Source organism: Hylobates moloch, unplaced genomic scaffold (assembly GCF_009828535.3).
Source record: "Hylobates moloch isolate HMO894 unplaced genomic scaffold, HMol_V3 SCAFFOLD_6, whole genome shotgun sequence".
Classification (NCBI taxonomy): Eukaryota; Metazoa; Chordata; class Mammalia; order Primates; family Hylobatidae; genus Hylobates; species Hylobates moloch.
This window is the reverse complement of record NW_026652281.1, coordinates 71344309-71416397: the sequence shown is the minus strand read 5'-3', so window position 1 is coordinate 71416397 and position 72089 is coordinate 71344309. Positions and strand designations below refer to the sequence as shown.

The 72089-nt window shown below is 42.1% G+C and overlaps 2 protein-coding genes across 4 annotated transcripts in view; both read left to right on the top strand.

Moving 5' to 3' along the window:
• IQGAP2 (IQ motif containing GTPase activating protein 2) overlaps nt 1-16365 on the top strand; it is a 313423-nt gene extending 297058 nt beyond the window's left edge. For all 3 annotated transcript variants that reach the window (XM_032157013.2, XM_058440783.1, XM_058440784.1), the window contains 6 exons: nt 1359-1446; nt 3470-3682; nt 5999-6159; nt 8808-8945; nt 10244-10352; nt 15442-16365. In XM_032157013.2, the coding sequence (XP_032012904.1) occupies nt 1359-1446; nt 3470-3682; nt 5999-6159; nt 8808-8945; nt 10244-10352; nt 15442-15555 (823 nt within the window). In that variant the 3' untranslated portion in view covers nt 15556-16365. The remainder of the gene's footprint in view (nt 1-1358; nt 1447-3469; nt 3683-5998; nt 6160-8807; nt 8946-10243; nt 10353-15441) is intronic.
• Nucleotides 16366-24765: 8400 nt separating this feature from the next.
• On the top strand, nt 24766-44723 carry F2R (coagulation factor II thrombin receptor). Its single transcript, XM_032157011.2, has 2 exons — nt 24766-25034; nt 41281-44723. The coding sequence occupies exons 1-2, from the start codon at nt 24947-24949 to the stop codon at nt 42468-42470; spliced, it is 1278 nt and encodes a 425-aa protein (XP_032012902.1). The 5' UTR covers nt 24766-24946; the 3' UTR covers nt 42471-44723.
• The last annotated feature ends 27366 nt before the right edge of the window (nt 44724-72089 follow it).

Sequence of the window (72089 nt, the reverse complement as noted above, 5' to 3'; positions counted from 1 at the left end):
TCATTCAGTGATATCATGTAATGACTCTGAAATAACTAAAGTTAAATGCAATAGTGGGACTACAGTAAAAGTGAAACTTAAGACGTCGATTAGACCAGTGTATGTATAATTTAAACAAACTTTTGTCTGTTTCCTTTTCTTCTTTCTTTTCTATTTATCTATCTATCTGTCTATCTATCTATCTATATATCTATATATCTATCTGAGATGGCATCTCACTCTGTCACCCAGGCTGGAGTGCAGTGGCACGATTTCAGCTTACTGCAACCTCTGCCTCCCAGGTTCAAGCAATTCTCACACCTAGGCCTCCTGAGCAGCTGGAATTACAAGCACACGCCACCATGCTCAGCCAATTTTTGTATTCTTAGTAGGGATGGGGTTTCGCCATGTTGGCCAGGCTGGTCTGGAACTTCTGACCTCAGGTGATCCGCCCACCTCGGCCTCCCAAAATGCTGGGATTACAGGAGTGAGCCACCGCACCCGGCCCTTTTTTTTTCTTTTTAGAAGGAGAGCCTTTTCCAATAATACTGTTTCTACCTTATGTAAAAGTGAGCAAACTTGACCTTTTAGCTTTTATGTTAAAACCTTTGTACATAATTACATAACATGATCCCTCACTAGGAAGGGGTGGCCAATTGCCATAAAGAACACCTACATACGGTTTTCGTACTTCCAGAAGAATTTTCCAGCTCTTTACTGTTTACTGAGAAGCTCTTCTATTGTCTTCCACCTGAAGGTGAGGACCTAACCCTATTTGTTAGTTGCTCAGGCCCTTGAACACCATCCTCCTCGCTGCTATGTCAGCTGACAGACCAAGCCTCTACAGCCCACACTGAACGTTTGCTCCCACTGGTCTTCAGACTCTTTAATAGCTTTCTGATAGCAGGAAAGGTAACAGTTGGTCTGGCTCCTAAAGGCTTATGAGGTATTAAGCCAGCCCAGAAGTCTAGGTGCTATTAAAGTCAGGAAAGGAGAATATTAGATATCATTCCTGCACTCTGCAGGAGCAGGCTGTATCAGCAGCACTTGCTCCCCCTGCCCATCAAAAAGTAGTCTCTGTCTAAAAAAGAAGGAAAAGTATTTAGAGAGGAAATCTTGTGATACACTTGTGCCCATGTTACTGACAGTATAATCCTACAACATCAAGCATAGAAAGCCCAGACTTTGATTATCAAGCATTCATAAACTATCAGGAGCCTTACAGCAGACCTGGTGAATATCTGCAAGAATGTTTTATTGTAAGGTATTATCTTTGAAGCTTCACTATTGTATGTGTTTGTGCACTCTCTTAGGAGAAACAGATTTTTGTGCATAAGGACTACAGTCTGAAAGTCTGTCTCTTTCTCTGTTTTGTTAAGGACCAAGAAGCTGATAATTGATGTGATCCGGAACCAGGCAGGGAACACATTGACAGAAATCTTAGAGACACCAGCAACTGCGCAACAGGTAATTTGGCTTTAAGTGTAAAATAATAATAGACAGGAGTTGATTTTCTTCATAAATCTTTATGCCAAATGTTTATTATCTCAGAGAAACTGTATCTGACATGGTCCGGAAGTAAGGAATTTTCCCTATTACTGTAGTGGACTGAGTTCAGCCATATATAAACCTGTATGAAGTATCAACGGGAATGAAATAGAAAATACAGCACCAAATTCATGCCAAATATACTTTTGTCTTAACCTAGGATGATAGTTCTGGGTTTTTCAAAGCCTGGAAATGTTCATCGTAATGGGCAAATAAGTCAGTTGAGAGAGTTCTAGCTGACAGGATATTGAAAAATACCTTTCACATTTTATGTATTTACTAACTTGAAACAAATAAGCATCTCACATGTTAAAGATGTTTTCCAAATGCTTCAGAAGCAAATGTTGAGCCCACTGAGTCAAAGCGTCATTATGTTAGCGTTAAGTGAGGTTTCACAACAATCTTGCATTTAGCTTTTTATTAACATCTTTGAAAATATGTCATTGTTCATTCTAAAATAAATTCAAGGTTGTTATTTTAGTACCAATAATTGCCGCTCCCTAAACAAAAGTTAATTATTTAATTAACTATTTCTTAGCAGAGCTACACATAATGTTCCTGGATCATTCTTAATTTAATTGATTGCCAAGGAATCCTTGTAATAGTTTTTAATTTAAAAAATATAAAAGTCTGGGCATGGTGGCTCATGTCTGTAATCCCAGTACTTTGGAAGGCTGAGGTGTATAGATCCCTTGAGCCCAGGAGTTCAGCACCAGCCTCGACAACATGGTGAAACCCCCATCTCTAATTTTTAAAAATTTTTAATAAAAAATGTAAAGCAAAACTTCAAATCACATGTTTGTTAATGTGTGAATATGTTTTAAACAATGTGGGTAAAATATTATACTAGGTTAGTATAAAAGATTTTTACTCCTTACTGAGTATTTTTCATTTTCCCCTAAATGTGTCATGAATAAGTGACTAAGAACACAGACTTCTGAGATCAACTATACCTCTGTACCTCCTAGGTGTGTAACTCTGCACACTTAGAAGCATTGCTGTGCCACAGTTTCCTCAACTGTAAAATGGATATAATAATAATACCCAGCTCACAGGCAGGATTAAGTGAGTTAAACATGTTAAGTGGGTACATCCATATCTGGCGCACATTAAGTGCTCAACAATGTTGGCTGCTGCTTTTGTTATTTACTGCTAACCTGGTAATAATGTTCCTGTGTCAATAATGTTGACCTACCTGTCCTATGTCTAAGATTACTGTGCCTAACTAATAGTAGTTTCCTTAGACTTCATCTATTGGGTCAGTCAATTGTCTAGTACAATGAAATGGGAAGACCAATAGTCTCTTTTTGTTACTGTTTCTTTGAACAGACTATCCAAAGAGTATTCATTCATTCATTCATTTACTCATCGCTTGGGAATTTATAATGTGCTAGAATATTCTTATTCCCTTTGGCTCAAAGAAACTTTGCAAGCTTTTCAGAGTCGTTGGTTTGTGATTCCCTTATAAGAATAAAGCTGTCTGACTGCCTTACTGTTGGTTTAGTTTAGGACTCTCCATAAACATGGCAATGTGTGAGAGTTTAGCTGGGTTCTGAACATTCAGGGTTCTCATAGCCACATTTCAATAGGTAATCTAGTTTTAGTTTCCTCAGCTAGCCTATCCAGGAATCGAAATCCTTCCATCTGGGGAATTATAAAGTAGTAGTTATCCATTAAAATATGTCCATTACTATGGTGATTTGTCACCTTGGCAATAAAGTAGCTATTGAGAATTTTTCCCAAATAAGGCTTGCTATCGAAAAGATGAAGTAATTCCTTTCAAAGACCTACTTCAAAACTCAGGAAGAACATGGTCGGTTCTAGTCTCTGAACTTTGGCTGGAAGACTACTTTCATTTTGACATTAACTTGCATTGTGTAGCTTATGAACTGTGAAATTAGAGGATCAGAGAAAAATCAGCATCTTGATATTCTCTTTTCAGGAGGTAGACCATGCCACGGACATGGTGAGCCGTGCAATGATAGATTCCAGGACTCCAGAAGAAATGAAGCATAGCCAATCTATGATTGAAGATGCACAGCTGCCTCTTGAGCAGAAGAAGAGGAAAATCCAGAGGAATCTTCGGACGTTGGAACAGACTGGACACGTGTCATCTGAAAATAAATACCAAGACATTCTCAACGAGATTGCCAAGGTTTTTGGAAACATTATTCTTTCTTCTTCACTTAGCAGACATTTGCTAATCACCACTCAAGTGCTGGGCACTCTGGGAGGTGGCATTAGGGATTCATGGTTGCATATGCTGTGGTTACTGCCCCCTTCAATGTTACAGATTTTTCAAGGTTTCAAAGCAGTTGATGACTTTTTTTTTTTTTTTGAGTTGGAGCCTCGCTCTGTTGCCCAGGCTGGAGTGCAGTGGTGCGATCTCGACTCTCTGCAACCTCTGCCTCCCAGGTTCAAGTGATTCTCCTGCCTCAGCCTCCTGAGTAGCTGGGACTACAGGCGCGCACCACCACGCCCAGCTAATTTTTGTATTTTTAGTAGAGACAGGGTTTCACCATGCTGGCCAGGCTGTTCTCGAAATCCTGACCCGGTGATCCACCTGGGCCTCCCAAGCAGTTGATGACTTTTAAAAGAAAGCAATCACAACACTTTCAAGTCATTAGGAGAGTTGAAACAGACCAGAAATAAATACTAAAACATGTACTTGACAAGTTTGGTCTATACCTTTAAAGTTTTAAAAATAACACTATTGGAAGAGTTTTCTCCTGAGATGTTAGTTGTCATATAGCTCAGTTGCTCTTAGAACCTGCCACTGAGATGGAACTCTGTGTCCCTGATCATTTGTTTTTAAGCAATTTAGCCTAAATGCAGTTCAGACTTGAAGATTAGTTTCTGTTTTCTTATCCAATATTTTTACACTTGAGAAACTTCCTGAGCAAAGGATCTCAACTTAGTGCAATGAAACATCACAGGAAGTGGCTGAGATCTGTTTGTCAAGGATAAGGAAGTATATATTTGGGTTAGAAGGATATTTCATTCTTCTTATTCAAACATGCAAATTAATATGGATCTAGAGGTTAAAGGCAGTTAAATGACCAGAAAAAAAATTTCTCACTTTCTGGAAGGGAAATGCGCTCAGCTTTGTTCTTTGATAGAAAGTTATGTTCAATTCTGGCAGTAGGCTTATTCCTTCTAGCCCAAGTGACTCAAGGGAAATAGCATTTCTTTCTTTAGTTTTGGGATAGAAATATTTCTATTTGGGAATATGGGGTAGATAAATATATGCTTTTGCTTTAAAAAAGAAAAAGGCTATCATGAAGACATGATATTCTATTTAATGAATATGCTATTATATGAAGAATTCTATTTAATGGAGAATATTCTAGTCTAAATATTCTATTTAATGAAGAATTTTTACCTAAGGGCATGGGGAAGTTGTGGGGGGAGTGTATGTGTATGTAGGTATTTATTTGAATTCCTAGGGGAATGGTTTTTAACTTGTTTACAAAAGAAAAACAATATTAAACAGGCACCATTTTCTTAAGTCAAACATTTTCATAACTTACCAATTAGAATTATGAAAAAAACTTATATCTGCAAGTTTAAATTTAGCATAGCTCTTGTAAGCTATAAGCAGCTTATGCAACTTAATGTTCTAGGAATTCTATTTAAATCCAAGTAATAGTTATCAATGTTGAATCTTTTCACTCAGTCTTGACAGCCCAGTGTTGTTTTTTCAAACCTTGAGAAATATTTGTCAGATGAAAAAGTTTGTTCTTTTCTTATTTTAAAAATGAATTTAACAATTAAATGTAAACCTTTTTAGTTTAAAGTACTATTCAAAGAGGAATATTCAAAATAGTCTGAAGAGGCCGGGTACAATGTCTCATGCCTATAATCCCAGCACTTTGAGAGGCCAAGGCGGGCAGATCACTTGAGGTCAGGAGTTCAAGACCAGCCTGACCAACATGGTGAACCCCTGTAACTACTAAAAATACAAAAATTAGCCAGGCATAGTGGCACGGGCCTGCAGCCCCAGCTACTCAGGAGGCTGAGGCAGGAGAAACGCTTGAACCTGGAGGTAAAGGTTGCAGAGATCAGGCCACTGCACTCCAGCCTGGGTGACAGAGCAAGACTACGTCTAAAAAAAAAAAAAAAAAAAAAAAAAAAGTCTGAAGAAATTGCATTTCTGCTACTTTGTGCCCCTTTTAAAACGCAGTTTTTCCTTAAATGTGTGGTTATTCTAAAATAACTTCTTTGCCTTTCCATCAAGAGAAAAATTAATGTTAACAAGTCTTTTAAAGTGAAATATGTACACTTTCCAGTTCTGAAGTAAAAAGGGATGGGAACCCTGTGGTGTTGAGAGTAAAATAAGGTGCCTGAGATAAGCTACAAGTCAAGTTACAAATAGCAACTTACTACTGCTTGATATTCTTCTTGTCCCAAACTGGCAATATCATAAAGCAAACTTCTGCTTAAATATGATACCCCTTGCTTGTTGTTTTAGGATATTCGAAATCAAAGAATCTATCGTAAGCTTCGAAAAGCTGAATTGGCAAAACTTCAGCAGACCCTGAATGCACTTAACAAGAAAGCAGCATTTTATGAAGAGCAAATCAATTATTATGATACCTACATAAAGACTTGTTTAGACAACTTAAAAAGAAAGTAAGTTAAAATCATGTCATATTCATTTGTAATGTCATGATTTCTATGAGATGTCAATTCTGCATTTCTAGGCAGTTGGGTTGGGTATGGAAGAAAACTTTTTGCTCTGTCTTCTAACCGAAAACTAGAGTCTCAGTTTTATTATTTGCCACTGTGAACTAAGAAGTCAGGAGTAAATGGAAGCTTTTCAATTCCCCACCAGCACTAGAATTAGTGGCTTACCTGTTGTATATTGAGCAAATAGCATTAGTAAGTTAGGGAAGCACTTTCATTTTGTCTTTTTTAGCCAAAGATTTTTAAAAGTACTATTATTTTTAAAATCTCTTGTTTTTGGAATGTATTTTATATAATTGATAATATTAGATAATGCCAGGTGTTTGCTAATTGCACAGAGCAGCTAATGTTTTTAAATTGCTTCATGGTTTTAAAAAATTATTGACACAACTGGCAAAATTTGGCAGCTGTCTATTTTCCATTAGCATAAGTATTATAGGTTTTTATATACAGTATAGCCATTTTTAATGAATATCCTTTGCTTAGTAATTATTCTTATCACTAGACTATGATCAATGCTAGTTAAATTTTAATTACCTATTTAAATATGTAATACAATATTTTTATATAATCCTTGTCATCAAATTGGCAGGAGAAAATGGTGCTGTATGGAAAAATCTATTACATTAATCATAGATCCTTTAAATTTTATTGCAAATTGACTATAATTTTATGTATTCCTGGAGTACAAGGTGATGTTATCATTTATTATTACAATGTGAAATAATTAATTCATATATGCATCACCTCAAATACTTAGTTTTTGTGATGAGAACACTTGAAATTTACTCCTAGCAGTTTTTAAATGTACAATACACTATTATTAGCTATATTCACCACACTGTGCAATAGATTTCAAAAAAAACTGATTCCTCCTAAGATTTCATATCCTTTGACCATCATCTCCCCATTTCCCCCACCCTCCAGCCTCTGTAACCACCATTTTATTCTGCTTCTATGAGTTCAACTTTTTTAGATTCCACATATAAGTGAGAACATGTGGTATTTGCCTTTCTGTGCCTGGCCTATTTCACTTAGCATAATGTCCTCTAGTTCTGTCCACATTGCCCCAAATGTCAGAATTTCTTTCTTTTAGGGCTGAATAGTATTCTTCTGTGTGTGTATATACCATGTTTTCTTTACCTGTTCATCTGTTAGTAGATTCTTAGGTTGATTTCATAACTTAGCTATTGTGTGAGTAGTGCTGCAATGAACATGGGAGCGTAGACATCTCTTTGACAAACTGATTTCACATCTTAGAGTAAACACCCAGAAGTTGGATTGCTGAAATCGCAGAAGATTTGATAAAGGGATGTAGCCACATTTAAACCTTATTGATTTGGATCCCACTAGTCCTGAATTTTAGTTCATTTGCTTCAGGCTTCTCTCTGTTTCTCTCTCTCTCTCTCTCTCTCTCGCGCTCTCTCTCTCTCTCGCTCTCACGCTCTCTCTCTCTATATATATATACATATATATACAAAAAAACACTAAATATGTATATACACACACTATAGTGTGCATATGCATTTACAATTACATAAACATATACATTATATAGTGTATAGTGTAGATACACTATACACTAAATATAGGAAGGAAGGAAGAATATATACATATACATGCAAGGAAGAAGTTGGTCAAGCTGACTTTCAGTAGAAATAAGATTGTTAGGGATTTACTTTAAGGCATTTCACACGAGATCCACAGTCAGGCGAATTGGATTTGGGTTCTGATTCTCTCTTATATTGTGTGATCTTGAGCCCAGTTCAGTGAACTTTGAGCCTCAGTTTTCTCATCTTTAAGGTGGAATTAAGAGTACCAGCCTCACCAGCTTGGCTGACGTGGTGAAACTCCTTCTCTTCTAAAAATACAAAAATTAGCCGGATGTGGTGTCATGTGCCTGTAATCCCAGCTGGAGGTTGAGGCAGGAGAATCACTTGAACGCGAGAGGCAGAGGTTGCAGTGAGCCAAGATCACGCCACTGCACTCCAGCCTGGGCAACAGAGCAAGACTCCATCTCAAAACAAAACAAAAAACCTCCCCCCCAAAAAACAAAGAGTACCAGACTCACAAGTATGGTTATGAGAGCTATATGATACAGTATATAGCAAAGGAATTTATTAATTTAAAAGTACTATGGAAATGTTAATTTTGGAAATGTGATGTAATATTTATAAGGCACTTAGAACAACGCTGGCCACATAGTGTTTGTTAAATAGATTAAAACAGTCCTAGTAATATCGTTATATAGGAGTACACAGTTCATGTTATTGCACCAAAGCTACTTCTGAAATGACTAAAGATAGCCACTTGGTTCAATATACCTGAGAAAATAGAGTGTAAGTTTTATTAAAAATGTTAGTCTGTAATACAAACTTCAGTCACTTGGGAAATCCCTTTCCCCTCAAACAGTTTAGTAGTGAAGTTTCACTCTATGGACAAAATTACCTACTATCACAAAATAAAAAGGTGTATATTCAGTGCTCTGAGGGCCAGGTATGAACAGTGATGTCACTCTGAGTATGGTAATTGCACTACTAGAAGCCTCTGCATTTGCCATCATAACAACAAATGGTTTGTTCTTATTTTGTCAGAAATACTCGGAGATCAATTAAACTAGATGGAAAAGGAGAACCAAAAGGGGTGAAGAGAGCGAAGCCAGTGAAGTACACTGCGGCAAAGCTGCATGAGAAAGGTGTCCTGCTAGATATAGATGATCTTCAAACAAACCAGTAAGTGTGACCTGGAATCTGCATAGAAGACGCATGCCATTTGATTTCTTGTGGCCTTGGAGAGAGCTCCATTTGGTCTAGCAAGGCTTAACCTTGATTACTGATGGCTGACAAGGGAAGAATACACAAATTGTCATGGCTACTCTTCCCTTGGCCTCAGCATCTGGTGCTGTCGGTCATATGTAGTGTTGATCAGTGGTTGTCTTTCCCGTGGTTTGTGCAATATGTTTGGATTGGTGAACCTCCAGAACTGAGTCACAGCAATGAGAGTAAAAGGCTGTCTTTTGGCCTTAATGGATGAATTATCTACCATTGCAAAATAGCACCTTTCTCATTTAAAATAGGCTGTGCCAACCCCTGGGTCAGAGCCATTTCCAAAGCATACTGTGAGTGTGTATATTCAGTGTGGTGGAAAAAACAAACCCTCCTTCACAGCCCCACATCAGGCACCACGTGCTGCCTCATTTTAAAAGGGTCATGAGCCCAGTGTTCCATCACTTTCTTGTCCTAAAATCTCAAGGGAAGCCAGACTCACTGGCATTTGCCTCTTCTTTAACTCCTGCCTTCCTTCGAAGCCTGGCTTCTGTTTATCCCATGAAACCTCCTGACAACACTAACTCAGAAGAAAATGCTTCTTCCTCTTTTGAAGTTTCTTTTTTTTTTTTCCTTGAGATGGAGTCTCACTCTGTTGCCCAGGCTGGAGTGCAGTGGTGCGATCTTGGCTCACTGCAACCTCCACCTCCCAGGTTCAAGTGATTCTCCTGCCCCAGCCTCCCGAGTAGCTGGGATTACAGGCACATGCCACCACCCAGATAATTTTTGTTTTTTTAATAGAGATGGGGTTTCACCATGTTGGCCAGTTGATCCGCCCCGCCTCGGCCTCCAAAAGTGCTGGGATTACAGGCGTGAGCGACTGTGCCTGGCCTGAAGTTTCTATAAAAGTTATCATCTGAAATAGTCAATTGGCTATAGGTCAATAATGTTCATGTTCTGTGACTCACATATTTCCAACTATGTTTTATGCTCTTGAAGAGCAAGGACCATATCTTCTATTTCTTTTGTAATAAAGCACCTATGTCAGAACTCTGTGAGCTACAGATCTCAACAATAGCCATCAAACCTAGTGTTTGGAGAGTAGAATTGGGGGAAAGATGATGTGAGGTTTTTGGTGACTTCCTTAGGATTGTCTCAACAAGCCATTATTTAAAAATGATTATTTGAGATTCCATTAGTTTGTTTCAGCTTTAAGCACATTTGTATTTGTAATTTCTCATGTATGAATGTTCCTTTCTTCACAGGTTTAAGAATGTTACATTCGATATCATAGCTACTGAAGATGTAGGCATTTTCGATGTAAGATCAAAATTCCTTGGTGTTGAGATGGAAAAGGTGCAACTCAATATTCAGGTAAGCTGCTGGAATTTCAGCACATTGATGATAAATTTTATATGTGGATCATACATTGCTACCCTGGCTCTCACTCTTCATGACAACAATGAAGTTTAACAGAAAACCAGTGTCAGCCTTATTTGCCAATATTTGTTAAGTGTTGATGATTTTTAAAAGCTGTGACTTTTCTTTTTTTTTTTTTTTGAGACGGAGTCTCACTCTGGCGCCCAGGCTGGAGTGCAGTGGCACAATCTCGGCTCACTGCAAGCTCCGCCTCCTGGGTTCACGCCATTCTCCTGCCTCAGCCTCTCCGAGTAGCTGGGACTACAGGTGCCCGCCACCACGCCCGGCTAATTTTTTTGTATTTTTAGTAGAGACGGGGTTTCACTGTGGTCTCGATCTCCTGACCTTGTGATCTGCCCACCTTGGCCTCCCAAAGTGCTGGGATTACAAGCGTGAGCCACCGCGCCCGGCCGACTTTTCAAATGATTGGAAATTAATATGCTTCTAGCTGGCAAACCATAGCAGTCAGTTTCTCTAAGCCATGTTTCCATTTTAAAGCTTAGACAAAAGAATATAATTTAAAAGTATTCAGAGCTACTAAATAAATGCTATAAATTTTCCTTTTATTGGAAACTTGCATTTCTTTCTAAGACTATGTATGCCCAGGACTGGAACTTTCATGATCTCATTTTTCCCTCTTTCCTAGAATGGTTTTTCTTTTTTGTGGGGGGAGGGGTTGGGGGTGGGGCATTGAGAAAGGGTCTTGCTCTGTCGCCCAGGCTGGAATACAGTGGCGCAATCATAGTTCACTGCAGCCTCAACTTCCTGGGCTCAAGCGATCCTCCTGCTTCAGCCTCTCGAGTAGCTGGTACTACAGGCGCACACCACCACATCTGGCTAATTTCTGTATTTTTTGTAGAGACGGGGTTTCACCATGTTGCCCAGGCTGGTCTTAGACTACTGGGCTCAAGTGATCTGCCTGCCTCAGCCTCCAAAAGTGCTGGGATTACAGGCATTAGCCACCACACCTGGCCCCTAGAATAGTTTTTACGTCAATTTATTAACTCTATTTGTCAAATGCTTGGGATCACAGGAATGAAAGGTATTATGCAAAACAGATATCTATACATAGAAAAATGGTGTTTGCAATATAAATTATCATTATTTTATCATAAGAGCCACATTTAAGCCAAATACACATAAATGAAAACTGAGAAATCCAGTTTCTGTGCAAAAAAAAAAAAAAAAAAAAGTTAAGAGGGCACTGCAGACAAATGTTCATCTACCTGCAACTTCTTAATCCTTAGCACAAAATCAATCTAAAGAAGTAATTTATTTTTCTTTTTTGATGTAACACTTTTTAAATGGAAATAACATCTTCTTACCTGGGCCCCAAACTACTTACAAAATGGTTTCCAGGTATTTTGTATATGTTTACATGAATCGTCTCACTAAGATCCTGAGGGTGATGTGAATTCTGGCCTCGCTATCTGTGCAGCCCAGGGCTCCGTGCACTGGAATTACCTCCCCATCATGGGAGTGTGTGCCAGAGCCCTTCTTTTCTGGCAGCCCTTGTAAGTTTAAAAGAAAAATGGGAGCTGAATGGGTTTGATAAGGACATTGAGATAATGGAGTTAATTAGAATTCGGAGATAAGATGAAAGCTGTTATGTAATTATTGAAAGTATAATTAAGTAAACAGAATTGCTTTCTAACTTACTTTAAATGTCACTAAATGTATCCATTTAATAATTTAGCTAATTAGGGTCTTCAGTTACTTTGTGTAACAGATAAATACAGGAAGAGAAAAGAAGGTGCTTGCGGTGATACCCTTTGGTTAGTGATTCCTCTGTAGAAATAGCAAAAGACATATGTGATTGCCAAGAAGGAAATTATCCAGGCCCAGTCAATATCAACTGGACCAATGAGTCACAAGTGACCAGGAGACACCTTATATTGTATTTAGAGAGAAAGCAATAATTCCATGAGACTTCCTTTGAGTACTGGTACAAAAACCAAGCTTCACTTGTTCCTTTGTTAAGGATTCTGTATACAGTAAGATTAGCTGTTCATACCGTTCATTTATACACATAATGGATTGTGAAATGTTAATCCTTAGCTATATGCAGGCGACCAATATGTCTTGGGTTTTTTAAATCAGTAGTGCATAATCAGAACTGGCTACATCCTTAGCAGGGCTCAGAGCAAAATAAAAATGCAGCACCCTGTTTTTAAAATTATTAAGGATTTTAGGATGATGACAGAAGAGAATAAAACCCTGGGCATGGGACCCTGTGCAGCTGCACAGATTGCATACCCACGGAGCCAGCCCTGCATTTGATAGCTGTCAGATGTAAAGGCAGACTTCTATTTATATATGCAGCTTTCAGTCAATTGCATGAATGTGTAAATTGCCAAAGAGAAATATGATGGCCAGGTCCTTACTGTGAGTAAAGGACCGGGAACAGGACCAAAGTTTGAAAGGACTAAAGAAAGTCCCTTCTAACATTACAGCTCTATGTCTCTTAGTTATCTTCAGCCCATTCTCCCTTCAGTTCCTAAAGAAAACCATAGGATAGAATTATATCCTATAATTATAGGCCATATAGGTAACAGGAGGATATGACTTATGTGATATATGTTCTGCTTGTAAAAATAATGTCAGGTGTTTATCAGGGACTGCAGGGTGGGCCTTCTTCCTCTCCTAGATGAAGAACTGAGGTTCAGAGAGCTAATTATGAAAGATAATTAGCTGGGATAATTATAGAAGATAATGCAGCTGGGATCCAAGTTCTTCGTCACTCTAGTCCGCTGCCTGTCTCATAGGATTCCAGTTGATCCTGCAAGACAAGAGTAGCTTACAAAGGGTTTGCATATACCTTAATCTCATATCTCATTCCCAGTAGCACCCTTGTGAAATTGGCAGTGTTATCCCCAATTTACACACAGGGAAACAGAACGTCAGAGAAGTTATGCCATGTTGCAAAGTCTTAAGATAGCAAATGGCAGAGCTAAAACTAAAGTCTGCTTTTCAAGTCATGAGTCCAGCCATGTTTTCTCTGCTCCCTACTTTGGGGACCCAGCTACTTCCCCTACATATGCCATTCCTTTTCAATCTAACTCTGTTGGTTTAATTCTTTTCCACTAGACTTTGTTTAACAGATGTTGAATTTCCCAGAGGAAAAGTGAATCTCCTCTGCACTCTAAATAGCTAAAAGTATTATTGATGAAAGGACTTCAATTCCCTATAGAATTTTAGTTCTAGAAGCATATCTGAATAATGTAGGGGTTTTCTTGAGTGAAGTGAGAGGTAATTGAGGAAGTGGAGGAGGAAGCTGTCAAGAGTCAAAGTTCTCTCAAAGATGACTACAACTTCTACAACTGACCTTGCTAGAAACAAGAAAATGAGACCTAGATATTGGGCCAGGACAGCTCAGGAATTATATCTTCCATGGGGAAAGGCTTCCTGTACCTATGTTACTATGAAATGTTACAGCTTAGTTTCATGCATATGGCTGGTGTGATCCAGTTACTTATTTTAAAAAGAGAGTTGATTTCCTTTGTTTATATGCTGGCAGTGAAAAACAGAATGATAGTTCGACTTAAGAATGAGGGCTTGTTCTCAGTACAGAAACAGAAGTAGCCTAGATCAAGAAGTGCAGACCACCGCTTTGTACAATGGTCTCCAAACTTTGGTCACTTCATCAGGAAATAGTATGAGCACTTCTCTCCATACATAGTTATTTGTAAAGTATACATGCTTCTGCTATTGTACTCTAAAACGTGCTGTAAAACATATATACCAAAAAAGTCCAAAAAATGAGAAAAAATAAATAGAAATAGGAGTTCTAATATAATATTCTTTTTCTTTCTTTTTTTGAGGCGGAGTCTCTCTCTGTCGCCCAGGCTCGAGTGCAGTGGCGCAATCTCGGCTCACTGCAAGCTCCCCCTCCCAGGTTCACGCCATTCTCCTGCCTCAGCCTCTCCAAGTAGCTGGGACTACAGGCGCCCACCACCACGCCCGGCTAATTTTTTGTATTTTTAGTAGAGACTGGGTTTCACCGTGGTCTCGATCTCCTGACCTCGTGATCCGCCCGCCTCAGCCTCCCAAAGTGCTGGGATTACAAGCGTGAGCCACCACGCCCGGCCAGGAGTCCTAATATTCATTTTGCCTCCCCAGTGAATATCTTGCTCACTTCACTTTAGAAAACACTGCTTTCTGTGTTTTTGTTTTTGTTTTTGTTTTTGTTTTTGTTTTTTGGGTTTTTTGAGACAGAGTCTCTGTTGCCGAGACTGGAGTACAGTAGTGCAATCTCGGCTCGCTGCAATCTCTGCCTACTCTGTTCTAGTGATTTTCCTGCCTCAGCCTCCTGAGTAGCTGGGATTACAAGTGTGCACCACCACGCCCAGCTAATTTTTGTATTTTTAGTAGAGATGGGGTTTCGCCATGTTGGCCAAGCTGGTCTCACCCTCCTGACCTCAAGTGATCCACCTGCCTCAGCCTCTCAAACTGCTGGTATTACAGAAATGAGCCACCACACCCAGCCAGAAAACACTGCTTTCTAAAGAATATGCATCTAGCCAGAACTTTGTGTTTTGACATTTTCAATTAAAAATTGAAATTATAATTATATATCTGACATTAACTTAATGGTCATCATTTTCTTTCATACAGCCCTTATCAATTCTAAAAAACTGTTTTCTTTCATCTAAGTCACAATCACTTGGGAGTTTATTAAAATGCAAATTAATGGGCCCCACCAGAGAGCTACATAATAAGAAATTCCTGTGGGAGGAGCCCAGGCAGCCTTTATTTTAACTAGCCTATGTTTTTAACCAGATGATTCTGATGTGCACTTAAGTTTTAGAACCCCCATCTATGGCCTGGTGCCATGGCATGTGCCTGTAGTCCTGGCTACTCGGGAGGCTGAGGTGGGAAGATAGCTTAAGCCAGGAGTTTGAGACCAACCTGAGCAACATAGTTAGACCCCACCTAGGTGATTAGGTCAATTGAATCTGACTTTTGTCAACAAATTCTTCTAATATGTTTTTTAAATGCACAAAATGTCAAAGTTGAGATTTAATGATGCTTTTTACAATTTCAGGATTTACTTCAGATGCAATATGAAGGAGTAGCTGTAATGAAAATGTTTGATAAGGTTAAAGTGAATGTAAACCTTCTCATATATCTGCTGAACAAGAAATTCTATGGAAAGTGAAGTGCCTGCAGAAATTTCATGGATTCTGTATCCTCTGGATTCGGAAATGAATTTAATATTTTTGTTTTTAAACACGATTGAAATCACTGCTTATAAATGTGTGATTTTTTTTTTAATGACCAAAACTGTTCTGAAGAATGTACCCAGGTGCCTTTTTGCTAATTTGATACTATAATAGAATGAGACATAAAATGAATTAATGGAAACATATCCACACTGTACTGTGGTATAGGTACTCTGATTTAAAACTTTGGATATCCTGTGATCTGTTTTAAAGCTGGGGGGTGGGGAATTTAGCTGACTAGGGACAAACATGTAAACCTATTTTCCTATGAAAAAATTTTAAATGTCCCACTTGAATAATGTAATTCTTCATAGTTTTTTTATCTATGGATAAATGGAAACCTAATTATTTGTAATGAATTATTTAGACAGTTCTAAGCCCTGTCTTCTGGGAGTTATCCATTTTAAAGAGAATTTTTGTGCAATTCAAATGAAGTTTTTATTAGTAATTGAAAATGACAACACAATAACACTTTCTGTATAAAAGTATATATTTTATGTGATTTATTCCTACTAAATGAAAGTGCACTACTGCCTCATGTAAAGACTCTTGCACGCAGAGCCTTTAAGTGACTAAGGAACAACATAGATAGTGAGCATAGTCCCCGCCTCCACCCCTCACAATTTATTTGAATACTTCAATTGTGCCTCTCAATTTTTTGTAATGCTAAAAAATCAGTATCTAGATGGTTTTTAAATGTATTCTCTGGAAATTGTTTTATGTAAAATAAATGTTACTTAATTCCATTAATTTGGCTTTTAAGTTGTCTTAATAAATCAAAGTCATTTGGTGGGTAGGGGAAGATTCCTGGTTGGGTTTGTCAGGAGATAATACATTTCTTGCTGTACTGGTTAAAGTATAGAGCAAGCTGCTGTAAGGAAAAGATGCAAAACCCTGGTGTCTAAAACAAGGGGTAGAAGTTTGTTTTTCTCAAATTCAACTCAAAGGTGAACAGATCCACAAGGTAAAGAGTTGCAGGTGGGTCAGTTGGCTCTGTCCTTGTACTGATTCCCCCCAGCCGGATGAGGAAGAGGATGGCAAAGAAGTCCAGGGCAAGCCTTTTCAGTTATATGCATCACTTAACTTCCACTTACATTGTATTGGCCAAAACTGAGTCACATGGACACAGCTAGCTAAAGATAGTCCCTAACTAGGCAGCCATGTAGCCGGTGAATACAGAGAGGTAGAGAGGGAATTGGGTCTGTTATTAAAAGGAAGAAAAGGAGTGTGATTCCTGCCGACAGTTTAGGAGTCTCCACCACAAAAGCATTCCAGACTCTCAGGCCGGAACCTCCCTGCCACTTTGTTCGTGCCTTCAACAGGCTTTATTTTTTCACAAATTGCAAAATATTGAGAAAGTAGGTTAGTTTATGTACATGTGGCACAAATAAACTTGAAGTGTAAGACCAACAGAATTTGGAAAATTCAAATTTAAAAAAGTGGAATCTGCTACTTTAGTGATGGTTTCAGGCTATATATATTTTTTTGACAAAGAGATGAATAGCTTAAAACAATGCTCACTACCTCAACAGTTTGTGGGTATGTATGTTTTTTAATGCATTAGCCTTAATGCAGGCTTTGGTAAAAGGAATTAAATATACAGTTAAGTTTCACATTGAAAATCAACCTCCCTCTTGCCCTACTGCTAGCATTGGAAAGGGGAACAGGAGCCAGGGGCAATGTAGGGTGGGCGGGGTAAGCTTCCTTCTTGCTCCGGGCAAGGCTTTTAGTGGAAACGTAAGAAGGAGCCAAAATTAGGGAGAAATGTTTTGGAGGCAAAAGCCAGCCTTTCCCAGCATCTCTGAAAGGAGCTTGTCTTAACTTATTGCAACACTGAATGATATGCTTGAATGTTATTTGTACGAATAAAGATATTTGCATCATGTCAATACCTTCAAGGAACGCTGTGAATGATTTCTCTGTTGGCCCACAAGATGAGGTTATTGTTGAAGATATCACCAATTGCTATTTGTGTGAGATCTTGAAACGGTGTGAATGAGTGGGTGACCCGAGAAGAAGGCTCGCGATGAAGGAACAGAACCAAGGGCCATCGGGGCCTGGGTGTAGCAGACTTCAGTTATAGAGATTTGTTGGAGCCAAGGCCTGTGCTACTCTTTAAGAGGACTAAACTGTCCCTCAGGCCAGAGGACAATACTTGATAACCCTGAGCCTGAGCCACTAAGGACTCCAACTTCCTCCCAGAGCACATAGATTTTTCTTACTCAATGGAAAAGGTTTTTTGTTGTTTGGGTTTTTTGTTTGTTTGCTTTTTTGCTTTTAAACACTGAGCAATTGGAGCCATAACTTGTTTTTGCAAAACTGACTCCTGTATTTTGATTATTTTGATCTTAAAAGCAAAAAGGACTTATGCAACACTCTAGGTGCTCTCAAAAGATATGCTTTAGTGGCCTTCAAGAGAAGGAAAATATGTGTATGCTTTATTCTGAAAGTTAGTGGTGAAGAAAGACCAGCTTGGTGTGACCGTTGTCTGATATGAATGATCTGAACTATAATTATACGTTAGTGTTTGTGTGTGGTTGGGCACAAATTAGAAATGCTATTCACGATGTGATTTTTATGACTTTGTCATTAAGTAGGGATTTGTGGTATTCCTCAAACATTCCAAGAGGCAAACCACAAAACTCTGAATGGTGAAAGTTGTCTTTATTTTGAAAAACTATAGTGAGCACTGGATGTTCTTATTGCTAGTTAGCTTTTTGAAAAATCTATTGCCAATGTTACTGAAACCAAACTTGGTAACAGGTTACAACAGAAGCCCCCTAAGCTCCAGAGGACAGAATCTGTGTTTCAGTCACTCTAAATCCGGAGCCTGGCAATGCTTTGTAAATAAATGGCAGGTGCAGACAGGGGTTCTAGCAATGGAGTGAAAAGCAGACAGACCCTACCACCCCCACTGCCCCTCAGGAGTCCACTATTACTTCAGGTTGGCACTCGTATGAATAGGGCTTTTACTTATTATCTCAGCCTCAAAATGAATAGCCTCTCAATCTCCAAATAAAATATCTTATACAGATTTACTATGTTGCCTCACTGTTTTCCTTAGAGTATAAAATCTTTTAGCTAAAGTATATTGAAAGGGAAATCAATGAAGAGGGAGAACTAGGAGATAATGTGTTCACCTTACTTAACTGGAATGAAAGTTTTTGGTTTTTGTTGTCTTTTAATAGATACTGAATTTGACCTTTGCTTAGCACCCTAAATCATAGGGATAGCCTACTATTCTATCTATGGTAGAAATATAGTTGTTGATCCACTATGAGAGATTAACTTCTAAATCTAAGCTGACAGTACAGGTTTATAACAACGAAAGACAGAAACAGGTCATCTGTTGGTTAGCTTGTAACCTGATTACAAACCTTCTGTTTGCTTAAAAAAAAAAAAATGTGGCAATATATACACAGAATCTGGTAGTGCCTCAGCCTACCTTGAATACTTTCATATGAGCTCTGGATTACAAATCTTCTGTTTGCTTTAAAAAACAAATGTGGCAATATATACACAGAATCTGGTAGTGCCTCAATCTACTTTGAATACTTTCATATGCGCTCTGGTATCCCCATCATTAGCTTCCAAAAGGAAATTACTATGCAAGTTCTTAGAATATACTATTGTCTTTGGAACACTTCAAACAGAAGAGTGGTAACCAGAATACCTGAAGCAGGTAGATCATCTGATGGCTTACATGAAACTGCTTTCATATCATCTAGTTATTGAAATGTTTACCACGTTGATGCCACGTTTGTTTGAAAACACTACTAAATACCATAAACATTATGGGAGGATGGCTAATGACTCATACTATTTGGTACCAGGCAACTTAAAACAGAGAAAATGGAAACCGGAAACTAATATCACATGGTTCCGATATGAATGATGCCGCAAAGTCGAGATTTCATTTCCAAGAAATATTTTTAGCAACTCTGGCTAGGCAGATTTTCAACATGTTTATCATCTCTGGTTAGGTAGATTTTCTACTCTGGGAAACCTACAGATGTTTGCTCTAAAACTGACAAAGGGGTTTTGGAAGGAGTGGCGTGGAACAAATGAAGTAGTGGGTTATCTTCTTCAAAGAGCTCTTAAGAGGCTGGGCACGGTGGCTCACACCTGTAATCCCAGCACTTTGGGAGGCCAAGGCGGGAAGATCACCTGAGGTCGGGTGTTAGCAACAGGCCCCCAAATCTGGCAATAAACTGGCCCAAAAACTGGCCATAAACAAAATCTCTACAACACTGTGACATGTTCATGATGGCCATGACGCCCACGCTGGAAGTCTGTGGGGTTTACTGGAATGAGGGCAAGGAACACCTGGCCCACCCAGGGCAGAAAACCGCTTAAGGCATTCTTAAACCAAAAACAGTAGCATGAGTGATCTGTGCCTGGACGTGTTCCTGCTGCAGATAACTAGCAACAGCCATCACTTTGTTTCGGCCCGTCCCTTTATTTCCCATAAGGAATACTTTTAGTAAATGTTATGACTGGCTTGCTGTCAATAAATATGTGGGTAAATCTCTGTTCGAGGCTCTCAGCTCTGAAGGCTGTGAGATCCCTGATTTCCCACTCCACAATCTATATTTCTGTGTGTATGTCTTTAATTCCTCTAGCACCGCTGGGTTAGGGTCTCCACCACTGAGCTGGTCTTGGCAGTCGGGAGTTCGAGATCAGCCTGACCAACACGGAGAAACCCAGTCTCTACTAAAAAAAATACAAAAATTAGCCAGGCATGGTGGTGCATGCCTGTAATCCCAGCTACTTGGGAGGCTGAGGCAGGAGAATAACTCCAACCCAGGAGGCAGAGGTTGTGGTGAGCCAAGATCCGGCCATTGCACTCCAGCCTGGGCAACAAGTGCAAAACTCTGTCTCAACAACAACAAAAAAAAGCTCTTAAGAGCACACAAACATAGGAACTTTGTGAAGTCTCAGGACAAAGCAAAAAACAACATCACTAACAGACCATAAAATTAGAAATCAGTCACAAAGGCCGGGCGCGGTGGCTCACGCTTGTAATCCCAGCACTTTGGGAGGCCGAGGCGGGCGGATCACAAGGTCAGGAGATCGAGACCACGGTGAAACCCCGTCTCTACTAAAAATACAAAAAATTAGCCGGGCGTCATGGCGGGCGCCTGTAGTCCCAGCTACTCAGAGAGGCTGAGGCAGGAGAATGGCGTGAACCCGGGAGGTGGAGCTTGCAGTGGGCCGAGATTGCACCACTGCACTCAAGCCTGGGCAACAGAGCGAGACTCCGTCTCAAAAAAAAAAAAAAAAAAAAAAAGAAATCAGTCACAAAAAGCCAGTCAAAATATCCAAGAATTTATGGTTGAAGATTGATGAAATTGACAAAATATTTAGACCTGAATTTTACATATGCACATATCAAAACTTGCAAAATGTAGCTGATGTGGTCTTTTGAAGGAGAAGAGGTAAAAAATAATCAGTTCAAAAAATTATACTAAAGATTAGGCCGGGTGCGGTGGCTCACGCCTGTAATCTCAGCACTTTGGGAGGCCAAGGCGGGCAGATCACGAGGTCAGGAGATCGAGACCGTCCTGGCTAACACGGTGAAACCTTGTCTCTACTAAAAATTCAAAAAAATTAGCCAGGCATGGTGGCAGGCGCCTGTAGTCCCAGCTACTCAGGAGGCTGAGGCAGTAGAATGGTGTAAACCCAAGAGGCGGAGGTTGCAGTGAGCCGAGAACGCGCCACTGCACTCCAGCCTGGGCGACAGAGCGAGACTCCGTCTCAAAAAAAAAAAAAAAAAAAAAAATTACACTAAAGAGTAAACTCAAAGAAAGTAGAGGAAAAGAATGAATTAAAGATCTGTGTTTATAAATAAAAATAAAAGTAACGGAGCAAAAAGATGGGCATTAGAAAATAGTCATTTCTGACCTCTGGTCAGATAAAGGGAAAAAAGCAAAAAATTAGCTATGTTAGGAATATAAATGGGGACAACACTACAGATAAAATAGTTTTGTAAGACTAAAATGTATTATATGTATACAAGGGAATAGTATACTCTTTAAAAAGAATTAGATAAACAGGTACCAAACAAGCCTCAAAAAATACGACTGGCAGAAATATTCCTAGAAGGAATCCTTTAGTCAATATGCACAAAGCATTTAAGCATTTCATTATTTTTGTTTTGTTTTTGTTTTTGTTTTTTTGAGACAGAGTCTTGCTCTGTTGCCCAGACTGGAGTGCAGTGGCGCAATTTTGGCTCACTGCAAACTCTGCCTCCCAGGTTCAAGCGATTCTCCTGCCTCAGCCTCCCAAGTAACTGGGATTACAGGTGCACACCACCATGCCTGGCTAATTTTTGTATTTTTAGTAGAGACGGAGTTTCTCCATGCTGGCCAGGCTGGTCTTGAACTCCTGACCTCAAGTGATCTGACCACCTCAGTTTCTCAAAGTGCTAGGATTACAGGCGTGAGCCACTGCACCCAGCCTTCATTGTACCTCTTTTTGTCACTAGAGGTACATTTTGTTCTAATAACTAAGACCCCAAAGCATCCTTTTAAGCTTTATAGTTTTGTAAAATGGTTAAAAATAACATTTTCCACCAATGACACAGATAAAATTTTAAAGTGTGGTCATATTATTCCATTTTTATTTTAAGGATATACATATATGCAATTTGTATATGGATATGATTTTTTGAATGGTGAACAGAAACTTAGTGGTCAGGTAGCTGGATGCGGTGGCTCACGCCTGGAATCCCAGCACTTTGGGAGGCTGAGGTGGGTGGATCACCTGAGTTCAGGAGTTCGAGGCCAACCTGGCCAATATGGTGAAACCCAGTCTCTACTAAAAATACAAAAAATTAGCCGGGCGCGGTGGTGGGCGCCTGTAATCCCAGGTACTCGGGAGGCTGAGGCAGGAGAATCACTTGAACCCAGGAGACGGAGGTTGCTGTGAGCCAAGATCACGCCATTGCACTCCAGCCTGGGCAACAAGAGTGAAACTCCGCCTCAGGAAAAAAAAAAGAAAGAAAGAAAGTAAGACAGAGAGAGAGACAGAGAGGAAGAGAGGAAGAGAGAAAGAGAGGAAGGGAGGAAGGAAGGAAGGATGGAAGGAAGAAAGGAAGGAAGGAAGGAAACTTAGTGGTCAGATGGCAACTATGGGAGGGGAGGCAGAAGGTAATTTATTTTTCATTTCATATCCTTCAACTATGAGAAATTTTGTCATATGTGTTTATATTTTACATTGTTTCATTGATTCTAAAATGCCTTTTCTTCATAACCCTGAAATTGGAGTGTTTCTTACAATCATTGGTGTGTCACATTTTTTTCTGGCCTGTGGTAATGGGTTAAAAATGATAAATTGTAAAATCAATGACGTCTTAGGAATAATGAAAAATAGTTTAATAGTGAATGAAGAACTATGTAATTTTAACGGTTCACATTTACTCTTGGGTATGTTTCCAGAGGATAATTGAATGGGGATAGATTTTAAATAGATTTAATTGGGTACTTCCGTAATTTAGTGACCAACTTCTGTGTACAACAAGGTACTGTGCTTTGAGGATGATGGGAGAATACAGGGAAGAACGAAATCGCCTCTGATCGTACTTTCTCCACGGATTTAAGTGTCTGGGCTCTAGTGGGGGAATGATACTCTTCATGCGAAATTCACTTTTTAAAAAGGCTTAGAAACCTGACCAGCGGCTCTCAGCTGCAGCTCATCAACCACACAACTCCGAATACGCCCACACATCAGTGCGCTGGGTTAAGAGGAGAAGCGGCTGCGGCTGAGCTTTCCTAAAAACAGCTATTTGGGGACCCATTTCCTGTTGGAGTCTGAAAGGCGCACGCACCAGAGCCAGTGGCAAAGCAACTTAAGCTGCAGACTCCTCCTGTCCACCCCCAGCCGCGACGTCCCCTGGGGGCCCTTAGCAGACTGCCAGGCGAGTGTCCCCGCCCTGTGCCTTGAATTTAGCCAAACTCCTTTAATATCAGGCCTGGCGCGGTGGTTCACGCCTGTAATCCCAGCACTTTAGGAGGCTGAGGCAGGAGGATCGCTTGAGGCCAGGAGTGAAATTAGCCGGACATGGTGGCGCGCGCCTTTCTGTGGTCCCAGCTAATCCGGAGGCTGGGGCGAAAGGGTGGCCTGAGCCCGGGAGATAGAGGCTGCAGTGAACCGTGTTGGCGCCACTGCACTCCAGCCTGGGCGACAGGGCAAGACCCTGCCTCAAAAACAAAACAAACTGTAATATCGTTCAAGAACGTGTGAAGGACACTTGGAAAGTTACCAGGCCCCTTCTCTCCTGGGCGCCCGCGGCCCTAGAACGCCGGCCTCACCTGCAGACGCGCGCCCTCCTCCCCGGATGCGCAGGTGACCCCGGCGGGCGGCGCGGGAAAGGGAAGAGCTCCGCGAGGCCGCGCAGGAAAGGGAAGAGCTCCGCGAGGCCGCGCGGGGAGGAAGCGGGAGAAGCCGCTCTTCCAATTCCACTCGCAGTCTGCGCGTGGGGGAAACGAGTGCCCGGCGTATGAAACGCCTAACTTCGCGAAATAAAGAGAGACGCATGAAAGTTCAAGAATTCTGTCCAAACTCAAGGGCCCTTTCTCATTTAGGGGCAACCCTGTCACTACATCATAAACTTTTAAATCCATGATCCCCACGTTACAAAAGCAGAAGTCCCTTTTACACTTTTAGCGAAAACAACTTTGCCGGTGTCCCACACGGAGGGAGGGAGGACGGGAGGCCACGCCAGGGCTGCGGGGCTGCAGGGCTGCAGGGCGTGGACGCATCCTGGCCGGGGCGTCCACTGTCGACGTCTCCACATCCCAGGAGGGTCCAGACGGCCGCGGGAAGCAGCCGGCGAGAAGTGCGGCCCCATTCCAAGGACTCCGCCAGTCTGAGTCACTGACAGCTTCGCAAATCAACGGCGCCCAGAGGTAAAAACTTCTCATTTTGACTTCTAGGCCCGGCAGTGGCCGGCGGCCAGGGCCCCCCAGTAGGGCGGGGCGGGGCGGGAGGCATACAGCCAGAGGGGCTTGCGGGCGGCGGCGGAGGGACCGCGGGGAGGGGGCGCCGAGCGGCGGCAGCGCAGAGACTCTCACTGCGCGCCGGGGGGCGCCCTTCCTCGCTCGCGCCCGCGCGCCCGCGCGCCCTAGTCCCGCCCCACCCCGCTCACCGCCCCAGACACAGCGCTCGCCGAGGGTCGCTCGGACCCTGATCTTACCCGCGGGCACCCCGCGCTTTGCCTGCCGCGAAGACCAGCTCCCCGACCCGCAGAAGTCAGGAGAGAGGGTGAAGCGGAGCAGCCCGAGGCAGGGCAGCCTCCCGGAGCAGCGCCGCGCGGAGCCCGGGACAATGGGGCCGCGGCGGCTGCTGCTGGTGGCCGCCTGCTTCAGTCTGTGCGGCCCGCTGTTGTCTGCCCGCACCCGGGCCGGCAGGCCAGGTGAGAGCTGCACGGGAATGGGGTGCGCGGGCGGAGGGACGCCGAGGGGAGACTGCGGGGGTCACTCTTGCGCCTTCTCCTCACCCCTGCCTCAGTTTCCTCCGAAAGCCAAACTGGCATTTGGGCTGAGATCTAGAGTTTTTCCCAGTCACGTTTAGGTGGGGCGTGCCACCCCCTTCGCGGGCCCAGCCGATGCCCCTTTGGACTCGATCTTGGAGGGTGCAGCCCGCCTGCCACGGGGTGTTGGATATGGAGGAGGATGGAGCGGAAGCCCCCTGGGGGAGCCTGCAGTCCTGCGTTGCACTTGTCATTGTGTAGCCTGTTTCTTCCAGGACCACCCCCCAAAAGAAAAGCTCTCACATTGCTCCACCAATAAACGTTCTGATATTTAAAATATAAAGTGGCGAACCGCTGCCGCTGAAGTTTGGCTTTGTTGGAAGCTTTTTCTTGCACACTTTACAGGCGAGAAAAGTGGTGTAGAGAAAAGCCCAGGCAGTCCCTTGGCATGTTTAGCAGAGAATCAGTACCAGCAGCCCCCGATCCGGCCTTGTGTCCAGGAGGTGCGCACGGTGCGAGATGTATGGCGACAATAGCAGAGGCTCCGCGTGGAGCGGGGGGAGGGGGCATGGGGAGGATTTTGTTGTTACCTAGAACCCATTCCTTCTAAGTGAGTTGAAGAGAGATCCCTCCCCAGGACCAGGCTCCCTCGAACACTGTGGGATCCCAGTATTTCTTAACGAGATTTCTGATCCACTGCAAGAAGGTTGCTCCCCTAGAATATTTTCCCCACTAGTAGTCTTTTAAGTATCTGGCTACTTGACCAAATAAATAAATTTGATTAATTTATTTGGTCAACTATTTTCTATGTCCCTTTCCCCGAAAGCAGGACAGATGAGTTGTTTTTAGCCTGTAAAGGCGCTAATTAGAAAGTGAGAAAAGTGTTTTTGAATTTCCTAATAACAATAGTATTTTATAAGCTTTGAGCCATTTTTTTTTTTACGCTGAAAGAAGTTCTAGCGGGTTTTCTTGTTATCGCTAAAAGAATGTGCACTCTATATTGCTCCCACGCTCAAAAAAAAAGTGTAGACACATCAAGATTAAGAGGTGACAAAGACATAGCATGTTCTCGCCCCTCTGTCTTTGTTCAGGGTGAGTTTTGAGATGCTTTTAGGAAAACTAAGAGCTCTAGACAGGGGCCCAGTGTTTAGCAGTAAGTAGCCTGCCTGCAGATAAGTGAGCATTGTTGCCGAGAGTGTTTGAGAGCACACCGAGAACTCCTGAAAAATTGTTTGCGATGAGATATGATTTCACATACCATTATGTAATTTGCGCAACGTAGTTTGAGGACAAGCTCTTGAGAATCCAGTGTTTTGTTTGAGATTTGGATCATGGGGTGGAGAACAGGGCTTATAGAAATGCTGCATCCACTGTAGCCACCCTTTCTCACAGTAGCCTCCCAGCAAGGTGTGTAGCTTCATTAGGGAGTGAAGTTAAAGGGTACTGGTTTCTGCCAAGCTTCTTACATCCTCATGGGAGGAGTGGTGCATGTTAATATGGACAGTGCTGGTGTAGACAAAAGGCAGGTGGATGAACTTGGCTAGTTTATCAACACTGGATTCTGGAACCACTTTGGGAGGGAAAGAAGAAAGGAGTATGATAGAGGAAAAGGAGCGCTTGCTAAGTGCAGTATTCCATGTCAAGCCCTGGGCCAGAAGGAATTTTCACTTAGATTGTCTCATTTCACCTTGTCAGAACACCTTGTTAAGGTGGGTATTTATCCCCTTTTGCTGGTTCTGAAACTAATACCCAGAGACAGTAGCTAAGCAAATGGCCGCGGGCGGGGAGGGCCGGGGGCGCAGGGAATGGGCAGTCCACCCACCCTGGGTGCAAGCAATTAGGCATAAGTAGGGCTTTGTGTTTAGAAAATATAAAATCACTAATAAAATCAACCCAAGATAGGTTTACTTTTTATTACCACCATGCATTGGCAATTCTAAACATTGTCTGTCATAAGGTAGTGGTGCTGGGACTCCGAGGCATCCAACAGTTCCTCCCATCCTTGAACCGCCACCGCTGTGATAGAGTTTATTGCCCAGGATTACCAGCTCTGTGTGCTAAGAGGGACTGTGAAGCCCTCCCAGGGCTGGCCCTGACCACCAAGCTGAGCCTTCCTGCAGCACTTTCTGACTTTTTGTTCCCACTCATTTTGGCATTTCCTGCCTTGTCACTTTGTGTGTGTGTCTCATTTTCCCAGCTAAGATTATAAAGTTTTATTTATCCCCATGGTGACTGAAACGAATGTTCACTCAGCAGATAGTTGTTGAGAAATGTGTAAATTCATCAACCAGTTTACATTCGTCTAGACAATTTAAGTGAGATGATATGTGATCATTAAAAGGGCCAACATCCAAGAGTAAAAGGTGATGTTTATGAATTTTATGAGGCTCTAGACGGTTAAAGTGTTCAAGAATAGCTGGTGGTGACTATGACAGAGAGAACTCTGTGGGCAGTTCCACTTGCTACCCTGCTACCCGCAGAGTCAAGTCCAATTCTGTGGCATGGAAGAAAGTGCTCCTCCCCTTGCAGGAGGGTCCCCAGCCCCTCTCCAGCCATCTCCTATTACTCACCCTCCAGTTCACCCAGCCCCATCCTCTAGATCCTCCCTTCAAGGAGCTATGCTTTCTCTGGCTTCTGTCCGCATGCCACGCCCTCTGGCCGGAATGCCCTCCCCATATCCCATACCCGCCACGTTCATGTTTAATTAAAAACAGCTATTGTCTATGGAGCACTGACTACAGCTGACATCCTGCTTAGGGACGTTACACATACTATCTTATTTATTTCTCACAACAGCCCTTTAAGCAGATGTCATACTCATTTTACTGGTTATAAAACAGAGACCCAGAATGGTTAAGTCACAAGTTGAGAAAGAGGTGGAATTGGGACTGGGTGCGGTGGCTCACGCCTGTAATCCCAGCACTTTGGGAGGCCAAGGCAGGGGGATCACTTGAGGCCAGGAGTTTGAGACCAGCCTGACCAACATGGTGAAACCCTGTCTCTACTAAAAATAAAAAAATTAGCTGGGCGTGGTGGTGCACACCTGTAGTCCCAGCTACTTGGGAGGCTGAGGCACCAGAATTGCCTGAACCTGGAAGGCAGAGGTTGCAGGGAACTGAGATTGTGCCACTGCACTCCAGTCTGAGCAACAGAGTGAGACTCTATCTCAAAAAAAAAGAGGTGGAATTGGGAGTTGACCACAGGCCTGTCTCTCCGAAGTGCAGGCTTTCTCTAACACCCCCTATAGAAAGGAAGCCATCTAGACTCCCAGCCCCTCTTACAGTAGAGAAGTAACCCCACTGTGCTCCCTAGTACAGTATGGATTTACCTATTTTTGATATTTCATCAAAATATAGAGGTAAAGTCTGTGCCCTATCGCCTTGGTAGCCCAGGCCCAGCACAGGGGGGTATTTAGTAAGCATTTATGCATGGACTGTGGTATTCTCTCATTTACTTTTACTAACAGATGATAAGGCAGGCTCTGAAAAGGTCTCTACTCATGAGTACACTAGTTAATCAGATGTTACAAGAAATATTGCTGGTAAACCTAAACAGAAAGACACAAAACTGAACAGTGGTTCTACCCTAAGCAGACCAGAAGGCTCTGCAAAGCCTGAAAGTCAGATTTCTTATGAGTCAGCAAGTAATTTTCTACCCTACTGTCTATCTGTCTACCTACCTATCTATATCTAATAATTTTTTTAGTGGTTTTGCCTTTATTTTTATAGAACATATCAGCATAGCAGGTTCTCAGGGTCTAGGTGCAGTGGCTCACACCTGTAATCCCAGAACTTTGGGAACCTTAGGCCAGGTGATTGCTTGAGACCAGCCTAGGCAACATAGTAAGACCCCATCTCTATTAAAAAAAATAATTAAAAATTAGCCAGGCACAGTGGTGTGTACCTGTAGTCCCAGCACTTGGGAGACTGGGAGGATGGCCTGAGCCCAGGAGTTCAAGGTGGCAGTGAGCCATGGTCACGTGACTACACTCCAGCCTGGGCAACAGAGCGGGAGAGACGCTGTCTTCAAAATATTTAATAAATGAAAGTTTTAAATTTAAATTAATCATTTAAATTTTTAAAAATAAAAATAATAAAACTAAGGTAAAATTCACATAACATAAAATTAACCATTTTAAAGTGTACAATTCATTGGTATTTAGTACATTTACAGTGTACAATGTACACTGTAAACCCCTACCTACTTCCAAAATGCTGTCATCTCCCCGAAAGGAAACCAGTAAGCAGTCAGATCCCATTCTCCCTTCCCCCTACCCCCAGGAACCACCAGTTTGCCTTTTTTCTCTATGGATTTACCTATTTTTGATATTTCATATCAATAGAATCATATAATATGTGGTCTTAGTGTCTGGGGAACTTAACTTTAGGTGGGTTAAAGTTGTTGTTGCTGTTGCTGTTTTTCTGAGGCAGGGTCTAGCTGTCTTACTCAGGCTGGTGCGCAGTGGTACAAACTTGGCTCACTGCAACCTCTGCCTCCCAGGCTCAAGCTGTCCTCCTAACTCATCCTCCAGAGTAGCTGGGCTACAGGCACCCGCCACCATGGCTGGCTAATTTTTGTATTTTTGGTAGAGACAAGGTTTTATCACACTGCCCAGGCTTGTCTCGAACTCCTGGGATCAAGCAATCCACCTACCTTGGCCTCCCAAAGTGCTAGAATTACAGGCGTGAGCCACCATGCCCAGTCTTTAACTAGTTTTCATGAGTACCTAGGCTCCCCTTCCACTGCGGATACTCACAAAAACATCCTCGTTAGAAGAGTTATTAGGACCCAGGGCCTTGGTTTATTTTTGACTATGATGCTGGCGTTGAGTTTTACCATAGTTTTACCATTCATAATTTTCTGTTTGTTTCCTTTTTTGCGATTTCTTTCATTCTGCCTTTTTCTTTCTCTTGCTTGTGCCTAAAATTTTCGTCATAAATAGCTCTCTCTATATACTGAGAATTTTTTTTCTGGGTATGAGCTTTTCACTTCCCCGAAACCCTCTCCCACGCTGACCTTGTCGTGGTACTTGGAGGAAGCCACCTAAAGGGCCCTGACGGTCCTATATACATTATTTGCTTTCAAAAGTAAGTGACCTTTTGAAACAACAGGAATAATCTGTAATTTGCCCTTGAAAACAAATTTATATAACTTTAGGAAAAGACATTATGTAATCTACTTATACTTCAAGTCTATGATGAATTAAAAATCAGGTATTAGTATTATAGAATAGTGTTTACCAGTACAGTATTTTCCTCTTTGGTAACCAACAGTAAGAACTGTAGAAACAACACTTCACATTGTGATATGGTAGGGGTGTGTGTTTTCAATAAATATGTGTGGACAATCATAGTGTATATGTAAACATGAAACAAAAGTTTTACCAAACAGTGCCCACCTTTACTGCATTGTATGCATTTTGATATTTTCCACACTATATTCTATTTTTAATGCTTATTGCAATCTTGTGAATTGATTTCATAGCCATTGCTAAATCTATACCATAATTTAAAACATATCGCAGCAGCTACATGAATATTCCTATGGTAGCCAACTCAAAGGCCTTATTAGCTTTTCAGGAAGAGTTCTGTTTTCCTGGAACTGTTGTTTATTATTGTCCTTATCATAGCTAGAACCTAATTTATTTGAGTTCAGATATACAAACTGCAGAAGGACTCGGGCAGGGTTGGGCATGGGGACAGTTTTTATAGTACAACTCACAGTACTTTGTACAGTACAAAGCTGTCCCCATCCCCAACCCTGGGGAGGAATTGGTGATCATTAACATCCTTGACTGTGAATTAGTTTTCATTTTAGCTAGATGTCTTGTTGGAGAGTAGACATCAGCATTCCCAAGACAGAGAGCTCAGGACCTGTAACTTTTCGTGGAGAACAGACCTGGGAGAATGGGGAAAGCCGGGGAATCTGAGTAGTTCCCGGGCAAGACCTGCTAGCATCCTCACCCTGCGTCAGGCTCTGGCCTCCAGGCTGCTCCAGGCAAGAGCCCACACACTTTCTTATGTAGTCTTCATGCCTGCTGTGGCGTTGGGTACACCTGCATTTACTTCCCTGCAACTTCCCTTCTCCCAGCTTCCTCTTAGGCCTGCTTTCCTATGCTTCCAGAGGAGTACCTGCTCCAGGACATGGAATGGGAGGAGAGGAGGCCTCTGATATTGGCAGCTTCTTCTGACCCCCAGTCAGTCAAGAATTCTACCTTTAGGTTGGGCACGGTGGCTAACGCCTGTAATCCCAGCACTTTGGGAGGCTGAGGCGCAGATCACTTAAGGTCAGGAGTTGGAGACCAGCTTGGCCAACATGGTGAAACCCCGTCTCTACTAAAAATACAAAAATTAGCCGGGCGTGGTGGTGCACAACTACTCAGGAGGCTGAGGCAGGAGAATCTCTTGAACCCAGGAGGCAGAGGTTGCAGCGAGCCAAGATCGTGCCACTGCACTCCAGCCTGGGAGACAGAGTGAGACTCTGTATCAAAAAAAAAAAAGAATTTAGTCTTTAATTCTGCTTTTTCTGTAGCAGAGATTTTTGTTCACTTACTGCTCTTACATCTGCTCCATCTAGAACAGTGTTTTAAAGATGTATTTTTCTGTTTTGTCCTTGAATGTCTCCCTGCTATCTCTCTCCTGTGTGTAAGGGCCCAATTGTTGGCATGTGTGGTTGGTGTGCAGCCAAAGTCAGTAGGACTCCAGAATTCCCAAGCAACAGCTTTGGGCATCATCACGTTAAGCTAGCCATTCACATATCCACATACTGCCTTCTGTAGCTGAAAGGATGGGCAGATTCATTTGTTTGGCGAAATGATAAGAGAAAAAGATGGTACTCTTTTAGGAGTAGGTCATGAATCACAAGTTTTTAAAGAGAGAATAGTGTGGTGTGGTCAAAAGGTATGACCTTTGGAGCTGGGCAGATCTAGGTTCAAATCCTGGCTCCTCTACTTCATAGTTGTGTGACTTTGGATTAGTTACTTAGCCTCTCTCTGTGCCTCCATGTTGTCATTTATAAAATGGTAGTTATAATGCTCATCTCATAGAAATGTTAGAATTATATGAACTAAGGCAAGTGAAGTATCTGGCACATAGTATGTGCTCAAAAAGATGGTAAGGTTTTTTCATACACCAATGCTTCCATATTCCAGAAAAGCTTTTGAAGAGTTGATACCAAATAAATTATCTAAATATAAGACAATCTTCACACAAGCATGCAAGACCATTTTCCCCTTCAGAACTAGGACAAAAGAAAAAAGCAAAAACCCTTGCCTTTAACTTCTAGTGGCAAATAAACATGCATAAAGTATTTGTTTGTTTGTTTAACTTTTATTATGGGAGTTTTCAAACATACCCAAAGATGAACAGTATAGTTACTCCCCATACCCATCATCCAGCTTCAACATTATTTACATATCACCAATCTTGTTTTATCTAAACCCTCAACTTTCCTCCTCCCCCAACTGTATAATTTTAAAGCAAATCCTAGATATCATATTATGTCATTCATAAATATATCAGTAAACATCCTTAGAGATTAGAACTCTTTTTTTCACATAACCACAATACAATTATAATACCTCAAAACTGAACAATTCCTTCTGTTTTTTTTGTTTGTTTGTTTGTTTGTTTTGAGACACATTCTTACTCTGTTGCTAAGGCTGGAGTTCAGCAGCGCAATCATGGCTCACCCACAGCCTCAACCTCCTGGGCTCAAGCAATCCTCCTGCCTCAGCCTCCAAAGTAGCTGGGACTACAGGCACACACCACCACGACCAGCTAATTTTTGTATTTATTTTAGTAGACATAGGATTTTGCTGTGTTGCCCAGGCTGGTCTGGAACTCCTGGGTTCAATCAGTCCTCCTGCCTCGGCTTCCCAAAGTGCTGGCATTACAGGCGTGAGCCACCGTGCCCAGCCTAACAATTCCTTAATATCATCTGATAATCAGTCAGTGTTCATATTTACCTTATTGTCTCATAAATACCTTTTAACAGTTGGTTTGTTTGAATCAGGTTCAAACAAGGTCCACCATTACATTTTAATCCGTAACTGCCCCCGTCACCCCTTTTTTATTGCTATTTGTTTGTCAAAGAAACTAAGCCGTCTGTCGTACTTTTCTGCATACTGGATCTGGCTGACTGCGTCTTCAACTTGTGGATCTTAACATGTATGAAATGTTTTGATTCATTTCCATCATTATTCTTTTGATGGTCAAATTGATGATCAAAACGTCACATCTTTGGTCAATGGGAGCCCTTTCAGATTGACTCCAGAGTCTTTTTGACCTAACCCTGATATTCTTTGAAGATGTTCAATGTTCATCTTGTGTATTTCCTACCCCAGATCTGGAACTAGTCATTTCTTTAAGGAGCCCCCGTTCTTTTCATTGGAAAATGGTGTTTGTTTGAATCTGAGGGGGTAAAGCATTCCAGTAATGCTGCTGTTTTCCACTTGACAGAGTTGGTGTGTTTCTGTTATTTTCCTGCCCTCCTCTTCATTTTTCTTTAGCCTGTAGTGTTGTTTCAACTGTTGTGCTCTGTGTGTGAATGTGAGCGAAGTCCTGGGACTTCTGCTTTGTTAACTCTGAAAAAGCATGAGCCCCGAAGGGCAGAACTGTGAGTCAAAACCAAGGCTTGGTGTGTCATGGAATGCTGGTGTGGTATAAATCCCAGGATCAAATGGGACATTCAGTGATCCTCTAGTCACCCCTCTGCTTCCAGGATAGATCTCATCACGGTCAGAAAACGTGTTGCCTAACTCACTAATTTAAAAAAATCTCCAGAGTTAAAGAGTCCGTATTTAAACTATTTAATAATTTGCTGTATTTGATAACAAAACTATTCTAGAGCAATTTAGAGAAGGCTAAATTAAGTGAAACTTAGCAAATAGTATGAGAACTGAATTTAGGACCTCTGCTGCCTTTTTTGTGAAACATCGCTTAACAACAACAACAAAAAAAACCAGAGATGAATGATGAGAGATTTGGGCACCCTCACAAGCACTTTCTCCTTGACCTGAGTTGTGCTAGGACTGGAGGAAAAGCGAGATACTTAAACTCAAATTTCAGCCTAAGGGTCTTGAGCTAGTTGGAATTATCTAGTCACCTTGCATTGGTTTTGTCCTTTCTTTGATGCTGGTATATACTACATTTTTTTCCTTTTTTTTTTTTTCTGACATTCTTTAATTTCACAAAAACCAGAATATCAAACCTATAGTATCAAGAAAAGGTAACACCTTAGGCAGTGATATTTAACCAAGAGATTATACATTCTTCCTGAGCTCTAGCCTATAAAAATTTCATGTTTCCACAAGTATAATGTTTCTGTTGGAAGTACTGTACTGCCTGAGGCCTACCCAGAGAAGATGTTTTTTAAAACAAGTACTTATTGCCTAAGTACTAAATACAGAGTAAAGTCTAGTGACAGTTTTATTTTCAGACTAAGTGATAGTATCTGAAGAGCTTAGTTGTTAGTATTTATTAGTTTCACATTGTATCTCTTAGGTGTCATCTTGATTCATGTATGTAAGTGTGCATATTCATGTCCACTTTTTCTCCTCTGTGCATCACAAAAGCCCATAAACTGGCCAGGCTTCCAAAACTGCAGAGGAGAATTGCATTATTTTAAGGTTCCTTGGCCAGGTGCAGTGGCTTATGCCTGTAATCCCAGCACTTTGGGAGGCTGAGGTGGGTGGATCACTTGAGGCGAGGAGTTTGAGACCAGTCTGGCCAGCATGGTGAAACCCCATCTCTGCTAAACATACAAAAATTAGCTGGGCGGCCAGGCGCGGTGGCTCACGCCTGTAATCCCAGCACTTTGGGAGATCAAGGCGGGTGGATCATGAGGTCAGATTGAGACCATCCTGGCTAACACGGTGAAACGCCATCTCTTCTAAAAATACAAAAAATTAGCCGGGTCTGGTGGCGGGCGCCTGTAGTCCCAGCTACTCGGGAGGCTGAGGCAGGAGAATGGCGTGAACCCGGGAAGCGGAGCTTGCAGTGAGCCGAGATAGAGATAGCGCCACTGCAGTCCGGCCTGGGTGAAAGAGCGAGACTTCGTCTCAAAAAAAAAAAAAAAAAATTAGCTGGGCATGGCGGTGCATGCTTGTAATCCCAGCTACTTGGGAGGCTGAGGCAGGAGGATCGCTTGAACTGGGGAGGCGGAGGTTGCAGAGAGCCAAAATCGCACCACTGCTCTCCAGCTTGGGTGACAGAGCAAGACTCCATCTCAAAAATAAATAAATAAAAGGTTCCTCTAGGTCAGCATTTTTGCATATGCATGTTTTTGTGATATTAAAGTGCCAGAACCACAAACAAAAAAAAATGAAAAATAAAAAAATTTTTTTAAGTGCCAGAAGCGTTCATTCTTTTCTTTCAGCTCCCACACACTCATTGTGATCTTGAGAACAGCCTCACATCCACAGGGGCTGTTGATACCAAGGTCAGGCTTCTGTGTGACTGGGGCAAGGTGAACACAGAGTAAGTTACATGCATTGAAAAGGTAAGAGAGTGATACTTCCAGAAAAGATTGTGAATTCGAAATTTGATTTATAGCTCTGAACCCTAGAGCTATATAATTTACAACTTGTTCATTCCCTCATTGTACTAAAAAACTATAAACATTGCTAAGTAGGAGGGAAGATGAACCTAGATTTCCTTTTAACTTAATTAAGTGAGCAAACAATTGGGTATAAAATCACACTACATGGAAGTGGGAGAGGAAGGATAATAGTAATTTCTTAAACTGCTTAATTGTTATAGTTTCCCAAGTGAATGTATGTCCTGTTTCACACGGGATGCTCCAGTTGCCAGATCTGTAGGCCAGACAGGAATTAGAATTCCATTTTAATGATTCTTTTTTTTTTTGAGATGGAGTCTTGCTCTGTCGCCAGGCTGGAGTGCAGTGGCGCAATCTCAGCTCACTGCAAGCTCTGACTCCTGGGTTCACGCCATTCTCCTGCCTCAGCCTCTCCAAGTAGCTGGGACTACAGGCGCCCGCCACCACGCCCGGCTAATTTTTTTTATTTTTTAGTAGAGATGGGGTTTCACCGTGGTCTCGATCTCCTGACCTCGTGATCCGCCCGCCTCGGCCTCCCAAAGTGCTGGGATTACAAGCGTGAGCCACCGCGCCCGGCCCCATTTTAATGATTCTGAGCTTAATTCAGATAAGTGATTCCTGAACAAAGTCAATATTAGAATACAAATATGTGCCTACCACATGCAGGGCACAGGGTACTGGAGGTTCAGAGATTAACAGGAACAGTTCTTACCCTTAAGGATCAATCTAGACACAAGTGTGTATTCACATTCATCACTGGAGACATTCATTCCTTTCCCGTGACAGATCTCCTGCCAGGCCACCCCTTCATTGTCTGGAGACCCTCTCCCAACTTTGCTTAGGTAGCTTGACCTCAACCCTACACTGCCAGGCTCTGCTCTCCTGTCTCTGAGTTGGTACTACTCTAGCTTTGCTCTTCATTTTGGAAATTGTATTTTATTTTCTATTTCTAGAATTTCCACTTGGTAGTTCTTTGCTGATATTTCCTATTTTCAGTTCATTTCAATAAAATATTTTTCTTTTTTTTTTTTTGCACATGGTTGTAATACAGTCTTCAAAATCCTTATCTGCTAATTCTAACATCTGGGTCAACTTGAGGTTGATTTCTGCTCACTGTCTGTTTACTTAAGACTGGGTCACTTTTTTTTTTTTTTGGAGACAGAGTCTCGCTCTGTTGCCCAGGCTGGAGTGCGATGGTGTGATGGTAGCTCACTGTAGCCTCAATCTCCCAGGCTCAACCTGTCCTCCCACCTGGGCTTCCCAAAGTGCTGAGATTACAGGTGTGAGCCACCACGCCTGGCAGCCCTCTTTTTCTTTTATTTGACAAAAAGTTATGTATATTTATAGTGTATAACATAATGTTTTGAAATATGCATAACTTGTGAGATGGCTAAATCAAACATAACACGTATTACCTCAAATACCATTTTTTTGTGGTGAGACCACTTAAAGTCTACTCTCTTAGCAACTGTCAAGTATACAACACATTGTTAACTATAGTCACCATATTATACGAGATTTTTTTTAACTTATTCCTTTTAAAAGAAATTTTGTACGCTTTGACCAATGTCTCCTCAGTCCACCCTACCCACCTATCCAACCCCAGCCTCTACTAACCACCGTTATCTTCTCTGCTTCTATGAGTTCAACTGTTTTCTATTCCACATATAAGTGAGATCATGCTATATTTGTCTTTCTGTGCCTGGCGTATTTCACTTAACATTATGCCCTCTCGGCTCATCCATGTTGATGCAAATGACAGAATTTCCTTCTTTTTTAAGGCTGAATAGTATTCCACTGTGTATATACATCCTATTTTTTATTCATTCATTCATTCATTCATTCATTCATTCATCAGTGGATACCTGATTCCATAACTGGGCTATTATAAGTAATTCTGCAATGAACATGAGATTGCAGCTATTGACATCCTGGTCTTTTTTTTTTTTTTTTTTTTGAGACGGGGTCTCGCTGTGTCGGCGAGGCTGGAGTGCAGTGGCGCAATCTCAGCTCGCTGCAACCTCCACCTCCTGCATTCAAGCAATTCTCCTGCCTCAGCCTCCCAAGGAGCTGGGATTACAGGCATGCACCACCAAGCCTGGCTAATTTTTGTATTTTTAGTAGAGACAGGGTTTTGCCATGTTGGCCAGGCGGGTCTCAAACTCCTGACCTCAGGTGATCCACCCGCCTTGGCCTCCCAAAGTGCTGGGATTACAGGTGTGAGCCACCATGCCCGGCCAACATCCTGATTTTATTTCCTTTGGATGTATGCCCAGTAGTGGAATTGCTGTATCATATAATAGTTCTATTTTTAGTTTTAGAGGAACCTTCATACTGTTTTTCATAATGGCTATGCCAGTTTAAATTCCCACTATCAGTATAGATGGGCTCCCTTTCCCCGTATCCTCACCAACACTTGTTATCTGTCATCTTTTTGATAATAGCCATTTTAACAGGTATGAAGTGATAACTCATTGTGGTTTAAATGTTCATTTCCCTGATTAGTGATGTTGAGCATTTTTTCATACACTTGTTGGCCGTTTGTATGTCTTCTTTTGAAAAATGTCTATTCAGATCCTTTGCCCATTTTTAAATCAGGTGACTTGTTATCTTGCTGTTGAGTTATAAGAGTTCCTTATATATTTTGGGTATTAACCCTTTATCAGACGTATGGTTTGCAAATATTTGCTTTCATTTCATACATTTTCTCTTCACTGTTGATTGTTTCCTTTGCTGTGCAGAAGCTTTTTAGTTTGATACAGTCCCAGTTGTCTACTTCTCCTTTTATTGCCTGTGCTTTTATGGTCATTACAAAAAATTATTGCCCAGAACAATGTCATGAAGCTTTTCCTCTATGTTTTCTGCTAGTAGTTTTACAGTTTCAGGTCTTACGTGTAAGCCATTAATCCATTTAAGTTGGTCGTTATATATAGTGTGAGAGAAGGCGGACAAGACGTCCAGAGTTTATCACTTTTGTGTATAGGGTGGTTGGATCTGGTGATAACGATTTGGCTCTGTGTCCCCACCCAAATCTCATCTTGTAGCTCCCATAATTCCCGTGTGTTGTAGGAGGGACCCAGTAGGAGATGATTGAATCATGGGGACGGGTCTTTCCTGTGTTGTTCTCATGATAGTAAAATGGGTCTCTCAAGATCAGATGGTTTTAAAAACGGGAGTTTCCCTGCACAAGCTCTCTCTTTGCCCACTGCCATCCAAGTAAGATGTGACTTGCTCCTCCTTGCCTTCTGCTATGATTATGAGGCTTCCCCAGCCATGTGGAACTGTAAGTCCAATAAACCATTTTCTTGTATAAATTACAGGAAAAAATACTCTGGATTTTGTTATATTCCTTCAAAGAGTATTGGTGTTTTTGCTTTAGCAGCCAATTAATTTGGTTTTACTCAAGCAGCAGACTCTCTCTTGAGCAGAAGCTTAAATATCACTTCTGTTCTTTTATCTTTAGCAGAGGTGCTTCTCATCTTTCCTACAAATGCATAGTTCAAGTGTCAGCCAAACCCTAGGACAGAAGTTATACTGAAATTTAGGGCTCCCGCTCTCTGACTTTTTCCTTTCCAGGATTCTCTCCTAACTTTCCAGTGACTGTGATTGCCCTGAACTCTGTCCTCTGGTTCTGTAGGCCAAAAAGACTACAGATTTTCTATCTGGGTTTTAGTCACCTTTTATGTTATATAGGCACTGCCGTTATATAGGAAAAACCAAACTATTTTCCCCAAACTGTTTTCTCTTACCCAGCACTTCACTCAATCCTTCTGGCACCGTATGTCTGGAGCTTGTTTCTCCACATACCAAGCAACCAATTCTGCAGATTCTCCAGTGGACACCAGCTGGGTATCCTTGAATATAATTCAATTCTGACACTATCTACCTCTAATATAACTCAATTCTGACACTATCTATCTACCTGGAGATAGAGTCAGATTCCACAGATTAAGGGCTCAGTTTCACAAGGCTGCCTTCCACTTCAGATGGCAGTCATGTCTAGGCCTCCAGACTTCTGACTACACTATACATTGGGAGTTCCTAAGGCCCCCTGCTCAGATTCGATTAATTTGCTAGCATGATTCACAGAACTCAGGGAACCACTTTACTCACCTTTACCCATTCATTATAAAGAAAATTACAGAGGATACAGATGAACAGCCACATGGTAGAGATGCATAGGGCAGGGATTGTGGGAAGGAGCACAGAGCTTCCATGCCCTCTCTTGAGCACCACCTTCCAGGAACCTCCATGTGTTCACCTATTTTTGGTTGAACTCTAAAAACCTTGGTTGACCTGGCATGAGTGGCCAAGAACATTGGCTGGTCTGCTGACCTGTTCAGGAAAGAAGTAGAAGAATGACTGAGATGATGGGTACCTTGTGACTATGTTAGGAGATAACCCCAGGGATTGTGATTTGGACCCAGATATAGTGAGAGATTTCCACATTCTCCTGTGTAAGCAAACTAAAGACTGTAGAGGAAAACTACTGTCATGGACAATGGCCGTAGAATTGGGAGTCCTGAATCCCATTATTAATTTGCCTCTAACTCCAAAACCTTTAAGAAATCCCCTCTGGTGGCACGTGCCTGTAATCCCAGCTACTCGGGAGGCTGAGGCAGGAGAAGTGCTTGAACCCGGGAGGCAGAGGTTGCGGTGAGCCAAGATTGTGCCATTGCACTCCAACCTGGGCAACAAGAGTGAACTCCGTCTCAAAAAGTAAAAAAAAAAAGAAAAAGAAAGAAAAAGAAATCCCCTCAACTTCCTTTTTTTTTTTTTTTAAATTTCTATTTATTTTAAAGAAAAAGAAATCCCCTCAACTTCCTTTTTTTTTTTTTTTTAAATTTCTATTTATTTTCATTTTTTGAGATGGAGACTCACTCTGTCACCCAGGTTGGAGTGCAGTGGTGTGATCTCGGCTTACTGCAACCTCTGCTGCCCAGGTTCAAGCGATTCTTCTGCCTCAGCCTCCCAAGTAGCTGGGATTACAGGTGCCTGCCACCGCACCTGGCTAATTTTTATGTTTTTAGTAGAGATGGGGTTTCACCATCTTGGCCAGGCTAGTCTTGAACTCCTGACCTCTTGATCCACCCACCTTGGCCTCCCAAAGTGCTGGGATTACAGATGTGAGCCACTGTGCTCAGCCTAAATCTCCTCAACTTTCTATGTGGATTTTTCCATTGAAAAGGGACAGGTTTCATGGGATGACTGCAGACTCAATGGAGAAAGTGTGCACATGAAGGTATGTGGAGGAAAGAGAAGTCATGGAAGCTTGGAGTGATTTGTTTATATAGACAGTGGCTAGTGTGGAAATCACTGATTGATCCCTTTGTGTTAAGTACTCAGCCTTTCCTAATGTCTTCAGGGTAGATCTCTGAAAACTTATCATTCACCTTTGTCTCTTTGAGGGGCAGAGTTTAGGAAGTATTGCTTATATCAAGACAAATGTTGCACAGTATTTTGAGTTGGCTTATTCTCTAATAAAGTCTATTTGTGCATTATCTGCTCTTTACCACCCACTCTCCTAGTAAGAAAACATAAACAAAAGTAAAATATGCTCTCTGCTTGTCGCTTTTGCCTTGTTGATGCATTCACTTTTTACATTTAAAAATTTTTTAATTTTATTTTTCAGAGTCAAAAGCAACAAATGCCACCTTAGATCCCCGGTCATTTCTTCTCAGGAACCCCAATGATAAATATGAACCATTTTGGGAGGATGAGGAGAAAAATGAAAGTGGGTTAACTGAATACAGATTAGTCTCCGTCAATAAAAGCAGTCCTCTTCAAAAACCACTTCCTGCGTTCATCTCAGAAGATGCCTCCGGATATCTGACCAGCTCCTGGCTGACACTCTTTGTCCCATCTGTGTACACTGGAGTGTTTGTAGTCAGCCTCCCACTAAACATCATGGCCATCGTTGTGTTCATCCTGAAAATGAAGGTCAAGAAGCCGGCAGTGGTGTACATGCTGCACCTGGCCACGGCAGATGTGCTCTTTGTGTCTGTGCTCCCCTTTAAGATCAGCTATTACTTTTCTGGCAGTGACTGGCAGTTTGGGTCTGAATTGTGTCGCTTCGTCACTGCAGCGTTTTACTGTAACATGTACGCCTCTATCTTGCTCATGACAGTCATAAGCATTGACCGGTTTCTGGCTGTGGTGTATCCCATGCAGTCCCTCTCCTGGCGTACTCTGGGAAGGGCTTCCTTCACTTGTCTGGCCATCTGGGCTTTGGCCATCGCAGGGGTAGTGCCTCTGCTCCTCAAGGAGCAAACCATCCAGGTGCCCGGGCTCAACATCACCACCTGTCATGATGTGCTCAATGAAACCCTGCTCGAAGGCTACTATGCCTACTACTTCTCAGCCTTCTCTGCTGTCTTCTTTTTTGTGCCGCTGATCATTTCCACGGTCTGTTATGTGTCTATCATTCGATGTCTTAGCTCTTCCACAGTTGCCAACCGCAGCAAGAAGTCTCGGGCTTTGTTCCTGTCAGCTGCTGTTTTCTGCATCTTCATCATTTGCTTTGGACCCACAAACATCCTCCTGATTGCGCATTACTCATTCCTTTCTCACACTTCCACCACAGAGGCTGCCTACTTTGCCTACCTCCTCTGTGTCTGTGTCAGCAGCATAAGCTGCTGCATCGACCCCCTAATTTACTATTACGCTTCTTCTGAGTGCCAGAGGTACGTCTACAGTATCTTATGCTGCAAAGAAAGTTCCGATCCCAGTAGTTATAACAGCAGTGGGCAGTTGATGGCAAGTAAAATGGATACCTGCTCTAGTAACCTGAATAACAGCATATACAAAAAGCTGTTAACTTAGGAAAAGGGACTGCTGGGAGGTTAAAAAGAAAAGTTTATAAAAGTGAATAACTTGAGGATTCTGTTAGTCCCCACCCAAACTTTATTGACTTCACCTCCGAAAATAACAGATGTACGACTTGTATGCCTGCTTGTTATGGGAGCCATCAAGCATGTATTTTTGTCAATTACCAGAAAGATAACAGGACGAGATGACCGTGTTATTCCAAGGGAATATTGGCAATGCTACAGTAATAAATGAATGTCACTTGGATATAGCTAGGTGACATATACATATTTATATGTGTGTATATGTAGATGTATGCACACATATATATTATTTGCAGTGCAGTATAGAATAGGCACTTTAAAACACTCTTTCCCCCCCACCCCAGCAATTATGGAAATAATCTCTGATTCCCTGATTTAATATGCAAAGTCTAGGTTGGTAGAGTTTAGCCCTGAACATTTGATGGTGTTCATCAACAGTGAGAGACTCCATAGTTTGGGCTTGTACCACTTTTGCAAATAAGTGTATTTTGAAATTGTTTGACAGCAAGGTTTAACTTACTAAGGGATAAGACTTAGTACTACCTGTGTGTAGAAGTTCTAGTGTTTTCAATTTTAAACATACCCAAATTTGAATTCCTAAAATTATGGAAACAGACAAAAAGCCCCTGTTTTGATGTGGGTAGTATTTTTTACATTTTACACACTGTACACATAAGCCAAAACTGAGCATGAGTCCTCTAGTGAATGTAGGCTGGCTTTCAGAGTAGCCTATTCCTGAGAGCTGCATGTGTCTGCCCCCGATGGAGGACTCCAGGCAGCAGACACATGCCAGGGCCATGTCAGACACAGATTGGCCAGAAACCTTCCTGCTGAGCCTCACAGAAAGCAGTGAGACTGGGGCCACCACATTTGCTCCATCCTCCTGGGATTAGCTGTGAACTGATCATGTTTATGAGAAACTGGCAAAGCAGAATGTGATATCCTAGGAGGTAATGACCATGAAAGATTTCTCTACCCATCTTAAAAACAACGAAAGAAGGCATGGACTTCTGGCTGCCCATCCATTGGGTGTAAACACATCCAGTAGCTGTTCTGAAAGGTCAGTTCTGATATGGAAGCACCCATTATGCGCTGTGGCCACTCCAGTAGGTGCTGGGCGTACAGAGTGGAATAAGACCGAGACCTGCCCTCAAGAGCAAAGTAGATGACACGTAGAGTGTGATGTATGTGTAATATGTTTCACACAAACAAGGCCTGTCAGCTAAAGAACTTTGAACATTTGGGTTACTATTTCTTGTGGTTATAACTTAATGAAAACAATGCAGTACAGGACATATCTTTTTAAAAATAAGTCTGATTTAATTGGGCACTATTTATTTACAAATGTTTTGCTCAATAGATTGCTCAAATCAGGTTTTCTTTTAAGAATCAATCATGTCAGTCTGCTTAGAAATAACAGAAGAAAATAGAATTGACGTTGAAATCTAGGAAAATTATTCTATAATTTCCATTTACTTAAGACTTAATGAGATTTTAAAAGCATTTTTTAACCTCCTAAGTGTCAAGTATAGAAAATCTTCGTGGAATTCACAAAGTAATTTGGAAATTAGGTTGAAACATATCTCTTTTTTCTTATGAAACATGGTAGCATTTTAAACAAAATAGAAAGTTTCAAGGCAAATGTTTATCTATTTAAAAGAGCAGGCCGGGCGCGGTGGCTCACGCCTGTAATCCCAGCACTTTGGGAGGCCGAGGCAGGTGGATCACAAGGTCAGGAGATCGAGACCATCCTGGCTAACACGGTGAAACCCCATCTCTACTAAAAATGCAAAAAAAATTAGCCGGGCGTGGTGGCAGGCACCTGTAGTCCTAGCTACTTGGGAGGCTGAGGCAGGAGAATGGCGTGAACCCGGGAGGCGGAGCTTGCAGTCAGCCGAGATCGCGCCACTGCACTCCAGCCTGGGCGACAGCAAGACTCCGACTCAAAAAATAAAAATAAAAAATAAAAGAGCAAACTATTTCCAAATACCGTAGAATAACTTACATAAAAGTAATATAACTGTATCGTAAGTAGAAGCTAGCACTGGTTTTATTAATTTAGTGACTATATTCATTTTATCTAAATCAGTGGAGATTTACTGTCATTGTTTATTAGTCTGTATTAAAATATGCTATCATCAATGTACTTACAAAATAGTATGTCACTTTATGTTCACTCTTAAAAACGTAACCTATATTAATAAATGTGAACATTTGCTTGGTATCTCTTTGGAACAAATTAGTATTATATCTTTCCGGTCCTGGCACACTTTAAGGGCCTAACTGAAGAGCATTTAATGAAGAGGTGATTTGCAAAGGTGTGGACAGGGTTAAGGGAACCAATAGGGAGTGGTGAAGCACCCCCAGAGACTAGCAATCAGGGGAAGCCATTACCGCCCCCAAGGCCCAGGTAGAGGAGGGAACACACTGAGGCCTCTCCCTCACCCTCTGATCTCCTGGGAGGCCTCCCCTTGATCCTAATCTTAACCCAATACCCAGAGGTGAAGTAGTCCATGAAGATCAGCTTCCTTGGCCATGGAGAATGGATCTGGAAGAACAAATGCAAGGAAAAAATAAAACAAATAGCAACATTTCTGCCAAAGACATTGAGTGATTAGCTCTCTCTCTCTCTCTCTCTCAATCCCTTCTTAGGAAAATTTAAGCTTATTGACAATATATTCAAATTTCTGAGTTATAGACATCATGGGTAGTGTCTGCAGTTCTTCCCTAGTGAGAGAGAAATTAAATGTCAGAGCAGAAAGGAAATCCATAAAAGGGCTATGCTGTCTTCTCTGGCCGAATGAGTCCTTTGCCGTCTAGCACTCCCTCAGGCAGAAGGGAGGAGGGGAAATTTAAAGCAAAATGACTAGTACTTTTCAAGGTTGAAAATCAAAAAATTTTTGATAAATTATTTCTAGAGTCATAGTCAATGAAAAAATTATTTCAACTAAACAAGGATTTTGTTAACAGACAGAATTTTTATAAGTTAACAAACAAGCTTTTTAAGTTTCTAAGGCCTGGACTCTTCACGTGTGTTTCAAGGAATAGATTGAGTTCAAAAAACCTTAAATTTTGCTAACACAAAAATGTTTTTTTGTCCAGGCATGGTGGCTCACGCATATAATGCCAACACTTTGGGAGACTGAGGCAGAGGATCATTTCAGACCAGGAGGTTGAGACCAGCCTGAGCAACATAGTGAGACCCCATCTCAATTAAAAAAAAAATAAATAATTAACCTGGCACGATAGCATGCCTGTGGTCCCGGCTGCTCAGGAGGCTGAGGTGGGAGGATCAACTGAGCCCAAGAGGTTGAGGCTGCAGTGAGCCATGATTGCACCACTGCAGTCCAGCCTGGGCAACAAAGTGAGACCATGTCTCCAAAAAAAAAGTGTTTTTTCCACCAAGCTAAAAATAGCATTTTTAAGGAAATGGAATGCTTGGCTATTGAATATACACTTGGAAAATTTTAGGTTATACTTCTGAATTTAAGAAATTTAAAAACCTGTTTGCTGTTGGCATGTCTTTGAGGAAGTTCAGCTACAGAAGCAAGTGGAAAAGGTTAAGCAGCATTGATGACCAAACTATTTAAGTTTCTGGGGCCTGGACCATCCATTAGTAGCTTATCTTCAGCCAGGTGCTGTCGTGAAAATTAAGGGGAAAAACAGTTCACCAACGGTAATTTCCTGGCATAATTAGCCTGTTATGTGGCATGCCTTTCAAAACTACTAGACCAAATGTGTGTGAAGAGTAATTGACCACAGGATAAACCTAATTGTGTTTTGTGAAGGAGGTGTGGTTAAGTGAGCTGCAATGTGAGAAGAGAGGAGAAATTCTCCAATGCAATTATTCTCAGAGTTCCTGAGACTCTTTCAGGAGATCTGCAAGGTCAAACTCTCTTCAAATACCAAGATATTGTCTGCCTTTTTTGGTCTGATGCTCTCACAAGTGGACAGATGAGTTTTCCAGAAGGTACACAACATGTGAAAGTGCAACAGATTGAATGCAGAAGCAGACACGAAAATCTGACTGTCTCCTATTACACCAGTCATTAAAGAGATTGCAAAAATGTAAAACAATGCAACTCTCCTCCTTAAATTATTGTTTTGGGAAAAAATTATGAAAAATATAGTATTTATTTTAACATGTAATGGGTTTATTGTCATTTTTAGCTGAAATAGATGTTTTCAAAAGTTCTCCATTTTAATGTCTAATATGAAAAATATCAGTAGATAAAATCATTGGCAGCAGGGTGCAGTAGCTCACACCTGTAATACCAACACTTTGGGAGGCCAAGCCAGGCGGATCACGAGGCCAGGAGTTCGAGACCAGCCTGGGCAACATAGGTAAACCCCATTAAACCCCATCTCTACTAAAAATAAAAAACTTAGCCGGGTGTGGTGGTGCACATCTGTAATGCCAGCTACTTGGGAGGCTGAGGCACGAGAATCACTTGAGCTTGGGAGGTGAGGGTTACAGTGAGTCAAGATCGCATCACTGCACTCCAGCCTGGACTACAGAGCAGAGCAAGACTGTCTCAAAAAATGAAAAAGAAAAAAACTCAGTGATGTGCTGCTAAACAGGATCTCCACAAAAAGAAAAAAAGCCTGATCTGGCAAACTAGAATTTGCCAATTTTGATGGTGTGAATACTCCCTTCTTTTCCAGTTTCAAGCTCCCAACTGTTTAACAGTTGGCTTAACAAATTTCCGGAATATTGAATTCTTGTGAGCAGGTACAAGTGGACTCCAGCACACCAATGGATGCAACCCACGTAAACAAAGGCTCTTTGCTGGTCCTCAGTAATTTTAAGTATATTAAGGTGTTCGGAGCAAAAGAAGTTTGAAAACCACTGCCCTTATCCAAGATTTCCCAACTTTATTGACTTGAAGAAAACAGAGAAACTGGTAATGATTATAAAAGCATAAAAGCAAACAGGGGTAAAGAGTTGGCTTACAGCTGCAGGCACCACTCTGGGTTTCTGGCTGTTTCAGAGCTGAGGGGTTCCAACTCTTGGAGCAAGAAACTGATTCAACGGCCAGACTCAGTGGCTCATGCCTATTATCCCTGCACTTTGGAAGGCTAAGGTGGATGAATGGTTTGAGCCCAGGAGTTCGAGACCAGCCTAGACAACATGGCAAAACCCCGTCTCTACGAAAAATATAAAAATTAGCCGAGTGTGATGGCTCATGCCTGTAGTTCCAGCTACTTGGGAGGCTAAGGTGGGAGGATGGCTTGAGCCTGGGAGGCAGAGGTTGCAATGAGCCAAGATGGTGCCACTACACTTCAGCCTGGGTGACAGAGTGAGACCCTGTCACAAAAAGAAAAGAAAAGATACTGATTCAAGTCATCAGGTATGGTGTGGTCCATAGAACAGGAAGCTCTGTGTGAGGTCTGATTTTCAGCCAGCTGCTGTGTAAAGGAAATAGAGAGGTGCTTGCTGAGCAATGTTTCAGACCAGAAGACCAAGAGACAATTCAGAACAGCAGCAGATTCTACCCATGGTGGCATTCCTGTAAAGTGAAACTCAAGCTCCAAGTTTGTTGTCATGGGGACTGTTGATTGCATGCTAGTCTTATGGAAACACACGGAAAACCAGAGGTCAAATTCAGTAGCATCTCAGAATTCAGATAACACAGCATGTATGGTTTCAACCCAGCAGGCTGTGTGTTTATCACTTCAGGAAATGACTCATAAGCAGTAAGGAGATGAGCTTTGAAAGCTGCATCTGGCCAGGGCACGGTGGCTCACCGCTGTAATCCCAGCACTTTAGGGAGGCCGAGGCGGGTGGATCACCTGAGGTCAGGAGTTTGAGACCAGCTTGGCCAACATGGTAAAACCCTGTCTCTACTAAAAATACAAAAACTACCAGGCGTGGTGGCACACACCTGTAATCCCAACTACTGGGGAGGCTGAGGCAGGAGAACTGCTTGAACCCGGGAGGCAGAGGTTGCAGTGAGCCGAGATTGTGCCATCCAGCCTGGATGACAAGAGCGAAACTCCATCTCAAAAAAAAAAAAAGAAAAGAAAGCTGCATCTATAGTAGCCTACATGGTGGCAGGGCCAGTCTGGCTGTTTTGCCTATCTTTATGACTACATCTGCAGGTCATTTTGGTGTGCTGCTATGTGACCCATCCGAGGAAGTGAAAACACCACAAAGGGTGGGCTTTCCAATACTGAGATGCATTCGTGAGCAAAACCATAATCATTTGATATCTATTTTTGTTGTTTTGTTTCCTGTCCTGAGATATCTAGTTGCTCTTGAAACTAGCTGACACATATTTAAAAAAAAAAAAGACAAATAATATATTCCCATCCTCCAGGAGCTAACTGGCTTTGGGATTTAATCCTAATACTTAATGTTTAGTTAGGAAGCACAAAATTTGAAGACCTCAGATTTAGAATTTTATCAGCTCTGCCTTGTAACAAGTTTTAGAAACTAAATCAGTTGGCCAGGTGTGGTAGCTCACGCCTGTAATCCTAGCTCTTTGGGAGGCCAAGGTGGGCGGATCACCTGAGGTCAGCAGTTCAAGACCAGCCTGGCCAACGTGGTGAAACCCTGTCTCTACTAAAAATACAAAAATTAGCCAGACATGGTGGCACATTCCAGTAATCCCAGCTACCCGAGTGGCTGAGGCAGGAGAATTGCTGGAACCCGGGAGGCAGACGCTGCAGTGAGCCGAGATGGCACCACTGCACTCCAGCCTGGGCAACAGAATGAGACTCTGTCTCAAAAAAAAAAAAAAAAAAAGAAAGAAAGAAAAGAAAAGAAACTAAATCAGTTCTCAACTCTGGCTGTGCATAGAATCACTGGAGAGCTTCTAAACAATTCCAGTGCCAATCTCTGGGGGTGGGGCCTGGATATTGATATTGTTTTCAAGCTCCTCAGAAGATTCTGATGTGTAAACCAGGGTTCATACTAAGAAAAGAAAAAAATACCTCAGCAGTCTGAGCTATGTGAGGTGTGCAAAATTTATCAGGCCCAGAGAGGCGGGAGGAGGGGACTTCAGTCACGCCCCCGGCACATACCCTCCCCCTACCCACCACCCCCCATGCCTGTGGGCAATTATTTAAAGTCATTTTGTTCCTGGTGGTGTGGTAGCTCATGCCTGTCATCCCAACACTTTGGGAGGCCGAGGCGGGAGGATCCCTTGAGGTCAGGAGTTTGAGACCAGCCTGGTCAACATGGTGAAACCCCTACACTCCTAAAAATACAAAAATTAGCCAGGCATGGCAACATGCTCATGAAATCCCAGCTACTCGGGGGGCTGAGGCAGGAGAATCGTTTGAACCCAAGAGGCCAGGAGGTAGAGGTTGCAGTGAGTCAAGATGGTGCCACTCCAGCCTGGGCAACAGAGAGAGACTCCATCTCAAAAAAAAAAAAAAAAAAAAAAAGGCATTTTGTTCCTGACTAGCTGCCTTCCCTGTTATCTTCATGTTCCTGGAATCTGTGATACAAAGAACAATGTGTATCCAATCAACAGCTTATGTTATTTTAATGTAAATTTTGATAACTTAGGAACTGCCTCTTTTCCTTTATAAACATTCACATTCAGGACAACTTGAATATACACTTCAATATACACTGGGTTGCAGTCCTCAAGCTTGGCCCAAATAAACTCATATTAATTTTGACTCAGCTTCTTCCTTTTAGATCAACAATACCACTGTTTTTGAAAAGTGCTTCTTAGCTTATGTACTGCTGGTGGGAATGTAAATTATTAGTTCAGCCATTGTGGAAAGCAGTGTGGTGATTTCTCAAATAATTTAAAACAGAATTATCATTCAACCCAGCAATCCCATTATTGGGTATATACCCAAAGGAATAGAAATCATTCTACCATAAAGACATATGCACACAGGTGTTCATTGCAGCACTATTCACAATAGCAAAGCTATGGAATCAACCTTAATGCCCACCAATGGTAGACTGGATAAAGAAAATGTGGTACATATACACCATGGAATACGATGCAGCCATAAAAAAGAATGAGATCATGTTCTTTGCAGCAACATGGATAGAGCTGGAGGCCATTATCCTAAGCAAACTAACACAGAAACAGAAAACCAAATACCACATGTTCTCACTTATAAGTGAAAGCTAAACATTGACTACACATGGACACAAAAGAGGGGAACAACAGATACCAGGGCCTACTTGAGGATGGAGGATGAGGACAGGACTGAAAAACCACCTATCGAGTACTATGCTTATTACCAGGGTGATGAAATAATCTGTACACCAAGCCCCAAGACACACGATTTACTTATATAACAAACCTGCACATGTACCCCTGAACCCAAAGTAAAAGTTTTTTTTTAAAAAGAAAAGAAAATAGTGCTTCTTGGCCAGGTGCAGTGGCTCACATCTGTAATCCCAGCACTTTGGGAGGTGAAGGCAGGAGGATCGCTTGGTACCAGGAGTTTGAGACCAGCCTGAGCAACATAGCAAGACTCTGCTAAAACAAATTTAAGAATTAGCTGGGTGTGGTAGCACATGCCTGTAGTCCCAACTACTCAGGAGGCTGAGACAGGAGGATCCTTTGAGCCTAGGAGCTCAAAGTTAAAGTGAGCTGTGATCTATCTACTTCTCAAACTTTAACATGCATACAAATTACCAGAGTCTGCTGCAATTGGTCTGAGGCTGGGTCTGCCTGTGTAACAACTTCCCAGGTAAAGTTGAAGTTGCTCCTTTTGGACTATACTTTGAATAGCAGGGCCCTCAGAGATAGCCCTGAGGCAAAATTGGGCTAGGTTGCAGGTTCAGGGATCCAGGAAATCAATTCTGATATTCTTAAAATCATTTTCTGAGACAATTTTTTTTTATTCTGAGAAAATTGGGGCAATTTTTAATGTAGTGGCAGCGTAGGTTCTTAATCAAAATTTGTTGTAGGTGATATCTATCTTGCTGTATGCTTCCTCTCCTCTTTCTCCCTTCTTTGGTTCTTTTCTAGGGAAAAAGATAGCTTACATGGCTCTAATCTCATACATAAAACCATTTCAGAAGACACTGGGGGTTTAAAGTGGCAACTCCCATTTTTTAAAGACAGTGCCCGGCAGATAGCGGCAGCGCCTGGTTACCAGAAAGCAGCTCTGGATATTTTTCCCGTCTCTGGGTCTGGCTGAAAAATGGTGACCTCAGGGAAGCACTAGGGTGCTACTTAGCATTCAGGATCTTCAGTCTTGATGGAGCTGGAATGAGAAGCTTTGCAAACCCAGAGGCAGATGAGTCAGCCCAGGGATCATCATCAGAGGATCCATGACTCCACTGTGCCTGGGGAAAACCAAAGATTTTGTTAATCAACTCTGGGAACACATTTACAGCACATTCAGTAAACCTGGAGTAAATTCGTCATTATAGAAGCCCTCTTACAAGTTGATTAAAAAAACTAAATGATGAAAGAAAAACTATAATTTGTTAGCCAATGAGGGGAAAAATGTTACATCTCAGCAATAATCAAATAGCTGCAATTTAAAACAAGATAACACTGGCTCGTGTCCAATTAGCAATAATCTTTTTCTATGATGGCTAAAACAGCTCCCTGATAAGTATTGTAGAAGGAATGGAGGAAATAAGGAAAATAATATAAATACCAGAAAGGGTAAGATAATGTCGGTGGACACGCTTTAGGAAAGCAATTTGACAAAATGTCATCATCCTTAAATGTTCATAGCCTTTGACCCAGTTGTGTGACTTCTGGGAATCTATCAAGAAATAAGTATAAATAACATCAAAAAAAGTAATAGGCTTCTGGTTGTTAATAGTAGCCTTATTTGCATATTAGCAGAAGACAAAACTCCTCTAGATGTGTAATTTTAAAGGACTTCTCCAGAGACTATTATACCCTTTAACAATGAGACGTTTTAAGTGTAGGTAACGGCACAGAGCAGTGCTTATAATGTTTAATTTTTTAAAAAATAAAATGCTGCCGGGCGCGGTGGCTCACGCTTGTAATCCCAGCACTTTGGGAGGCCGAGGCGGGCGGATCACGAGGTCAGGAGATCGAGACCACAGTGAAACCCCGTCTCTACTAAAAATACAAAAAAAAAATAAAAATAAAAAATAAAATGCAATGATATACAAGCAGTACGAAACCAACAAGATGGGGAAAAATAGATCTAAGTCAAGGCAGACTAATGAGAAATATACCAAGATGTTTAAACTTGCGTTTTGGCAATTGGGGCATTTTTTTTTCCTTTAAAGTATTTTCTACTTCTCTCTTTCCTGAGTATGTACTGCCTCTCTAGCAAAAAAGCAACCCACATTAAAACAAAAGTAAAATAATCTGAAAAAACAAACAAATCTTTCTGACCATCTCCTAGCCACAATTAGTATTTTGTGCCTCAATATATTATTCAAGCAGGAAATAAAGGTGTTAGGAAATCATATGATTCTACATATATTTGACATCTTCAAGATTCTCCCAAAATATCTTGTGGAACTCTGAAATTCTCAAAAACATAAAAATATCTTTAGCCATGGCCAGGCGCAGTATCTCACACCAGTAATCCCAGCTACTTAAGAGGCTGAGGCATGAGAATCGCTTGAACCCCGGAGGTGGAGGTTGCAGTGAGCCCAGCCTGTGCGACAGAGCGAGACTCTCTCTCAAAAAAAAAAAGTCATTAGCTATACTCTGAGGCCAGAAATGTTTCTATTTGTCCCCAGCAGCTACCAGAACATTCAGTACAGCATTCTGTCAACATAACCAGAGCACTACTTTTTACTCTGATAGTCTTTATACTTATGCCAAAAGGGCTATTCATTTGTTTTCTTCTGGAATTCATATTTCCTCATCAAGCAGCAAATATTATTTTTGCAAAACAAAACAAAAACTTCGACTGATTTTATTGCATAGTTATGTTAGTCCTCTTATTCTTGAAATTAATGAATGTGTGTAACCAACATTCTATTATTCAGTATTTTAAAAATCTGATTAATTAACCCATAAGCTCTTTCTAAAACATACTTGAGCTTTGTTTAATTTCTGCATTCTTTGACCCATGTTGTTGGATCCTTAATTTCACTTATTCATTTTCTTACAATTATTAAATGGTCTCTTACATGGTGAGACTGAAGCTGGTATCCATAGGCTTGTTGCTTCCGTATGATGAAGGCAGCTTCAGTAGTCGATTGAACCACCTAGCAGTGACTACATTCAGTGCTTCTGGAAATGGAGTCCACAAAAGTCTTTTGAGCTGCTTGTTATAATGCAGGTTTTTGGTCTCCATCCCGGACCTAAAACCAGAATGTTTGGGATAGGACCTGGATCATCTGCATTTTTAACAAGAGCTGGGGGTGATTCTTATGCACACCAAACTTTAAGAACCATGGATCTAGTTTTTAGACGAAATCTCTAACCTAGTAAACCACAGTTTATTTGTTAAAATGCTAAAGTTTTTCAGAGTTGACCTGTATATTATCATGTCTCTCAGTAAAGTTATTGGAATATTAGTATTCTTTAGCTATAACCCCCTAGATATTGACCCTAAATATCTGACTATATCCACTGAAAGATTTAGCCTTACAAACAATTGTCTCTATCACTTACTCTGCCTTGTCCCTCCTCTCCTCTGGAAATGCAAGTCAATACCCTGTATTCGTGTAGGATTTTTATTGTATTTTTTAAATAGGTAATATTCATATGGTTCAAATTTCAAAAGAACAAAAGGATATACAGTGAAAAATCACCCTTTCCATTTCTGTCATCTTCTAGAAGACAACCACAGTTAACAGCTTCTTGAGTATGGTGTTGAATCTATTTAAAAAACAATCTGGAAACTCATTATTACTTTTGGCAGGAAAGCTAAAAGAGAGTGTACAATAAGCTTTTTTTTTTTTTTTTTTTGAGACGGAGTCTTGCTCTGTTGCCCAGGCTGTAGTGCAGTGGCACGATCTTGGCTCGCTGCAAGCTCCGCCTCCCAGGCTCAAGCAATTCTCCTCCCTCAGCCTCCTGAGTAGCTGGGACTACTGGCATGCGCCACTATGCCTGGCTAATTTTTGTATTTTTAATAGAGACAGAGTTTCACCTTATTGGCCAGGCTGGTCTCGAACTCCTGACCGCAAGTGATCCCCCCCCCTCCACCTCCCAAAGTGCTGGGATTACAGGCATGGGCCACCGCGCCCACAATAAGCCATTTTATTTTTTAATGGTATCTTTCAGTTTTAAAAACTCCTTTTGATGTAAAGATCTCAGTCAGATATTTGCTGCATAACAAACTACACAAAACCCCAGAGGCATATAACAACAAGCATTTATTGCTAATATTCTGGGATAGCCAGCTAGGTAGTCCTGCTGATGTGTCTGGGGATCTATTGGCTGATTTAGGAAGGCCTGGACTGGGATGACTGGGGTGACTTACTGGGTTCCATATGTCTCTCATCTTCAAGTACGCTAATCCTGGCACATTCCCATGGCAATGGCCGAGGTGTTAGAGATAAGAGAAAGCATGCTGGACATCGGGAAGTGTAAGACTGGGATTGGCATGTTCTCACCACAGTCACAGTCTACTGACCAAAGCAAGACACAGGCCATCCCAGTTTTAAGGCGATGGAAAAATAGACATTGCCTCTTTAGTGAAAGGAATTTCAATGTCACATGCAAGGCCATGGCTATAGGGAGTGATGAAGAATGAGGCTATCACCAAAATCTACTGTACATAATGACTGAAAATTCATTACAATAATAATACTTGGCTTAGTGTTCAAGTATTGTACTTTTATAAAACTGTCTTTGTTTTCTGAAGATTTTTCAGTTGTATATGTATATTTATATTTTTGGGGGGTGGAGTCTCACTCTGTTGCCCAGGCGGGAGTGTGGTGACACGATCTCAGCTCACTGCAACCTCTGCCTTCCGGGTTCAAGGGATTCTTGTGCCTCAGTCTCCCAAGTAGCTGGGACTACAGGCTCCCACCACCCTGCCCAGCTAATTTTTGTATTTTCAGTAGAGATGGGGTTTCGCTATGTTGGCCAGGCTGGTCTCGAACTCCTGATCTCAAGCGATCTGCCCACCTTGGCCTCCCAAAGTGCTGGGATTACAGGCGTGAGCCACTGCACCCAGTCATTTATGTATATATTTCTAAGGTCAACAGAAGAATTGTGAAAACATCTCAAAGACCTGGGACCTACACCCAGTCAGTCAGCATATACCTTTCCACTGTCATATGTGAAATGAGAAAAACAGGTGGGGTATGGTGGCTCATATCTATAATTCCAGCACTTTGGAAGGCTGAGTCCAGAGGATTGCTTGAGCTCAGGAGTTTGAGGCCAACCTGGGCAACCCAGTGAGACCTTGTCTCTACTTTTATATAAAAATAAAAGTTAAAAGAAAAAGAAAAAGATGGATAATGACTCTGGGAGAATATTTCAGGAAACATGCAATAGAATGTTTCCAGTTGTACCAAAGAAAAGTGCCATTTTAATTGCAAATTTTACCTCCTCCAGCAGGGGTGCTGATGTACTAACAAGCCACTTTCAGAAAACAGTGTGATCAAGTACAGTTTTCATTCTTTTATGTCAACATGTTTTTTGAGATTATTTTTAGTATTCTATACTGATTTAAATCTTTGCCTTTTTAAAATCAGAATAGTCATGTTTACAAAGTGACCCTTATGAAAGGTTTATGAAACAAATGTCAGGGGTGACTCTGGTTTCTGCTTTCCATTTAACTTAATTTCAATTGCGATTTGCTTATTTTAAGAAATAAACTTTGTTTCTTAAGATGACACTGACTCTGATGCTATCAGTAGCCTCATCCTGATCTTTAAAAAGTAACCTTTTAACTGGAATTTTCAAATACTTTAATATGCATGTGGAATTACTTAGACAGTTAACATTTCTTGACCCACTCACATTTAGTCCTATTGGCTGGTAGGCAGTAACTGGAAAATGCAGCATTTCTCTCTGATAGAAAGTGAGAAGTAAGACTTGGCGACATTCAGTGATCAGGCCATAGCTCAATGAGTCTATGCATGCAGTTAGGTTGGAATCTGTTTTAGAGGTTTGAGTACGAGACGAGCGTATCCTAGCTGATATGGTTTGAGCTTGTCCCCATCAAAGCATGATCCCCAATGTGGCCATGTTGAGAGGCGGGTGTACTGGGAGGTGTGTGGGTCATCGGGGTGGATCCCTCATGGGTAACTTGGTGCCATTCTCCCAGTAGTGAGTTCTTGCTCTCCAGACTAGATTAGTTCTCATGGGAATATTCCTTCAAGAGTGGGTTGTTATTGTTGAATTAAGTTTAGCCCAAAGCGGCCTCCTTGCATATTTTAAGTTGGCCCTAAAGGTTTCTCCCTACATAACAAACTGTAACCTTACTGAATGTGTAAACAGACTATAACCTATTCTTGTGCCAGTCACTAAGTTTTGGCCAGTTGAAGGCAGTTAGCTGTTCAAACCATGTTCAAATAAGCCAAACACCAAGCTGTGGCCAATCCAGCTGTTACTGTACCTCACTTCTGTTTTCTCTATGTCAGTTTCCTTTTGCTGTGCATAAATCTTCCACCAGGCGGTTCTGCGCTGGATCCTCTTTGAACCTATGTGCTTTAGGGGCTGCCTGATTTGCAAATCCCAAATCGCTCTTTGCTCAGTGTAACTCTGTTCGGTGTAATTTGTCTAAGGTTTTTTCTTCCATCGTTATACAACCATGACACTGGCTGGGCGCCGTGGCTCACGCCTGTAATCCCAGCACTTTGGGAGGCCAAGGCGGGCGGATCACGAGGTCAGGAGATCAAGACCATCCTGGCTAACACGGTGAAACCCCATCTCTACTAAAAACACAAAAAAGTAGCTGGGCGTGGTGGCGGGCGCCTGTAGTCCCAGCTACTCGGGACGCTGAGGCAGGAGAATGGCGTGAACCCTGGAGGCGGAGCTTGCAATGAGCCGAGATCATGCCACTGCCCTCCAGCCTGGGCGACAGAGCAAGACTCCATCTCAAAAAAAAAAAAAAAAAAAAAAAACTACAATAAAATCACATGTTGACAAGGATGTGGACAAATTGGAACCTTTGCACATTTCTGGTGGGCATGTCAAACAGTGCAGCCACTATAGGAAACAATATGACAGTTCCTCAAAAAATTAAATGTAGAATCACTATGTGATCCAGCAATTCCACCCCTAAGTATATACTCAAAATAATTGAAAGTGGAAACTCAAACAGATATTTGTATATCCATGTTCATAAGAGCATTATTCACAATAGCCAAAGGGTGGAAACACCCCAAATGTCTAACAGTGAGTGAATGGATAAACAAAATGTGGTATACACACACAGTGAAACATAATTTGGCTACGAAAAAGAATACAATTTTGAGACCTGCTACAACATGGATGAACCTTGAATATGTATGCTAAGTGAAGTAAGCCAGACACAAAAGAATAAATATGGCAAATTTCACTTATATGAAATACCCAGAGTAGTCAAATTTATAGAGATGAAAAAATATAAGGGGCTGGGGGAGACGAGAAGGAGTAGTTATTGTTTAATGGGTATGGAGTTTTAGTTGAGAAAGGTGAAAAAGTTCTGGAGATGGATGGTGGAAATGATTATACAACCCGGTGAATGTTCTTAATGCCCATGACTTTAAAATGTTAAAATTTATGTTTTGTCTATTTACCACGATAGAAAGAGAGACAGAAAGGTAGAAAAAGAAAGAAAAAAAAGAAAAAGAAGGAAAGAAAGGAAGGAAAGAAAGATGGAGGGAAGAAAGGAAGGAAGGAATCCCCTAATCAACTGTGCTTGTCTTGGGGCAGGACTGGACAAATGGACAGATGACTTTCAGACTCCACTGCCCCTGCCCAAGACCCCACTCTGACTTCTATGTCAATCAACAAATGTCTTGTTTTGGGAAATGGAAACAATTTATTCTGCCAGGCACATGGGACGTGGGAGAGGCTTAATGAAAAGGCACCTGGATGAGGAGTTGGATCTGCAGATAGATCAGTGAACAAAACCGCAGCACATGCAAAGGTTCCAAGGTGGGGCCATGTTTGGGTAACTTCAGCAGCCTGCTGTTGCAGGAACAAAGTACATGTGGCAAGCAAGGTCAGGAGGTACAGCTGGAAATTTAAGGTAGGGCCAGCCAGAGGGATCTTGAGGGCCACACTTAAATTTGTATGGATTTTATCTCATAGGAAGCAGTAAACCTTTCAACAATGTCAAGGTGGTTATTGACTTGTGATGTGAGTTTTAGAAAGATGGCAGAGGAGGGACGGGCTGGACAGGGCCAACCAGGAGGCAAGGGCCAGGAGAGGGTGAGCTTTAGGAGGTCCCTACCATTCTACAGATGCCCCAAGCAAATCTGGCTTGTAGTTCTTGGTTTATCCCAGTCAACCACATGTCCTCTCAAATATCTTACACTCATATTCCTTTTTGAGAAGCATTAAAATCTCACACCGCTTTAATATCTCATACATTTCAAAGTAAATTACTTTTGATTTAAAACAAATCAAAGCAATTTCTAATGAGAATGTTTTTCCAACTATACTAGTTAGTTGGTAAATGCAGTATTTTTCAGCTATACCATTCCTTTCTCCTCCCTCATTCTAATTCCTGCTCAACTGGGAATCATTGTTCTACAGCAAATCTAACAAGAAGTGTTATATATAAGTCCACCCTGGGCTATGATGTTCGCTTTAAACAAGTCTGGTTTCATTAGCACTTCCTTGGGCTCTCAAAGATGCTGCAGGCCCTGGCAAGCCCCATGCTAGGAATGACCTCCCTTCACTTCATTCTGGATGTAGGAGTTACCCACATGAGCAGCATCGCTACCCAGCTGAGTTCAATCCGCTTTGAAGGTTGCCTTTGTCCTCATTCCATCATTTCCCTGGTGTGCCAGGCTGAAAGGTTCACCTGGGGTGTGTGTGAAGCACAGAGGTGCCCAGGCCTCTCTCTGGAGATGCTGATTCAGGAGTCTGCAGCTGGCATCTGGAATCTCTATGTTGAGCAAGTGCTCCACGTGGTTCTTGTGACCTGACAGGTTTGGAAAACATCAGGAAGACTCTGCCTGCTCTGCTGGCAGCTGCTGCTGTCACCCTGAGAAGAGTAAAGGGTTCGCAGCCCAGCAGATGCCCGAGCCTCTTTCAGGGATGAAACCCTCTTTCCGGATACCTCTTTCAGGATGCCTGTGGAGTCTGTTCCTGTGACTTTCCAGAAGTCCACAGTCAAACCACACAGCTTTACAGTTGGCTCTTGTGATTCTCTAAAATGTGTCTTCGTCACATAGGTGTGTCCTTTCCACTTTGCCTTTAACCAAGCTAGTCTCTCTTTATTTGGCCCTCTTTGGCTCCCTTAAATATCTCTGCAGTGACTACAGGTGGTGAGTGTCCTGCCTGGGCCTCAGTCAAGAAGGCAATGCACTTGAGTATAAGGAATCCCTTTGAGCACATCAGAAGTGAGACCCTGTGCTTATCCCAAAGTTACTTCTTCAAAGAATGCATGCTCAGCCAAGTTTCAAGGAAGAGGCAAAAATGGCTTATGAGAAGGCCAGCTGTGCCATGCCTATAATCCCAGCATTTTGAAAGGCTGAGGCAGGCGGATCACACGAGGCCAGGAGTTCGAGATCAGTCTGGCCAACATGGCAAAAACCGTTCTCTACTAAAAATACAAAAAAATTAGCCGGTTGTGGTGGTGCACACCTATAGTCCCAGCACCTCAGGAGGCTGAGGCAGGAGGATTGCTTGAGCCTGGGAGGTAGAGGTTGCAGTGAGCCAAGATTGAACTGCACTCCGGCCTAGGTGACAAAGTGAGACCCTGTCTCAGAAAAGAAAAAAATAAAATAAAAAGACTTCTGAGGAGGAAGATAAACCTTGTGTTTCCAGAATGCTTATAGGACATTTGTAGGCTGTGTTGTCATCCTTTTTCTTCTTGGCCACAATACATACAAGCCTGATTATCCACTGCTTTCTAGCTCCCAGCAGACTAGAGTTAGTTGTTGAGAAGGAACCGTGCTGCTGGAGGCAGAGGCACTACCCACACCCACATATAAAAGAGAGAGAGACAGAAGAACAATGAGAAGCAGAGACGAGCACTCAGAAATGTACAAGAAAATACAAATACATCGATCAAATAGAATGAGGTTGAAAAGTAGATCCATTTTCATGAGAGCGTACTTTGTGATAAAGAAGGCATTCCATATTAATTGTGAAAGGATACAAATAAATAGCAGTGGCCTGGTGGGGTGGCTCACCCTTGTAATCTCAGCCGTTTGGGAGGCCCAGGCGGGTGGATCACTTGAGGTCAGGAGTTCGAGACCAGCCTGGCCATCATGGTGAAACCCTGTCTCTACTAAAAATACAAAAAATTAGGCGGGCGCAGTGGCAGGCACCTGTAATCCCAGTTACTCGGGAGGCTAAGGCAGGAGAACTGCTTGAACCCAGGAGGCAGAGGTTGCAGTGAGCCAAGATCATGCCACTGCACTCAAGCCTGGGCAACAAAAGCAAAACTCTATCTCAATAAATAAATAAATAAAAGCATTAAAGAATTGGCTATGCATTTTGGGAGGAGAAAAAATTAGATCCTTACTTTATGCTGCCACATAAATTCCAGGTTAAATTAAGAGAGGAAAACATGAAAAACAAGACTCCAGACAAATTAAAAGAAAACATAGGTGAATGCGGTTATAACTTTGGGATAGCATAGACTTCCTTAAGCAAAGAAGCCATAAAATGGATAAATTTCACTAAATAAGCTTTCAAAACATCCAGCTGGCAAGAAAGAACCATAAACAACTTTCAAAAGACAAACTATAGAATGGAAGAAACTATTTCTGGCATATATAACAGACAAAATATTAATAACAACAATAACATAACAGATAGTGCCTATAAATAATAAGAAAGACCAAACCTAATAATATGGAAAAGAAATATTTTTAAAAGATCAGGTATGAACAGGAATTTCACAGAAGAAATACAAATGACTAATAGTCATATGAAAATGTGTTCAATCTCAACAGCTAAAATGAGGTCTTTTTTACCCCGAATGGCAAAAATAAAAGATTTATAACATCCAATATGGGTGAAGATATGGAGAAATGGAAGCTGTCATTCTCAGTTGAAGAGAATAAATGGATATAGCCTTTTCAGAAAGAAATTTTATTCTATCAAAAATTTTGACTTGCAATCTCTACAACCCACCAATTCCACTTTCAACATCTATTTCAGAAAAACATCCAGAAAAAATAAGGAAATAAGTAGCATAACAATTTCAAAGAAAGAGTTTAAATTGTCGTCAATTCCAGGGAATATACAGAGAAACATCTTCATATGCACAAAATGGCAAGAACGCAAAATATTTCCTTGAGCAATGTCTGCACTAGGAAAAAACTGGAAACCTCAATGTCCATCAATAAATTATGGCACATCTATAAGATGAGAATGAAAAAGAATGAGACAATTTAATGCATATAGAGTTTATGCTGGTGTGATGAAAATGTTTTCAGTATAGACAGTGGTTTAATATAGATATATACATGTATCTATATACAACACAAAAACAAAGCTACATATTTCTAAAGGTATACATATATATGTACAGATACCTTTAACATGGTCGGGAAGAATACATCCAAATCACTGTTATACTTTGTTATCCGCTAGGAAAGTGAGATTCACGGGCAGGGTCAAAGGGAATGTTTGCTTTAATGCATTGGGTAAACCTTTTATGAGAGAATGTACTCAAATGTTTACCTCTATGATTTAAATTTTCATTTCAAGAAAAATAAAATGCATGTATTGACATGGAAAATTATTTATTCATTCTTTCAATAGTATTCACTGGAAATATAAAACAAGCCCAGAAGTTTCAAGGGCCTGTGGTTTAAAACAAACCATTCTGTCACCTTGCCAGCAGCTGCAACGAAGGAAGTTAAAATGATTGATGCTCATTATGATGCTGCTTAGCAGTGAAGAAAGGACTAAATTATGCTCCATGTACTGTGTTGGAAAATTTCAGGAGTTAAAGTGAGTCTGGGGATTAATAAATGCAACAGACACTGTCAGTGCTGTGCTCACATTCCTTGAACCTCACTGATTTATTATCTTCTGGCTGGTTTTCAACTGCCCAAATCCATACCTGAAGGGTTTTCTGAAACCAGAGGGCTTATTTCCTGGACACAGTTGCACTCATCAGCAGCCCAAGAGTGCCAGGGAATGAACACACCCTGCTCCCCTGGGAGCAGCACTAATAACCCTCGGGCGTTGGTGTGCAAATCCATTAGCTCCCATGCCCCTTGAGTGAGATCTTACACAGCCTCCCAGAGTGGCCCACTAGGTGAGGCTCCAGTCACCCACTGTGCTAACTGGGTTGGTAGCATAGCCTTTAGTGGCTGCTATCCCATCCTTTATCATTTCCCCACTTCCCTAGAGGTGCTTCCTGCACATCCCAGGTAAACTAGTTGCGTTCTTCAAGAGGCAGAGTCTGTCTCAAGATCCGCATCTGGAAGAATCTACACGAAGGGTGTCCAATCCTTTGGCTTCCCTGGGCCACACTGGAAGAAGAAGGACTGTTTTGGGCCACACATAAAATGCACTGACACTAACGATAGCTGATGAGCTTAAAAAAAAATTGCAAAAAAAAAATCACATAATGTTTTAAGAAAGTTTACGAACTTATGTTGAGCCCCATTCAAAGCTGCCCCTGGGCTGTGGGTTGGACAATCTTAATCTACACCAATGCATAACAGTAAGTTTCAGTTATGTGAATATTCCTGTATTTGAAACAATAATTTTTTTCCAATGTCACTCAAAAATGAGGTGTCACTACATGCACACACATACACACCCCAAAATGCTTTTCTGGGCTAGCTCTCTACCCCTCTCCTTGCTTCCCTTCCAGCCTATCTTCCAACAGTTCAGCTCAGAAATTATTTAGGGATAACCAGGTATTTTCCTTTGAATTCTCTCAGACTGCAGAGTTGAACAATCTCACAACGGCCGGGTCTACAGCATTCAGATGTCACCTAAGTTTCTGCAAAATGGCCTAAAATCCTCAAGGTCCCATTACTAGAAGGACTTAGTGAACCTTTCCAGGTGGAGTTTTTCTGCTCTTGGCTGTTCGGATCCTGGTGCTTGGGTGTTGCTAGACAGCGCTCAGAGCCTGGGGGCTCCTGTTACGGAATTCAGTCCCCTCAGGAGAGGCTGGGCTGCAGCTGCTGCAGTGGGTGGGCACCCTTCCAGCCTCCGTCCACCTCAGTCCTCTGTGCCCCAGGTAGGCCTCTGTGGCCTCATTCCTTGTGTCATCGGTAGACGGTTGTGACTGCAAGTTGTCCAGGATCTTGGCATCTTGAACAAAGAATTGGACAAAACGCCTAGCAAAGCAAAGAAAGAGTGAAGCCACGAAAGAACAAAAGCAGGAATTTGTTGAAAATGAAAGCACACTCCACAGTGTGGGAGTGCGCCGAGCAGCAGCTCAAGGGCCTGGATACAGAATCTTTTTGGGTCCAAATACCTCCTAGACGTTTCCCATTGGCCACTTCATGCTCACCTCATGTAAATAAAGTGGTAGCCCACAATCAATCTGATTGGTTGCAGAAAGCAGCCAAACAGAGGCTGAGATGGTTACAAAGGTCACACTCCTGTGCAAACATCTGATTGGTTGCAAAAAGCAGCTAGTCAGAGGCTAGGGTGAAGTTACGAAGTTATACTTCTACGCAAACTAAGACTCCGCCCAAAATCAGTCTGATTGTGGACCGCAACCATTCAGAGGCTGGAGTGAAGTTACAAAGTTGCAAACCAAGGCGGACCTGCAATCAGTCTGATTTGCTGAGGACAGCCAATTTCCCATCTGCGGCAACTAGGCAACTCGACACTGAAACGGTGAGGGTTTACAAAGGGAGTAGGTCATTTTGTTACTTAGGCGTGGAAAGTTAGGGTTTTCCTTTCAATTTAGTTCTAGGAAGTCGACTTGAAACAGCCCTAGGTTCCCTGTCTCCAGACCCCATTCTCCTGCCTCAGTTATATAGACCATTTGGGAAAATGGAGACATCAAATATAACATTACCAGGGTAGCAAATTATCAAATCGGACAGCGTATTACAAACTTCTATTTAGAGGTTAAAGATACTTTTCAGGCCAGGTGTGGTGACTCAGGCCTGTAATCCCAGCTCTTTGGGAGGCCAAGGCAGGGGAATCGCTTGAGTTCAGGAGTTTGAGGCCAGTCTGGGCAACACAGGGAAACCTCATTTCTACTAAAAATAAAAAATAATTAGCTGGGGCTGGTGGTGTGCACCTGTAGTCCCAGCTACTTGGAGGCTGAGGTAGGGGGATCACTTGAGCTGGGGAGGTCCAGGCTGCCGTGAGCTGTGATCATGCCACTGCACTCCAGCACTCCAGCACTCCAGCCTGGGTGACAGAGCAAGAATCTGTACATATATATATATATATATAAAATATATATTTATATTTATACCTAATATATAAACATTATTATATAATTAATGTTAATTAATTATATTAATATTATAAACATATCAGTAATATTAATATGGTAATGATATATAAACAAATATATTTATAAATATATAAATATATTGTTGTTAATATATAATTAATTATAATTAATATATAATTAATAATATTAGGCTGGGCGTGGTGGCTTACGCTTATAATCCCAGCACTTTGGGAGGCCGAGGCAGGTGGATCACAGTCAGGAGTTCAAGACCAGCCTGGCCAATATGGTGAAACCCCGTCTCTACTAAAAATACAAAAATTAGCTGGGTGTGGTGGCTTACGCCTGTAATGCCAGCACTTTGGGAGGACAAGGTGGGAGGATCACTTGAGGTCAGGAGTTCAAGACCAGCCTGGCCAACATGGTGAAACCCCATCTCTACTAAAAATACAAAAATTAGCTGGGCGTGGTGGTGGGGACCTGTAATCCCAGCTACTTGGGAGGCTGAGGGAGGAGAATTGCTTGAACCTGGGAGGCGGAGGTTGCAGTGAGCCAAGATCATGCCACTGCACTCTAGCCTGGGCGACAGAGCATGACTCTGTCTCAAAAAATAAAAAAAAATCTTGATTTTTCCTTCTGGACAGGCTCCAATATGGCTCTGTGCAGCACTGTTATTGGTCCTGTCGTTACTGAAAATTCTGATTTTTTTTTCTGGAAACGGAGTCTCGCACTGTCACCCAGGCTGGAGTGCAGTGGCACAATCTCAGCTCACTGAAACCTCTGCCTCCCAGGTTCAAGCGATTCTCCTGCCTCAGCCTCCCGAGTAGCTGGGATGACAGGCACCAGCCACCATGCCCAGCTAATTTTTTTGTATTTTTAGTAGAGACGGGGTTTTACCTTGTTGGCCAGGCTGGTCTCGAACTCCTGACCTCGTGATCTGCCTGCCTCGGCCTCCCAAAACGTGCTGGGATTACAGGCATGAGCCACCATGCCCGGCTGAAAATTCTGATATTTCGTTTTATCACTGATTTTTCTTGCATCACTTTTCATTTTTTCCAGTATTATATTAACATATTAATTATTGTTATTACTCAATCTTTTTAGCACTCCCTTAAATTTTACATCCTGGTCCCAACCCTGGGGCTGAAAGTAATAGGTCATCAGCACACGGCTGAGTTAAAACCATGGAGGTGATGAGATTGCATGGGGAAAGAACGCAGAGTAAAAAGAGCAGAATATCACGGCCAGAATTTAGGGGGACATTTGTATTTAAGGGTCAGTAGAAGAGAAAGGAGAGTCCTAAAAGGGACCCATAGTCCTTGAGGAAGCAGGAAAACCAGAAGAAAGGGTGTGGTAAGGACCAAGGGAGACAAGTTTCCAAGAGAGGCTGTCACATACTCTAGAGGGCTCAGACAGGTTGACTCCCAGGCAAGGGCATTGGATTACACCAGGGGACACCAGATGTGACATCGTCAGCACCTTTGAGAGCAGCGGCATGGGAGGTAGAAATGGAGAGGTCTGGCTGAGAGGAAGCTAAGAATGTTGGCAGCTCCAGGTGCCCGAACTGGAGGGGTGACGAGGAGGTGCTGGGAAAAGACAGAGATGAGTTCAGATTGCTGTGTAGCTTAGGATGCAAAAGCTCTGAACGGGTTTGTGGGCAAAAAAAGAATGAAGACCAGAAAAAGAGGGAGTATTGAAGAAGTGAGAAAATCAGGAGGAGGACTGTTGCTAAAAGACAAAAACCCAGAATGAATGCCGCTTCAGCCTGAGGATAGATTATCCGCCTTGCTCCTGCCCTCAAATGAAGCTGCCCACACATGCCTGAGCCCTGGAAAGTGGCTCAGACCCCAGCCCTCTCTCCAGTTCTGTCCTCCTCCTTATCGGCTTTTCAGGTTCTGTGACCTCTCCCAATGCCACTTTTGGTTCCCAGCCTTACCTCTCACCATCAGCCCAGATACAAGGATGAGTGACCTCGTGCAGGAGCTGCTCTCCTGGCTTTTATTTATTTGTCAGACAAAGTCTCACTCTGTCACCCAGGCTGGAGTCCAATGACACTATCTCAGCTCACTGCAACATTTGCCTCCCAGGTTCAAGCAATTCTCCTGCCTCAGCCTCCTGACTAGCTGGGACTACAGGCACCTGCCACCACGCCCGGCTAATTTTTATATTTTTAGTAGAGACGAGGTTTCACCATGTTGGCCAGGTTGGTCTCGAACTCCTGACCTCAAGTGATCCACCCTCCTCAGCCTTCCAAAGTGCTGGGATTACAGGTATGAGCCACCGCTTCTGGCCTGGCCTGGCTTTTATTTATTTATTTTAATTTGTTATTATTTTATTTTATTTGTTATTATTTTTTATTTTGTTTCTTCTGGAAATTTTACCCTCCCTACACCCCAGAACCTGGTGGCCACATTCCTAAGGGGGCAACACCCTTTCCTCAGCCTGCCCCTTGCCCAGCTCCTGCCTTGTAGAGCCGTGGGGAGGTTGCTCATGGTGAATTCACCCCTGAGGGCATTGTTTCTCACTAGAGCACAAGACAGTAGTCATTTCTCTGCTGGAAGTGACAGCAGCAGGGGAGGGGCTGTGGAGCCCTAACAGAGAGCCCCAGGCACCAAGCTGGGTTGGAAAAGTCGTACTTACGACTTTTCTCCTGACGCATTAAGATAGAAACTCCAGTACAGGAATTTCAGGTCAGCCTGACTCCCAGGTGGGGGGCTAGCAAGGCCAGGGCACCAGATGGTCCAGGCGTGAGGAAATAGTGGGGGTGGGTGACGGTGGACATGAAATGGTTGGCCAAGGGGTTAGATGGTTGGCCAAGCAAGTTAGACAGGCAGTGAAGCAGGAGGGATTGGCAGGCCAGGAAGCTGGGAGGCAAGAGGCAAGGGTTGAAGAGAGGCTTCGCTGGGAAGCGGGAGAGGAAAAAGAAAAGATTTGAGGGCTGTGGATAAAGAAGGCAAAAGGGGACTGGGCACAGTGGCTCACGCCTGTAATCCTAGCACTTTGGGAGGCCAAGGCAGGCAGATCACTTGAGGTCAGGAGTTCAAAACCAGCCTGGCCAACGTGGTGAAACCCCGTCTCTACTAAAAATACAAAAAAACGAGTCGGGTGTGGTGGCGCGTGCCTGTAATCCCAGCTACTTGGGAGGCTGAGGCAGAATTGCTTGAACCTGGGAGGTAAAAGTTGCAGTGAGCCGAGATCATGCCACCACACTCTAGCCTGGGCAACAGAGCAAGATTCTGTCTGGGGAAAAAAAAAGAAGGCAAAAGGAAGAGTGCCAGGTGTCAGAAGTGGAGCTGTGCTATGACAAGGGTCCACTGTGGCCACAGGAGTGGGTTACCAAAGGGGCGTTGATGTAAAGGTCAGTAGCAGAGAAGACGCCAACAAGCTGTCTGGCATGGTAGGTGTGTGGTACACATCAGAGGCAGTAAGAGTCATGTTTAAACATTCATTGCACCCACAGGGTCCACACTTTGAATTTCATCTCCATCTTGACTAGTTCTGTGTCTTCAGGTGAGCCACTGAACTTCCTTGACTCTTGGTTTTCTAATTTATAAAATGAGAAGGACATAGTACCTGCACTTGCCACACTGTTTTAAGGACTGAAATGAGAAGATAGCTCAGCACAGCACCTGGCAGATGGTAAAATACAATAAATATTACTATCATTACTGTTAGTGAATGATACAGTTTGGCTGTGTCCCCACCGGAATCTCATCTTGAATTTCCACGTGTTGTGGGAGGGACCGAGTGGGAGGTAATTGAATCATGGGGCAGGTCTTTCCTGTGCTGTTCTCGTGATAGTGAATAAGTCTTACAAGATCTGATGGTTTTAAAAACAAGTCTCGCCAGGCATGGTGGCTCATGCCTGGAATCCCAGCACTTTGGGAGGCCGAGGTGGGTGGATCACTCAGGAGTCTGAGACCAGCCTGGCCAAAATGGTGAAACTCATCTCTACTAAACATACAAAAAATTAGCCGGGCATGGTGGCGGGCATCTGTAATCCCAGGTACTCGGGAGGCTGAGGCAGGAGAATCACTTGAACCTGGGAGGCGGAGGTTGCAGTGAGCCGAGATCATGCCACTGCACCCCACCCTGGGCGACGGAGTGAGACGCCATCTTAAACAAAACAAATTAACAAACAAAAAACCAGGAGTCTCCCTGCATAAGTTCTGTCATTTTTTGCCTGCCACCATCCACGTACAATGTGACTTGCTCCTCCTTGCCCTCCACCATGACTGTGAGGCTTCCCCAGCCACATGGAACTGTAAGTCTAATTAAACCTCTTTCCTTTGTAAATTGCCCAGTCTCGGGTATGTCTTTTTTTTTTTTTTTTTAATTTTCTCTCTTTTTATTGAGGTACAATTGACAAATAAGTACATTGTGAAATAATTGCCAGAATCAAGTTTAACACATCTACCACCTCACATAGTCACATTTTTGGTGACAATGCTTAAGATCTATTCTCTTAACAAATTTCAAGTATACAGTACAGTATTATTAGCTAGTCACCATGCTGTACATTAAATCCTCAAAATGTATTTACTATATAACTGAAAGTTTATACCCTTTGACCACCATGTCCCCATTTTTCCCACCTGCCAGACCCTGGCAACCACCATTTTACTCTGTTTCTATGAGCTCACTCTTTTATTTATTTATTTATTTAAGATTCTATCTAGGAGTGATACCATACAGTACTTGTCTTTCTCTGTTTGGCTTATTTAACTTAACTTACTAGTACCCTCCAGGTTCATCTATGCTGTCACAAATGGCAGAAGTTTTTCTTTTCTATGGTTGATTAATATTCCACAGTGTGTATGTATGTATATATATACACATACATTTATATATACATACATATATATACACACACACACATATACATATATATACATCTTCAATCTGATGAGTCAATTTTTATGGGTTTTTTTTGTTCTTATTGTTCCTCAAAGATATTTTTTTCTTTTTTTTTATTTATTATTATTATACTTTAAGTTTTAGGGTACACGTGCACAATGTGCAGGTTTGTTACATATGTATCCATGTGCCATGTTGGTGTGCTGCACCCATTAACTCGTCATTTAGCATTAGGTATATCTCCTAATGCTGTCCCTCCCCCCTCCCCCCACCCCACAACAGTCCCTGGAGTGTGATGTTCCCCTTCCTGTGTCCACGTGTTCTCATTGTTCAATTCCCACCTATGAGTGAGAACATGTGGTGTTTGGTTTTTTGTCCTTGCGATAGTTTACTGAGAATGATGTTTTCCAGTTTCATCCATGTCCCTACAGAGGACATGAACTCATCATTTTTTATGGCTGCATAGTATTCCATGGTGTATATGTGCCACATTTTCTTAATCCAGTCTATCGTTGTTGGACATCTGGGTTGGTTCCAAGTCTTTGCTATTGTGAATAGTGCTGCAATAAACATACATGTGCATGTGTCTTTATAGCAGCATGATTTATAGTCCTTTGGGTATATACCCAGTAATGGGATGGCTGGGTCAAATGGTATTTCTAGTTCTAGATCCCTGAGGAATCACCACACTGACTTCCACAATGGTTGAACTAGTTTACAGTCCCACCAACAGTGTAAAAGTGTTCCTATTTCTCCACATCCTCTCCAGCACCTGTTGTTTCCTGACTTTTTAATGATCGCCATTCTAACTGGTGTGACATGGTATCTCATTGGGGTTTTGATTTGCATTTCTCTGATGGCCAGTGATGATGAGCATTTTTTCATGTGTTTTTTGGCTGCATACATGTCTTCTTTTGAGAAGTGTCTGTTCATGTCCTTTGCCCACTTTTTGATGGGGTTGTTTGTTTTTTTCTTGTAAATTTGTTTGAGTTCATTGTAGATTCTGGATATTAGCCCTTTTTCAGATGAGTAGGTTGCGAAAATTTTCTCCCATTCTGTAGGTTGCCTGTTCACTCTGATGGTAGTTTCTTTTGCTGTGCAGAAGCTCTTTAGTTTAATTAGATCCCATTTGTCAATTTTGGCTTTTGTTGCCATTGCTTTTGGTGTTTTAGACATGAAGTCCTTGCCCATGCCTATGTCCTGAATGGTATTGCCTAGGTTTTCTTCTAGGGTTTTTAATGGTTTTAGGTCTAACATGTAAGTCTTTAATCCATCTTGAATTAATTTTTGTATAAGGTGTAAGGAAGGGATCCAGTTTCAGCTTTCTACATATGGCTAGCCAGTTTTCCCAGCACCATTTATTAAATAGGGAATCCTTTTCCCATTGCTTGTTTTTGTCAGGTTTGTCAAAGATCAGATAGTTGTAGATATGTGGCATTATTTCTGAGGGCTCTGTTCTGATCCATTGATCTATGTCTCTGTTGTGGTACCAGTACCATGCTGTTTTGGTTACTGTAGCCTTGCAGTATAGTTTGAAGTCAGGTAGCGTGATGCCTCCAGCTTTGTTCTTTTGGCTTAGGATTGACTTGGCGATGCGGGCTCTTTTTTGGTTCCATATGAACTTTAAAGTAGTTTTTTCCAATTCTGTGAAGAAAGTCATTGGTAGCTTGATGGGGATGACATTGAATCTATAAATTACCTTAGGCAGTATGGCCATTTTCACGATATGTCTTTATCAGCAGCGTGAAAACAGACTAATACAGTGCATGATAGAATAAGGAACACCAGATAAAATTTCCTGAAAAGGGCCAGGCATGGTGGCTCATGCCTGTAATCCCAGCACTTTGGGAGGCTCAGGTGGAAGGATCACTTGAGCCCAGGGGTTCGAGAGCAATCTGGCCAACATAGTGACAGCCTGACTAGTATTTCTAACCTAAAAATATTTTTAATTAGCTGGGTGTGGTGATGCACACCTGTAGTCCCAGCTACTCAAGAGGCTGAGATGGGAGGATCTCTTGAGCCCCAGAGGATGAGGCTGCAGTGAGCTGCGATTGTGCTGCTACAACCTAGCCTGGGTGACAGAGTGAGACTGTTGAAAAAAAAAAAAAAACACCAAAAACCAAAACAGGCCAAGTGCAGTGGCTCACACCTGTAATCCCAGCACTTTGGGAGGCTGAGGCGCGTGGATCACTTGAGGTCAGGAGTTAGAGACCAGCCTGGCCAACATAGTGAAACGTCATCTCTACTAAAAATACAAAAAAATTAGCTGGGCATGGTGGTGTGTGCCTGTAATCCCAGCTACTTCAGGAGGCTGAGATGGGAGGATCGCTTGAACCTGGGAGGCAGAGGTTGC

Excerpts from the sequence above, each read along its gene's own strand:
- F2R (XM_032157011.2), top strand. The coding sequence starts at position 24,947 with ATGGGGCCGCGGCGGCTGCTGCTGGTGGCCGCCTGCTTCAGTCTGTGC. Across the intron at positions 25,035-41,280 it reads CACCCGGGCCGGCAGGCCAG|AGTCAAAAGCAACAAATGCC; the intron begins GTGAGAGCTGCA and ends TTTATTTTTCAG.